General features: G+C 46.8%; 1 long non-coding RNA gene and 1 pseudogene across 1 annotated transcript; both read left to right on the top strand.

The window, feature by feature from the left end:
• The first annotated feature begins 33,583 nt into the window (after window positions 1–33,583).
• LOC146896123 (uncharacterized) lies at window positions 33,584–40,298 on the top strand. Its single transcript, XR_014999423.2, has 2 exons — window positions 33,584–34,004; window positions 39,543–40,298. It is a non-coding gene; the product is annotated as an uncharacterized LOC146896123 (long non-coding RNA).
• Window positions 40,299–68,130: 27,832 nt separating this feature from the next.
• LOC148123287 (profilin-1 pseudogene) lies at window positions 68,131–68,747 on the top strand (annotated as a pseudogene).
• Window positions 68,748–72,089: the final 3,342 nt, after the last annotated feature.

Below are 72,089 nucleotides of genomic sequence, written 5' to 3'. Positions count from 1 at the left end.
GCTCCATCAAGGGTCTTCTCCCCACTCTACCTTCTCAGTCTTGCTTCACTGCCTTGTTCATGTCCTGGTCTCCTTGTGACCCAGGGCCGGCACCGGCAGCGTTTCCTCATCTTTCGTTTCCTGTTCGAACCTTGCAAGAATGGTTTGTAACTCTCAGTTTCTAACCCTTCCTCGGCCTTTGCCTCCATGACTTAGCTAATACTGACTTCTCAAGTCTTCCTGATGGTACTTATTTGGTCTTACTAGCTGCTTCTGCATTGCTTTGACTAAAATATCCAACAAATATGGCTTAAAGGAGGAAGAATTTATTTTGGCTTATGACTCCAGAAATTTCCATCCATCTTGGCAAAGAGGGCATACAAAGGTTTGTGGTCAGCAGGATCACATGATGGACTAAGAAGTAGAGAATGATCAACACCATGGACAAAGACTAAAGGCCTGCTCCTAGTAACCTACTTCTCCTAGTAACCCATTTCTGCAAGCTTGACATCACTTCCGAAGACTGACAGTCTCTCAAAATAGTGCCTCCTGTTGGGAAACAAGTACCCAAAATATGAGACTGGTTTCAGAGTCAAACCACAATATTCTGCCTTCAGTCCCCAAAAGTACATGGTCATCTCATAAGGCAAAATGCGTTTGGTCTGACTTTTACAAATGCCCCAGTTTCAACCCTATTCAAAAGTGCACAGTCTCTTCTGAAACGCCACTTGGAGCCTCCACAAAAATCAAAAAGAAAGGTGTAGACTTCTAACGCACAACAGCGTGGTGTAAACACTCCCTTTATCAAATGGAGGAGCAGGAGGACTGTGAGGAGAGACAGGACCCAACTCAGACTGAAGTCCAGCAGGGCAGGCACTAAATCTCGCGTCTTCACCATCGGGAGCACACACTGCCAGGATGTGAATCCTGACAGGTGTCAACAGCCCACTTCTTCAGCCTGGCTACCTGCACACGTGGGACCTCCCTTCAGCACCAGCTCCATTCAGTGGCTACGGTTTCCCAGGTACATGTTCCACACTTTCGGCAGCTCCAACATCCTGGGGGCTCCCACTGTGATTTAGACTTCACCTTCAAAGTTTTATGCCTAGCCAGGTTTGCCACACATGGCAGGGACTCCAGCCCCATCACACGTTGCCTGGCCTCCTAAGCTTTCCTTTAAAACTTTGCTGCAAGCCTCCATGCCCCTCTAACTCTGCAGCTCACCCATCTGCATAAAACAGCTGGGGATGGGAGGCTGGAGAGGTGGCTTGGTAGTTAAAAGCACTGGCTGTTCTTGTAGAAGATCTAGGTTTAGTTAGTAGCGCCCACATGATGGCTCACGACCATCTATAACTCCAGTTTCAGGGTTTCTGACGCCCTCTTCTGACCTCCGTGGATACCAGGCATGTTCATGGTGCACATACATACATGTAGGAAAACACTCATATACATCAAATAAAAGGGGAACATAGGAACGCTCCTCCCTGGGCAGCTCTATTGAGCAAGATGCCTTGGCAGCTCTTGAAATGAAAATCTTTATGTCCTGGAGCCTTCAGTGGCTGGGGTCCCCCCCCCCAATCAAGGCAGCTTTCTCATCCTATTGCCAAGTTCAAGGCTCCTTACAGATGGCCCCATCTCTTTAATAACTGAAGACACTTTGCACTTCTCAACTCACTTTTCCTGACCCAACTGCCTTTCACCTTTCTGTTCCTCCATTTGTCTCTTATCCTTATTGCAAACCTAGTAAAAATCAGTCAGCAATAACCACACCACGGTCTCTATGTAGGAGAGCCCAGCCTCCTGTGGGTAGCACCGTTCCCTGGGCAGGAGGTCCTGGGCTGGATAAGAAAGCTCTCTGAGCAAGCACCTAAGAGTGAGCCAGCAAGCACCGTTTTTTCCTTCTGCTCTGAGTTTCTGCCTTGATTTCCCTCAGTGATAAACTAAGGAAATGCCAATCAAATAAACCCTTTCCCTCCCCTAAGCTGCTTTTGGTTAGTGTTTTAACACAGCAACAGACGAGAACAATGCCTTTTTCATCTTTCTTCCCCCCTCCCTTCTTCCTTTTCTCAGACAACCACATGTTCCCATCACATCCGCCGTTGCCTTTATTCCAATGATCAAAGTTGCTACTGTCTTAATTACCAGACTCACAGACTCATTTAATATCTACTCTATAGATCTGCAATGGATACAAGAAATTATAGTGCAATTTCTAATTGGTCTTAGTAATAAATATCTGGAGTCAGATATTAGGGGGTGAAAGCTGAAAGATCAGAGAAGCAGAGCAGCCAGCCACTGGTTCTTACCTCTACAAAATCCTTCTCACTGATGGGGTCTCCTGTCTCTACAAGGATCTTGCTCCCTTGGTTCTGAGGATTTCATAGAGGTAAGAAGGACAAGAGCCATTTAGGTACAACAGTGGGTCCATCAACAACAAAGTGGCATTTCTGTGGTTTAAGGTAAAATGAAATCTTTCTAATCTAGAATGGAAGGACATATAGAAGTCTAAAAATTGACTGCAAGCAGAAAGCAGGAGACGTTAAATGAACATAAACTACAGGAAAATGAATGGGGCCAAAGGCCATTGTCAGTTGCTGAAGGATGTGAGATTTACACTGATAGATGAGACTATAAATTATCTCTCCGCTGAATAGCATTACATCAAAATTAAAGGTCAGATTGCTGGGAAACCGAGAAGCAGTCACTGGAAACTTAATAGCCGTGATAGACTGCCCCGCTGTAGGGCAGAGCTACAGAAAGGACCACTTTCCAGGCCGTATATTGGAGCTAATGTGCACAAAAATGCTGGGGTTTAGCTCTTTACTTAAAGAGGGCTGGATTGAGATGGACGTGTTTTTCCATCTGCTGAGGATGGGTCCATTTATACCCTTTCAACTTAATGACAGTGTGGATGTGACCTGTGTTTGGCAGAAATGGTTTCTCAAGTTTTTAATTTGGGTCTTTTCCAGGATCCGAGGTAGGCAGGTTGAACTTCCCCTGCAAAGCTGGGCAGAGGGATCAGGTTTGCAGGCTGTGTGTGAGTTCTATAAAAACAACCCACAGTGAACACATGTTCTGTGCTGCGGGCCATGGTCTCCACGGGCTAAGGGCATAAGATTCAGCTTTTGATGCACATGCTTTTCAGCTTATGGTAGGTACCCTAGGATGCGAGCCTACTGCTTGTCAGGAAACGTATGTTGGTCAGACTCCGTTTCTCCCACCGTCTTGACCTTTGTTTATTTGCTCAAAGTCTACTTGGGTATGCGGTGGGAGAGTAGGGGTTGGAGAGAATTGTAGCAAGATCCATACATGGAGCCCTCAAGTTGACTCAATGGAGTCTTTACACTTGTCCTGCAAAGCAGGTGACCTGAGTTCAACCCCAGGGACCCATGTAAAGGTAGAAGGAGAGACTCGACTCCACAGACTTGTCCTCTGACCCCCAAATGCACACAATGCCACCTGTGCACCCCACATCCATCATGTGCACACACGCATACAATAAAAATAAAAAAATGAATCTTTGAAAGATTAGCATATAAGCCAGTTTGCAGAAGACCAGAAACTCACACTGAGCAGAGTCTACACCACACACATAGGCGGTGATGTGTGCTATGTGACTGACTTCTTACAAAGGATCATAAGATTCCTGGCCCAGGGCGGCGGAGCAGATGCCTTGCCCAGTCACGAGCCCATTCCTACTTCCTGGAGCGTGCTCCCTTTCTTAATAAACCTTCTCTATTTCTATTTCTCGTTTTGTGTCCCTGGTGCAACCCTTTGTCCTGGGATACAAGGGCCTGGAGACATCAGAGGGCACCCCTGAGACTCAGATACATTCCTGTCACTCTTTCTCCAACCTGTCTTCCACAATAAGCTATATGGCAGCAACAGAGTGGGTGACTGAGGATGACTCAGTGCATAGAGAGCTGCCCCACCCATTGGCTCTTCAGCTCTCCAAACATTACACTGTTGGCAGTTAGAGTATTTTTAGAATTCCCAGGGGCAGATGCTTATGAAGTGGAATATATTGTTAGCAGGGCAATGATACTAATGAGGAATGTCTCCGGGTCACTTGAAAAGTCCCTGGGGACACTTGCATTCACCAGTAATTGTTTTCACCTCCCTCACATTGAGTTCCCGTCTTTCTATATAACACCAAAGCCCGGGCATTTCCTCGGGGGGCTGAGGGGGATTGGGAAAGTCACTTATTACTGGGGACAAGAGGGAGAGCCAGAGAGCATTGTAGCATCTCAGGCATTCTCGGTTGGAAGTGACCCGCATTGTCATCTCGCTCAACCTCTCATTAGTGGCTTTGGTCTCTCTGTCGCATTCCTGAGAGGGCCTTGTGGCATTCATGAACAAACCCTCGCTATCCAGTGCTGTCTGTTCTAACCTTTGTAGTGCTGACCTGTAGCCACCCCTTCATTTCTAGTCTGTTCTTTCTACTTAGAAGTGGTGGTCTATATATATATATACTCTCTTCCACAAGCTAGCAGCAGACACAACAGCATCCATTTGAACAGGAAAATGCAAGGTAATGAGTGGCTGGCTAGTCAATAGAAGGTGGTTCGTTGTTAAGAGTGTAATGCTATATTCCCAAGAGTCCAGGAAAAGTAGGTGTAAAGAAATTGCTTCTCTACTAGAATTGTGGGGTTCAGAGCTGGCCTGGGCCTTAGCAATCCTAACAAGCTAGGTTCTTCCTCAATACACCAATTATAAGTCAAATAATGCCGACAAATAGATAAAGGAGATTTGTTCGGTGCAGTCACATGGGGAAGAAGAATAAATAAGGTGCAGTGGACACTCCCAAGTTCATCTGCAGGGACCTGAGAGGAGGTTTAGGTTCAAATGGAGGACAGGAAGTATGCATTCCTAAGAGAAGTCTTGGTCAAGGCGTGTTTCCATTCAATGCCACTGACAAACTGGAGTCCCTCTGACTGGCTCTTAGCCTCCTCCTCCTCCTCTTCCTCCTCTTCCTCCTCCTCTTCTTCCTCTTCCTCCTTCTCCTCCTCCTTCTTCTTCCAATATGAGAGTCTCAAGGAAAATCTATTTTGGGGGAATGGGGGGGACTTATTTTAATAGTCTAGTAGTGTAAGGGTTTGCTACTAGTGTCTCTTCGAAATGTCTTCATTCCTGCCACGGTGGTTCCTGGTGGAGCCCCGCCCTGACACAGAGGCTGAGAATTAAGGTACGACCACTGTAGGAACACACCATCTGTGGGGTGAGAAAGACCTGGGGTGGGGCATGTGCTGCTGGTTGGTGGTCTCTAGAAACAGTTGTCACTGACAGAAGTGGCTGTGGAAAGAAACTTCCATGGGTTGCTGGTGCGCCTCTAAGCTGAGACGTAGCCAGCAAGGAGTTCTTTGAGGTCAAGGTCTCCTCAGCGCCCCCTGTAGAAGCAACCTAGCATTGCAACTAGGAAGGCACATAGAGTCATAGCTTCCTCCACCTCCAAAACCAAACAGAGCAAAGAAGGGCGGGGCTGCCAACCCAGGAGGTGGCATGCCTGACAATGTTCCTTCACAACACAGAGAGAACCAACATGGTTTTTTTTTTCTGAGTCGCCCAAGTTCTTTCTCTTCTTACTTTCTACATTCTTTGAAAGTTATCTTTGAATGGATGTCCCTAATCCAAAGTATTTTCAGGCATCTACTGCTTAGCTGTGACTAGGCCTCCCAATGACACTCAATCATCACACACAGTGTGTTCAGTTCCCACCCGACCCTTTTCTAACTGTGTGCCCTTGCCAGAGTGTGCTGACTCCCAACATGTTTGAAGCAATGGGGCAACCTATTGCAGACTGGAACCTCAAAATTGTGAGCCCCAAATATGCCTTTTTCTATATAAATTAACAACCTTGGGTATTTTGTTATAGTAATGGAAATGTACCTAACACATCTGGAACTTGACTATGTCTTGCCTTGGCTGCCATGCCTTTGATTATGCTTTGGGTCCATCCCTCTTTCCAGGCACAAATGTTCATTTTAAAGCAAGAATTCAGCAGAAGAGATTTTAGGACTTGCTCTGATGGACATAGTGCTCGGATTTCCAGTTTGAAGGTTTCATCAGGGTTTTATGCTCCCTACAACCTAGCTTGACACAGAAAATCAGGGCATTGCCCAGCCATGCAGCTCACACAGGGCCCCACCAGGATGCCTGGCTAGCCCAGATGCTGCCACAGCAATTCCACCACGGCTTCTTCCTTGCATGTTCACCTTGCCGTACACTTCACAGACAGACCTCACTGGTTGTGGGACCCCGTACTCCTCTCGCTGTTTCTCATGGGATTGGTGGTGGTACCCGAGGTGTAGGCAGGTTCCTACGTTCTGGATTAACCTCCTGGGTTCACCTATGATTCTGGCGTTTCTGTCTTTTCCAGAGAAGTAGAACTGTGGCGGGGATGAAGACAATGTCTCTCACCCTTCACGGCAGAAGGTTGGGAGTCTGCAGGAGTGGTCCCTTAGAGAGATATTTGCAGAGAGATTTCATAACAGCGAGAGAGGTGACCAGCCCAGGATTCCCAGGCCAAGACAAATTGCTTGTCTGTCTGTTTGGATCTCCCCTTGTCTACATGTTTCTATCCATGGTGTGGGGGTGGGGGTTAAGTTCAGATTCTATTTAAACTGGAATTGATGTGGTTGTTTATAGAAGAAATTAAAGGCCCAATAGCTCAGTTTTTAATACCCCAGTATGGAACTGTAATCTTAGCTCAGGAGCTAGTATCATGAGGAACAGGAGCCAAATGGATATAAAGGACCATTCTTGTAAATGGTGAGGCCAGTACGAAGCTCACTGGCATTGTTCAGTCTCCATGTTTTAGACCAGAATCTTGGGGATTTTAACCGGGGACTGGAGGGCTAAGAAAAGTCTCTAATTTCTCAAAAATCTAAATCTTAAGGCAAATGCTTTTGTGTTAAAAGTGGGGCTGGAAGCCAGGAGCTTTCCTCTACAAAGAGGCCATGAATTTGGTGCTTTTTGATTAAAAAAGAGAGAGTAAGTGGATACAGCTTGTTCTAATCCATGAAAGGAGGATATTTGAAGGTAGAGTATTTCTTTTGTAATTTATAATGGGCATCTTAAATACAGTGCCAACCCCATTCTTTATCCATTGAGAGCTGGTGCCAATAGTAGTGACAATGGGACAGGAATTCAGGGCATCTGGGTGGGCCGCAGGAAAGGGGGATCCAGCCCCATGGTGCTGACATATCCATTAAGAGGTCACATCAGGGCTTTGAGCAGCTCTGGAGCTCTGACAGCTCACAAAGGAACGCGTGCAAACTTGGTACACGAAGCTGAGGGAGAGCCCAAGAGATAAACACATCTGCAAGACATTGGGCCACGGGTAATTCTATGTACTGGAATGCTTCAGAACTGGTGGGAAAATGCAAGTCATCAATTATGCGCACACAGTAATTATGAAAGCAGCATAGGCTAGGGCCCGTCTCGAAGCTTTCCACAGACCTAGATTAGAGGTTGTTGTAGCTCAGAGAAACCAGGAAGCTCACAAGTTAAGCATATGGCTTTTATGATGACTCTGGAAAACATTCTAGAACTTTCAAAGACCCTCCACATTTCTGTGGCCAGCTCCCATCTAGGGCGAGACCTGTGGTTAGCCTCTCTGCCCTCTGCAGTGGAATGTATGCTGTGAATACGCGTTGCTCTCATTTGTTGATAAATATAGCTGATGTGGCCTATGGCAAGGCAGGATAGAATGAGGTGGGAAATCCAAGCAAGAAAGGGCAGAGTCCGGGGTACACCAGCCAGCTGCTGGGGAAGCAAGACATGTAGAAAACGAGGTAACAAGCCACGAACCATGTGGCAAAGAATAGGTAAGAAATATGGGTTCATTTAAATGTAGGAGCTAGTTAATAATAAGCCTGAGGCATCAGCCAAACATTTATAATTAATATAAGCCTCTGAGTGGTTATTGGGAGTGATCGTGGGACTGGGCAAGACAGAGAAAAGCCTCAGTTGACAGCACTGCTTGGTGTATTGGCCCTTGCAAGAGTCCTAGGTCACTTTTAGACATCTTTAGGAAAGACCCTTTATCATCTGACTAATAGTATTGGGGTAGTTAGTGAGACTGGCTACACATCTCTACAAAACCCGTACATTTTAATACAACCCTCAGGTTTCTCCTGGTTTCTTGTGACTATTTGCTCTTTTGCAGTGGAGAACACCCAGGAAAACCTTCTTCCTCGTCTCCAAGTGAGAACTCAGCTGCTTCCCTTGGCTTAAAATTCATGCAGCAAAATCCTTGTTCTGAAAACAGATGCTTGGGTGGGGTGAACCTCGGGCTGTCAGGTGACCCCGACCATTGCCGAGAGCTTCTAGGGATCACTAGGATGTGTAGAAACATGACTGCTGTGCTCACTACGCTACCAGTTTCCGTCTCTGCCGGGTCTCCATGCGGCGCGGATGGGGGCACTGCAGAGCCACGGGACTCGTTCCTTTGTCAGGGATGTTCTGCTCCACCGTGTTGTGGACTCCGCACCTCTGCCGCCGCCTTTGCTTGGCAAAGGCTTGTTAACCCAAGTGGGTTTGCTGCTTTCTAGAGACCAAACGCCTGACAGAGACAGCTTAAGAGAGAGGTTTTCTTTCTCAGGGTTTGAGAGGTCTCAGTCTGTCATCGCTGGGTGGGAACAGCAGAACAGATCCCAGCACTGCAGCTAAGAAGGGAGGGGACAGTTGCCTACCGGGAAGTGCGAAGCCTATACAGGAACTGGTATCAACTGGAGTTCAGTAACTGAGTGTGGAGACCTGGTCTCTGAGTGCAGACTACCTAACCCTGTGCTGTGATTGTCCGGAGGAAGAAGAAGGGGGACTATTGTGTGCAAAAGAAAGGACTTGGCAATCAGAGTTTAGGTCGTGGTGGTGGTGGAGTAACCTTGGTTCCCAACACTAACTTACTCTTCAGAGGCAGGGGGATCACCGTTTGGAAGTTAGCCTGGGCTACACTCTGGGCTGTGGACACCGTTTTAATAGTTTAGAGCCACTCTTGCGGTTCTTGCAGAGGACTTGGTTTGCAGCATGAGCCGATTCTTCCAGTGTATTATTCTCCACCAAATGCCAAGACAAAAAGAGATCGCTGGTTATAGTAGCCCATTCCAGAAGGGTGTGCTGAAGAGGTAGAGGCAGGGGGACCACCACTTAGAAGTCAGCCTGGGCTACATGGGCTGTGGATGTGGCTTAGTAGTTATGAGCCCATACACCACTCTTGCAATTCTTGCAGGAGACTCTAAGTTGGTTCCCAGTAACAATGTAGGACAGCTGACCACGGACTAACTCCAGCTCCAGGTGATCTGAGCCCTCTTCTGGCCTCTTCACACACAGGTGCATAATTTAAAATAATACAATAAAACTTTTACAAGAGAGGATAAGACAAGGGCATGCTCCATGTTATGTAATATTTAACTATGAGGCACAGAAATCCCATTATGCAGATAAAAATAGATGTAAACAGCCTGGGAGCAGAGTAAGCCTGCATTAAAATACTTAGGAATGGGTTTGGAGTAGTTACATTGGCTTTTAGCAAAATTAATTAATTATAAGCTTGAGTCATCTTATTTGTAATAATGGCTACAATTAACAAACAGCTTGCCAGAACCCCAAGAAGTTGACAGGCTCCTCTCCTGAGCTACTTTCTGAGTGTTGGTCTGTTAGGCTCCGGGCCACCTGTAATGGAGCCCTCGTGACAACATAGAATCAAGTCTTTGGGCATGTTTATCTCATTGATGAGGACTTCGGGGATTGCTGGCTAATAAATTTCATTTTAGCAAGAAGATGAATTAGAAGCAATTGTCACCATATCTTAAGAAAAATGGGGGACTGGGTACAGCCCTGGTAGTAGAATGCTCACTTGGTACCCATGAGGCTCTGGGTCTATCCCCTGCTCAGGAAAAGAAAACAAGACAGTTATAGCAGAAACTTCTCCTTACATTGCCCAGCGAATAAGTTTGTTGTTGTTGTTGTTGTTTTTAAGTAAATGAATAAGTTATAAAACTCTACTCTGTGGATCCTTGTTCTAAAGTTTGAAACTGGGTGAGTGCTGGGATCTTTTCTCCCTGAGCAGTCACCAGAAGAAGCAACTGCCCCCTGAAGAAAGTAGTTCTCTCTGTAAGAACCCAGCCCCCTCACTTTCGGAATCTTTCCCGATGGTTCAGATTGCATTTGGGACCAAAGCTCTAGCAGGAGGTGAGCAGAAATTGAAGTTTGCTTTGCGGCATCCTAGAACCGGAAGCCAGCTTAGGCCTCCTGACTGAGCTGTCAACCCTGCCTTTGGAACCCAACCATGGGAATAAAGCAGAGCCCTGAGAAGTCACATTATTATTTGCCTTTTTACTTCAGGGCAAGAAGTCCCGTGTCTTCCTCCTCCTCACAGGATTTCACCACAACCTTGCCTCTGAGACCAACAAAACCACCCTTCAAGTCCCAGCTGAAGGACATTGGCCTTTTTCACAGCAGCGGCTTCTTCTTCTTCTGCAGTGTGTGGAGTGGGTGGGGCGGGGCTGGCTCAGAATCCAATCTCTAGCCTGAGGCACTTGCATCAAACCCATTGTTTATTCATGAGCTGTTGTTTTTATAAAATTATAAAGTACACCCTTTGCCTTAGGCAGGCTACATTACACACACTTATAAAGTGGAGAATCTCCTCTCTCATTTTTTAAAATAATTTGAAAGCACCATTCTTGGTGGGTAGCACTGTTCTTGAAGTGACCTGAACTTTGTCATCTTCTTAAAGAACTGCAGTTGTCTTTGGGTTTCCTACCCAGGACGCCCAACGCCCTCTTGGATTTTTTCCGAGCGTACAAGGTGGCGGGAGGGGGAAGGTCCCTTTTTCCTTATTATGCAGTTTTGGCTCAAAATGCTTAGGCTTTCAAACTCTACCGAAGCATTTCATCTTCCGCAACTCCAGAAATGACAGTCAGGCAACTCTGACCTATGCGTAACCACAAACGGTGGTTCAGGCCTCTGAACACACCTCCTTTACAGCGTGAGGCCCAGCTGTGCCTTTGGACAATCACCAGTGTGTTCCAGAGTAAAACGTTGTGATGGTTTGTGCGTGCCAACTATTGAAGCACACATGGAACAACACACACACACACACCCCACACATACATAGACACACACACACATATACACACAGACACACACATAGACATACACACATAGACACACACATAGACACACAGAGACACACACTTAGAGATACACAGACAGAGACATACACACACATAGGCACACACACATACACACACACACACACACACACACACACACACACACACGAATTCACCTGAAATGCTCAGGGGATGAAGCAAAACTCTTTATCAGGCTGATCAGGTTCTGGCTAACGCTCTAAGGGAGAGCAGCCATGAACAGACAATGTTACCAGCTTACATAAATCCTTAACCCTTCCCATATGCCGTCATCTTCAAATCTCTCTTAGGTCCCAGCCCCAAGGCACACTTTAAACAGTTAAGCAGAAACCGAAGATGGCAAATGGAAAATTTGGACAAATGGAAGATTTCCACAGCAAAGACACTGTCACAGTTACTTCTATGTTAGGGGTTTTTGAGATTTAACGTTTTCTTTGACCGATGAATCTATTTCTTTTATTGTATCTTCAACACCTGAGAGTTTTCCATCTCTTGTGTTCCGTTGGAGATGCTTGTGTCTACAATTCCTGTTCAATTACCCCAATTTTCTATTTCCTAAATTCCCCTAATTTATTTTCTTTATTGTTTCTATTTTGATTTTTATATCATGAATAGTTTCCTTCACTTATTTGCTTGTTTGTTTTTTCTTGGCTTTCTTGGCATTCTTTAAGGGATTTGTTGATTTTCTCTAACTTTCTGGTTGTCTTTGTTATATGGGTGTTTTGTTCCTTGGTTTCTGTTTCCTTTTTGGTTTTCTAGTCTTTGTGTCCTGGGTTTCTGGTATCTGTCATGACATCTGATCGAGTAGGGAGTCTCTGTCCAAGTTGGGAGTTGGCCTTCTTGGCCTTTGGCACAGCATGGGTTGGGGGGGGGGGAATCACTGGTCTTCAAATTGATATGGCCTACCCCTGAGTGACTGAAGTTCTCTGGGATTTGGGTAGGGCCCAGCAGCGAGGGGTAGGGGAAGACACGAGCTGGAAAGGCAGGGGCTGCAGCCACAATTACTTTTAAAGTTAACTAATATTGTTCTTTTCATGTAGTTCTTACCCAGGGTCATTCTGCCTGTCTGTTTGTTGAAATTCTATCTTCCCAGCTCAGGACAGTAGCTGTGTGGTGCCACTCCCTTTGAACTGCCTAGTAAAGGCATGGTTTTGTTTTTAATTGGGGTTTTTGTTGTGTTTTTCTTTAATATGAGGATTTGTCTGATGATCTGTCTCTTTTAGTCTTGGGGAAAGGGCCTCATTGGGAGCAACCTTAGCCAATAAATATTAACACAATACATTCTCATCAAACCTAATCTCAGTTTATATCAGAAGTACAATTTTGCTCTCTTTAGCAAGCCTAGCTAGTTCCTAATTATCTTAGAGTTACATTAGATTCAGCTGGCTCCTGCTCTGCGTAGCTTAATAACTCCTGAGAAATTTGTTTTATCTCTTGTTTTGGTTGTTTGTTTTTGTTTTGTTGGTGGTGGTGATGGTGAGTTTTTGTTTTTTGGGTTTTTGGTTTTTTTTTCCTTTTAAAAGGCAAATTATTAAAAGGCACTGAAGTTACCCAATACTCAGAGAAGCCACCACAGGGAAGATTCCTGGGGAATCTTGGGTGAGGGAGATGATCCTGACGTTAGGAATTTCGAACACTTTGACCTGCCTTTGAAAACATCTTTCATCTTTAATAACCCTCACCGTGGCTTCTCCTTTTAGAAGATCTCGTTAATGGAATTTACATAACAGAATGAAAAGCCAGGCTCGGCATAGTTTCCAAGAGGCCGCCTGTGTTTAATTTGTCTTGACGTCGCTCTGTTGAATTTGGGGGCCTGAGAGCATTCTGAAGTCACTAGCAGAGTGAGAATCAGGCCAGGGGTGTCAGACTGGGAAATGTCTCAAGTTCCTTCTATCCAGGCCTCTATACCTAGTTCACAGTGAATTCTGCATGGGTGCTGACTGCCGGGGAGCAAGGCTGTGCCTGCTGGCATCTCTCAGTGATGGAAGCCATCCTTCAGGAAAGAGCATCCTTCCAAGCCAAGGGTGAGGGAGTGACATGGGTGCTGGCTACTTCAGCATCTCGTCCTGAGAGCTATGCTCTACTCTGTGTGTCACCTTAATCCGCACACGCATGTCCACTATTTTATTATTATCACGAAGCCTTCTTCTTTCACTCTCGTCAGAGCATAAGTACGCCTCTCACCTCAAGGAGCAAAGGGACAGTTGTTTACTCTAGAACCAGATATGAGTGACCACGGCCTGGGAACACAGACTGAAGCTTCTCCGGGTGCTGCACCCCATGGTACTAAGGGACCGGAAGTGAGACTCCCTGACAGGTAGACAGATAGATCATGGCTAGGCAAAGATGGTGAACTTCCAAGATGGCTGCCTTCTTCCTCAGCCTCCTGACCCGCGACAGAAGCCTAGCTGCTTAAACAAAGACTTTGTGGGCCTTTTCTCCTGCAGGTAACTGTGACCACACTCCTCCCTACTCCTGCCAACCCTGCAGCCTCCAGTCCTCCAACCCCCAGGCTCCCATCCCCCCCATCCCAACCCCCTCCCACCCCCTGCTCATGGACTGGCTCAACCATCTCAAGGCTGCATTAGGATGTGCTTACACAACATCTGTGAGTCAGTCAACCATCCTCTTTCCCCCAACTGACCAACCCTAAAGCACAGGAATAAGACCCTTCGGAGACTTAAAAAAAAAAAAACAAAAAACAGCCATCAAGGAGAGATGGGACTTGAGAGTCCCTCTTTCACTCTGAAGAGAGGAGAGGTGCAGAAGGGGTGTGGGATGGGGACAGGACACACGAATCCAAGGCTTGTCCTGCAGACAGAAACAGACGGGAGATTCTGTAGAGGACGAAAGAATATCGTTGCTGCTAAATAAGTAATGTGATTTGAAGATTTTTTTTTTGAAAGATCTTCTTTCAAGCTCAGCAATATGTGAAAACAGCTCTGGTAGCTTTAGATAATTTTATATTGTGATTTTTATAGTTTTTTTTTTACTATTTCCATATGTAAGTTTTTTTCAATGTGAACTCTTGACATCATAATAAACAATTTGTGATCACAAGACCATTTTCTTTCTTCTCAAGAAATAAATTTCAGAAGATGGATGGATAGCTCAGTGGTTAAAAGCACTTGCTGCTCTTCCGGAAAACCAGAGTTCATTTCCAGGCTCCAATATCCAGTGGTTCACAATCATCTGCAACTCCAGCTCCAGGGAGTCCTACATCCTCTTCTGGCTCCCACGGACACCCACACTTGTGTGCACATACCTACACCACACACACACACACACACACACACACACACACACACACACAATTTAAGAGAAAGTAGATCTTCTAAGAAAAACAACAATCAAAAAGACCTAAGTTTAAAACTTGAAACCCAGGCATCTCTTTGAGCAACGAGAGAGAAATCAGTATTCTCCAAGCACACAGTCACCCAGCTCATCCAACCGAAAGCTAAATTTAGTCTCATGGCAGTCGAGGAAATAAGTGGCCTGTGACAAGCTCTATCGGTCTCATTATGAGATAAGGCAAAGTCAACATGGAAAGAAACATCCTCTTGACACTAGAATCTATGTGAAGTCCATCAAATATGCTTACCCACCTTCAGGAAGAGAACACGCACATCAGCCACTGCCTTGAACTGTGAGCGTACGAAAATGAAGAAATAGTCTAGACAAGCGACAATGCCTTCTGTACCAGCTCTCACCGCCAGAGCAGCACATCCACAACGCTTAAGTCTCACTTAAGAGACTGTTAGGAGTAAACACGCCAGTGTGTGACTCCGGAGAAGGCAATGAAGAAGGCTGCAAAGGGAGGTTTGGCGAACTCAGTTCCAGCCCCTGATAAAGGAGAGTGGACAGACTGTTGCAACCATTGTCTGCAAGGTCAGTGTTCTTAGCCGTGAGTATTTGGAACAAGCAAACCCACTGAGCAATAATCAGATACGGAGGTCACCAGTTGTGTAAGGTGTGACTTGCATACATGAAATTTCTGGAGTGGGCAAACCCATAGAGAGGGAGCTGCCTCTTGTTAGAAGGGGTAGGGAATAACTCCTTTAGTGTTCTTTGGGGTTGAGGAAAATATTTGGAACCATGTAGATATCAAGATCACACATACCATAAAAGTACCAAATACCACCAAACTGTCTATTTCAAAAACAATAATTTTATTATGAATTTTATTTTACTGAAAGCATGGAAGAAGCAGAGCAGTGAAGCAGAGACAGGACCCAAATTCTTATTTACCTCAGCAGCTAAACAAGGAGGTAAAATACCTTGCTAAGTGCTTACACGGTGTTTGGAGAACTCCTGAGAGCTGCAGGTACAGCCCAGGAGGTGTTCATGCCTGCTGGCTACTCTCCACAGACCCCACACTTCATCAGGATATGGTATGATGGGTGGCAAGGACACCATCCTGGTCATCAGCCTGGTGCAGACACAGGCATGAGGCATCCTCTGGGCTTCCTTCCTGATTCTACAACTGCTGTGGGGCAAGGGTCTGTACCCTGTCACTTGTATTTTAATAAAATGCTGATTGGCCAGTAGCCAGGCAGGAAGTATAGGCAGGGTGACTGGAACAGGAGAATTCTGGGAAGTGGAAAGGTCAGTCTGCAGTCCTCACCCAGACTCAAAGCAAGCAAGATGAGAACGCCTCACTGATGAAAGGTACCAAACCATGTGGCTAACACAGACAAGAATTATGGATTAATATGTAGAAATTAATTAATAAAATGCTTGAGCTTATAGATCAAACAGTTTATGATTAATGTAGACCTCTGCATGTTTCTTTGGGACTGAATGACTGCAGGACTGAGTGAGACAGAAACCTCCGTTAACATGTCACAAATCCCAAATGGAATCAAACAGGAACCTAGACGCTCTCAGCTCCTGGGAAGACAACCAGATTGCTCCTAAATAATCCAGAAATGAGAGAGGAAGCTGGGAGAAAATTACAGATGTTGAAGGAGGGAGGGCCTGCTTTTGGTCCCGGCCGCCCTGATAGCTTATACCCAAAATAATCACACAGAAACTGTATTCATTTAAATACTGCCTGGCCCATTATTTCTAGCCTCTCATTGGCTAACTCTCACATCTTGATTTAACCCATTTCTAACAATCTGTGTTCACCACGAGGTCATGGCTTACCAGGAAAGATTTAGCGTGTCTGACCTGGTGGCTCCATGGCGGTTCTCTGTCTCCCTTCTTTCCAGCATTCAGTTCTGTCTACTCCACCTACCTAAGTGCTACCCTATCAAAAGGCCAAGGCAGTTTCTTTATTCAACCAATGAAAGCAAGACATAGACAGAAGAACTTCCTACACCATACAGGAGGGGGAAATAAATAAAAATAAAAACCATGTCAGCATGGAAAGACTGCTTACAGGAGGATCTGCAGCATGGAATGACCCCATTAGAAATGAAGGAAAGTCTGCAACACTGATGGTGGTTTCTACTTGAAGGAGATGGAGACAGAAACACACGATAGACCCAGGAGTAACTAAAAAACTAGAGTATTGACACCAAAAGTCAACCAAATGAAAACATAAAGGCAAAGTAGCCTTTCTTCAATACAGTTATCAGAATCACTAGGACCTAAAAAGCAACATCAGTACCATAAAAGAAAAAAAATCAAAAAATAACATAATAACATTAGTAAAAATTTAAAGATCTTGGAAGTGTGACTAGGGTCCTTCAGGAATAGCAGGTGTCAGGCAGTGTCATTTGTCATTTCCTTAGTTGGGGAAGCACAGAGGTGGTCAGCTGGAGCAGGAAGTGGCCCAACACAAACTCTCATAAAGGTTCACAAGGTAGGTGGGCTCCTTCAGAGCTTACTTAAGGTGAGGGAGGCTCTTGGGAGCCTGGCTACCGTAAGCCAGACAGTGCAGATCATGGAAGGGTAAGGTGCTCTTGCTGCTTGGAGATACCCTCACCCTACATACATCTTGCTGCTTGGAGATACCCTCACCCTACATACACGCACACACACACACACACACAGAGAGAGAGAGAGAGAGAGAGAGAGAGAGAGAGAGAGAGAGAGAGAGAGAGCATGTGCTTGGCCTTGAATTGTAGGGTTGCACCATCTCCTGGGCTGAACCTGTGAGCAGCATTGCAGGGAAGAACCCCTGACAGCTGATGGCCACTGGGATGCAGAACAGCTGGAGGGGGATAGTGGCTAGATGTCTCCCTAGGGCTCCTTCTTCATCCTCTTGGCCCCAGACTGGCTTCAGACACCAGTGGGAACAGGGAATCTCTAAAGAGAGACTCTGAAAAGGCAACTGGACAGACACAAGAGAGACAGACCAGCTTCCCAAATCTCCAACTCTCTTTTGACAGCCAGAGAAGAGAACGAGCGAGAGGCCCGCCATCCTCCGCTGTCCGTTCTCCTCAGTGGCACATGTCAGGCTGTTGCCATGTAAACTGCTGCACAATGGCAAATTCCTCCTTGCATTTCTGGGAGACAACTGTGCCACTCGCCGCCATGTTGGCTTTGAAACAAAAGAGCAGTAGGTCCTTGTTGAAAATGAACCACTGTGTGTGGGGCTGCGTTTCACTCTGAGCCTGGCTGACTGTGTTAGAAGCGACATGTCACAGGTATTGTAGAAGAAACCATAATTTGATCTTCTCAGGTGTCAATCCTTTTTATACTGTTTTCATAAGAACAACGGAATGGGTGGGCAAAGACAGCTCGGGCGGTAAAGGTGCTTACTGGCAAGCCCGAGGAATTGTGTTCGATCCCTGGAACCCACATGGTGGGAACCCTGACTCCAACCAGCTACTCTCTGACCTCGGCACACATCCCAAGGCAGGCACACATACCCCAAATAAATACATCAATGTTGTAAAACATCTTAGACATCATTAGGAAACAGCACCCAAGTCAGCCCTGACTGTAAATAAGATAACTAACTCAGTTTCGCTAAATATGGATAAGCCCCTGGGCACTGTGGCCTCGCTGCTGTCAAGACATCAATAAAAATCTATTTAAGGATAAACTCATTAAGAGCTAACATAGTGAATGAGAATCAGAGGTGTGTTTACAGTGGTGGATAAATCAATGTCCCATAGCTTAATTACGTTGAATTCTGAATTTCATTTCCTACCTCCAGAATAAACCTTACAAGCGGAACATTCAGATTAGAAGAAAATCAACACAGCATCTCTGCCTGTGAACTGGCAAAGCAAGGCTGACAGTGCTTCCATTAAGGAGACTCTACAAGACAGGGTATGAACAGGAACGGCCAAACCAAAATACAGGTCAAGCCTGGGCACATACTAGGTGATGGCGGGGTTAGAGGTGTCCCAGATTCGTGTTTTGCAGCATGGACAGACCCAAAGGAACTGAGATTCTTCCAGTCTAGGGGTGGAAACCAGTGTTCTGCAGAATCCATGGCTGATGTCTTACTACTCTAGATCACAGGCCAAAAGATAAGGTTGGTGTCCCTACTGCCTTACCTGTCATTTTGACAGTCTAGAGTCACCTGAGAGTCTCAGTTGAGGAATTGCCTAGATCATAAAGGCCTGTGGGCATGGCCAGAGTGTGTGGGGGGGATTGTCATCATTATTAATTGATGCCGAGATTCCAGCCCACTGTGGGAGGCACCATTCCCTGGGCAAGGTGGTTCTTGGCTGTATATATACATCCAACTAAGCATCAATAAGTGAGCTAGCAAGCAGCAGCCTCCATTTCTGCTGTGCTTCCTTGGCTGTGAGTGAACTCCCTGGTTAGAGGCAGGATTTTACTGTTTCATGCAACACCAATGTCAATATGTGTCTGGTCATAAGGACAGCATTAAACCAAGGAACAAGTGCATCAGACCCCAGAAGCACCAGAATGGGAGTCAGCCTACCCACAGTGAGGACCATAAATCTGTCTTTGATCAAGGCTCTGAGCCTCATGTTTGAAGAAACACTGCAGCAATAAGACATTTGGAGGCATTCTTTTTTTAATATTTATTTATTTATAATGTATACAATATTCTGTCTGTGTGTATGTCTGCAGGCCAGAAGAGGGCACCAGACCTCTTACAGATGGTTGTGAGCGACCATGTGGTTGCTGAGAATTGAACTCAGGACCTTTGGAAGAGCAGGCAATGCTCTTAATCGCTGAGCCATCTCGCCAGCTCATTAGCAGGCATTCTTATGTGAGTGCCTGTGCATATCCAGAGACTGACTGACAGGAGCTTGCTGTCTATCTCCATGGCCTGTGATTCCCTCTCCACCACTCTGTGGCTTTGCTCTGTCTGTAGTTCTCTATGGCCTCTTAGCCGCAGGGATATTCTAGGTCATTCATTTCTTTAGGGTTAGCTCAAAGGCATTTTTTTGTTGTTGTTGTTGCATCTGAAAATTTAGAAACCACCTTATCTTGTTTCTGGAGCTTTTCTCTGTTCTGGGGACATTCTGCACTGGTAGATGAGGCCACTGGCTTGGCAGGTTCTCTTGATGCTTTTTGTTTCTGTATCCCATATTATATCTAGGTAATCTTTGTCACCAGCAACTCTGGCTCATGGATCAGATGTCCATGGTCAGCCGTGTGGCTTCTGTTATTATATTTTTCTCATCTTTTTAATCTCTTTATTCATTTCCTCTGGGATCTGATAAGGTCACACAGGTTCATTACTGACTCCGCTGATTTAATTTCCTCCCACTCTGAGCCTGACTTCTCTCCTTCCGGTGTGGGTTTAATATCTGCCTGCACTGCGGCTTCTGTCCATAGCTCATGGCTGGTACCACATTCCCTCCGTGCTGGTGCATGGCGGAGAGCTAAGCAAAAGCTGTGCCCCTGGCTACACACCTGTGGTTTCCAAACTCCCCCTTTCATGGGGTTTAGATCAGGCTGTGCCCTGCCCTGATTGTATTCAACAGTGGCTTTCTGGAATGTGCCTGGTCGGAAGAGGCTCAGTTCACAGGCGTCATTTGACTCCATTTTGGGTTTAAAAACAGGCAGTATGGCTCTGTTCCGCTTGTTAGGTATGTAAACAACACCATCTGTTGTTGCTCTTGCAGAGGACCCAGGTTTGACCCAGGTTTGAGCCCCCAGAACACTTACAGGAACTCACAACAGTGTAACTCTAGTCCCAGGGAATCCAGCACCTTCTTCTGACCTCTGAGGGCATCGCACACACACATGTATATGCAGGCAAAACAGTCATACACATAAAATTTTATATAGATAAACTCTCCATCCAGTAAAAGATACCTAGAACTTACAGAACAGAGCATACCAAGAAGGGAGCAACATTCTCACTTGGATCCCATACAGAGAAAGACACTTAACACTGTGATGGCCCTTCAAGTGGTCCATTCAGGCAGAGAACTACTGACTGCCCCAATAGCTTCCGCTTGGCTCCATTCATACTACTGATACATCTACTCAAATTACTATCTGTCTGTCAGGACATTTGCTCATCAAGACCTTGTCATGCCCTTTGTCTCTGTGGCCTTCACAGTCTGTAGCTTGACTTTACCTTAAGCACAGACTCAAGCCTGTGACCCTGTGGATCAGAATGGCCAGCAGTTCTCCAGCAGGCTTTGTTACCTATCCCCCACCCCAGCAGCCCCGAGATCTTTGCACCCATCAGCCTTCTGCCTCTACTTCTAACAAGGCCTTGCTGACCTCTTCGGGGCCTCCTCAACCCTTTTACAATCACTCTGGGACCTCTGTATATATCTACAAATGGTCACAATTTCTCTGACATGTAATGTGTGGTGTGGGAGTTAATATTAGTAACTAGGATTCAGCGAAAAGATCCTGTGTTGACTGACAGCCAGCTGTCAAGGGAACTCAGGGGTACTTGGCAAGCTTCAGACAATGAAACCAATGCAGCTTCTGGATTTATTGCTATTCAATCCATTCTGATATTATAGGAAGATGCAAACATGTCTGTATTTCTGACATACATGGAGCATGCCTCTTACTCAGGAAGTCTTTCCCACGAGGGCAGGAAGCTGGGGTTAAAAATCAGAAATGGAAACCTTTAGGGATAAGCAGATGCTTGTGACAAGGGAAATCCTTGTGTGGAAGGACAGTCTGAGCTACATGTCAGATGTGTGCACAGAAGCTAAGGACCCCAACATCTAGGAGACAAGACTGGGCTTTTTAATGTTGGAACACCTCAAAAGTCCAAACACAAAGTGTTTTCTAACTGAAATTCTGTGCCCAACCCTGGTTTACAGCAAAGGCTTGGTAGGAAAGCCTTCTCCTTTGGGGCAGAACGTTTCACTTAGCTCTGTGCTGTCCCTGCTGAGTCAGGTAGAAGTAGAAAAGGCTTTCAGAGACTCCTTGATGGGAGACAGAGTGTTTAGGTGTTTCTATACCTCCCACTGCCAGCAAATGGGGAGGCTCTGCTGACTTTGCTAAAGGATGCATCCAGGGATGCTGAGAATGGTCCATGAAGGAACAGGGATGCTGAGAATGGTCCATGCAGGGCCAGTGATATTGAGAATGGTCCATGTAGGGTCAGTGATTTGAGAACGGTCCATGCAGGGCACTACCCCCATGACAGACAGACCAGTCTCAATGTGCATCAGTCAGTAAGGCATATGCTTCTAGTACACTCTTAAGGAATGTTTATGATTTTCGTAGTTGTAACTATTCATGATTGAAAGCTTCATGGCTTGTACTGTGCATATATATGTGATCTGTCTTGCTCTCAGGACACACCAGGCCAAATCAGTGCCTACTCCTGCTTCTTGCTGTATTCTCCTTCTTCTTCTCCTCCTCTTCTTCCTCTTCTCTCTCTCCCTCTCTTTCTCTCCTCCTTCATCTTACTCTTTTCTTTTTTTTTTTTAAGACAAGAGTCTCACTATATAGTCCTGACCTGACTAGACTTGAACTCATTTTGTAGCTCAGGCTAGCCTTGGCTTCTATTGACCAGAGTTTTTCTTGCTTGTGGAGGCAGAGGCATCCAAGTTCAGTTCTGGACATGTGGCCACAGTTGATTCATGGCTTCCTACTGGGTGTAAGCCAAGTCAATAGTGTTGTCTCAGATTTACAGTTAAAACAAACAAAAACAAACAAACAAACAAAAACTGATTCAGAAGGTGATTTACAAATAGCTGGGTTAACAAGATCAGGATGGAAATTTCCACACTACGTTTGATAACATAGGCCCTTTTGAGACACTGGGAGGCAATGGTCTGAATGGAATGACGAAAATAGAAATGAGTTTAAAGTGGCTATAAAAGAGATGAAAGATTCATGCAGAAGAAGTAAACAACCATGCTGCATAGACTACGGAAGCAATTTTCAAGATATGATAGAGGATTAGATGTACTAAAGGGCTTCAATAAGTTGAGGAACAAAGAAATATAATCCAATATAAAAAGGACCAGTGAGTAGGAACAGCTAATGCTCAAATAAAGAAATCCAAACAATCTGTCACAGTTTTCTGCAGTCTAGAGATCTAATTTTTAAAATTATTTTAGTTTTATTTATGTCTACATATATAAGCCTATGTGAGTGCTGGTACCTGTAGGAGGGCATCGGAACCCCTGGAACTAGAGTTACAGGTGCCTGGTTGTGAGCCACCTGATGTGGGTACTGAACCAAACTTGGGTCATCTGGAAGACCAGCAAGAGTTCCTAACCACTGAGCCATCTCTCCGACCTCTTTTATCATTGATGATAAAAGCCCACTCCTACAGGGGAGGGTGAGTGTGAAATTCTACAATCTTTAACAAATTTGACTGACCGTAGACCACCAGAATGTTCTGGAAGATATCCTGTAGGCCCAAGTCTTAAATTGCATTAAGACAAAGCAGTGATCATAGATCCATTCCAAGCCTACAAAAGGGTCTCTTGTCTATTCTAAGTGAATACGTAGTATCTCCCATTTACTTTTCTGGGAAGGATGAAGAATGTGCCTAACACATATGTAGCTATAGACCCAAGACTGAGGTGATGTCTCCCAGCAAGGACACCACACAGCTAACCAAGCACCACTGGGCAAGATCTTTTCAATCCCTGGTTACTCTCCAGGGAAGTTCTGGGTGGGAATCAACACTGTGCTTCTTTTAAGTCTTTTAAAGACCTAAAAGTCTTTAAAAGAATAGCACCGATCTCTACCCCCTCCCACTTTTAGAATTGAACAGTGGTTTCCACTGACTCTGTTGACTGTCTGCTCATGGGATGTGGGGGAAGCAGTTACAGGGGGCTCTATTCTAGGCTTGCCTTCAATAACCCCACTTCTAAGCCAAGAAACCAGTCCTGAAAATGTGCAAACTTCCAATCATATGTGATGCAGGTCCTTGGCTTACCAGCCCTAGCCATGTTTGTGGCCCCAGGAGATCTAACATGAACTGAACTGGCTGAGGACTTACTCAGACTCAGTCCCTAGAATGGTTTCATGATGTTAAGGTCCCTAGTATCACTGGTACACAGGATGTTGTACCAACAGTTCCTAACCTTTGTGGGTCTTCTCCCTTCCAGTTGTAACTGAGGGTTGATCCCTGTGGGAGGTAATGGGAAGCTATCACGCGTATTTATCACGGTATTTCAATTTCTTTCTCCTGGGAACCTGCCTTTCCTTCTCTAACTGGATTATGGCTCCTAAAATAGGCACTGGGTAAAGGCTCTGCCTATAATGGTGGTTTCCTTTAGCCTACTTGTTGCCAGTCTTCATTCTTTTGATTGTACAGACCGACGTTGACATTCTCAGCTGCTTTTAGCTTCTTGACTGCTTACTTAAGGCAATAACAGACAACAAAATTACCCTGTCTTAAGCAAAGTGAAAAGCAAAGACCCAGGCTTGATAACAGTCTTGCAACGATTACATGCATGGCTTGGCAAATGTATACACACACACACACACGTACACACACGTACACACACACACACACACATACACACACACACTATACACATAAATATATATAAACACACATGCATACAGAGATTTTTTTTAAGTATCGAAAAATGTACCATAGCTTATCCAAATCTATCATCATTTTTAGAGGAAATCCCTTGGTGACATTTTGAATTATTTATTATTTTATTATTTATGCTGTTTTTATCTTATATACTCAAAATGATTTTAAAAACTTAAACATAGGGCTGGAGAGATGGCTCAGAGGTTAAGAGCACTACCTGCTCTTCCAGAGGTCCTGAGTTCAATTCCCAGCAACCACATGGTGGCTCACAACCATCTGTAATGAGGTCTGGTGCCCTCTTCTGGCCTTCAGGCATACATGCAGACAGAATGTTGTATACATAATAAATAAATAAATAAATATTAAAAAAAACTTAAACATAAAAAAGAAAAAGAAAGAAGAAGCCTCTTGGTGGCGACAGTTTTCAGTGTGAATTCCTAACTCTGTAAATCAACCTGTGTTGTCTACCTGAGGAGAACAAACAGGATGTCGTCAGAGCACAGAGGGTCTGAAGGGCACAGAGCTGCAGTGGGCAGCTGACTTTCCTCAGGGCAGGGTATGTAGTTGCTGTTAGTCTCCTAACAGGGCTCCCCTTCTGGGGGTCAGGTAGGATAAGGGTCCCCAGGAGAGCAGGTGGCCCCCTACTCCTGTCCAGCATCCCTAATAGTATTGCCCCTTCTCTCTCACACAGGCAACCGATGAGATTGCTCCTGCTCTGTGCACAGCAGAAGTCTCCTTGGGAAGTGAGTGTTCTTCATGCCTGAACCTTGAGCCAATTGCAGCTGCTGCCCCGAGAGGATGAGGCATGGCATTTGGAGCCTTTCTATTTTATTGTTGATTTTCCTCCCTTGAATTTTACTTTAGGATTCTAATTTGCATTATTTGGGGATGTTGTGAAATGTATCCTGAGCCCTCGTTTGAACTCTATTCTTTAGAAGGTTTGTATTCCAATTAAGCTTTCAATTCTGTTGCTAACAGAATTAGGTGTCTCACAGTTTCTAAGGGGCAATCATTCTTATTCTTCATCTCACGTCTGTTCCTTTTCTGATTTAACGGCTTACCCTATTCTATCAACATTTTGCTGAAGTGCTCTTTGGTTTTGTTGCTTCATTATTATTTCCTTTATTTTCACTTTTATTAATATCTCCTTTCATGTCTTATTTTTTTGTTCTCTTTTTTAAGACTTGAGTGGGATTTCTTTTTTACTTTCTGACTTGAACAAACTCACTTACTTAGAAATTGTTTCAATAAATGCATTAAGGGTATAATTTAAAACCCAAGTACTAATTTCTCTGCATCTTTCAAGACTGAAGAACATAGTACTTTCATGCTGTTCATTTGAGATGCTCTGTAATTTTTATTGTGGAGTTTTACTTAATTTGAGTTATTAATAAAAGTGGTTTAAACTGCTCCTTATCAGAGAGGGGTAAGTATTATTCACCCTGGAATTGTTCAGGTTGGTTTTCATTTACTTGCGTGTTGGTTATCTAATATGATTTATATCTTATGGACTTTTTGAAATGCATTGGATATTTTTGTGATTTAATGCATGTCCATTTTTACTCAAACACAATGTTTCTTCTGTATGTTAGGGATAATGGGAGATCTTATACACAAATGTGCTCTTGAGTATGTGTGTGTGCGTTTATGTGTGTGTATAAATCAGAGGTCACCCTCTGTTATTTCTCCTCAGGTACCATCCTCCTTGTTGAATAGGCTAGACTGGATGGTCAATGAATCCCAGAGATATGCTTGTCTCTGCCTCCCTGGTACTGGGGTTAAAACTGTATGGCCATATCCAGCCTTTTTATGTGGGTTCTGAGTGTTGAACTTGGGTCATGCTTACATGGCAAACATTTTACCAACTGAGCTGTTGCCCTGGTCCCTATATCCCATCCACTTAAATTTTGTTAGCTATTAGCTTCCACCTCAAGTATTTGATACATCAGTTTCTAATATGTATGGGTCAGATTCTTCCGAAAGCTTCTTGTCTCTGAACTTGGGGAGGCCAAAGTTGGACGATCCTGAGTTGGATTCTATCTTGGGAGAAAAATTCCTCTCAGTAAACTTGGCACATTTTGAGAAAGTTTCTCAAGGGCGCACAGATACACAATTCTTTCCATCGGGTTGTTAATTTAGCAGAACACAATGCCTGCATTTATCCCTCGTGATGTTGTTTGCCATAGATCCTACCTTGCCTCTCCTCAAGGTTGTTATCCTGATTTTGTTCATTTGTAAAGTATATTTTTTCTTATGTTTTAAGTAAACTTTTCTATGCAATGTTATATTATTCTGTGGGTGTCTTATTGATGCCAACTTGTTATAATTTTAAGATTTATCTTTACTTTCTGTGATAGTTTGAAGGAGAATGGTCCTCACAGCCTCATCTATTTGAGCACTTGGTTACCAGGGAGCGGCACTATTTGAAAGAATTGAAAGGATTAGGAAGAGCGGCCTCCTTAGAGGAAGTGTGTCACTTGGGGTAAGTTCTGAGGTGTTAGAAACCCACGCCAAGCCCAGAGTCACTCTCTTTGCCTGTGGATCAGGGTGCAGCTCTCAGCTCCTCCTCCAGTGCCATGCCTGCTATGCCTGTCATCCTGCTCCCCGACATGGTGATGATCCTGGGCTAACACCCTGAAACTGTAAGCGAGCCCCCAGTCAAATACTTTCTCTTGTAACAGTTGCTTGGCCATGGCGTCTCCTCACAGCGACAGAACAGTGACTAGGTACTGTCAACTCTGTTTGCATGTGTCTCTGTGACTGTGACTGCAGCGTCTGAAGAGGCAGTCAGAACTCTGGAGCTGGAGTGACAAACTGTTATAAGTTGACATGTGTGGGTGCTGGGAACCAAATATGGGTTCTCTAGAAGAAAAGTCCATGCTCTTAACTTCTGAGCCATCTCTCCAGGCCCTCGTTGGATTTTTAAACCTTGGGGATGAGCCTGATGCCCTTCTGACTGACTGACTAGTCTCCTCCTTCTTCATCCACACGGTGGTGTGTACAGACTCCCCTCTCCTGCCTTCTCGTGTCTTCTGATTGACACCCTTTCTCTTTCCTCCCCTCCTCCCTCCCCCTTTCCTTCCTACTGTTGAGACAATGGAAATTTTCTACATTCCTCCTTTGCTCCTCTGTTCATAATAAGCCGTAGATTATACATTCACTGATTTGCTTATAACCATTAAAATTTTGACTCAACCAGAGGTCTTTTTACAGTAATGGAATTATACCCCTTTAAATTTCAGCAAGAATTTTGTCATGGTTCTACCATCAAAAGACTCCACACTCTCAAGACTTTTTATCGTATCTTTTTTAATGTACCTTTTCTTTTTATGTGCTTTATTTGGAGTGCCTATACGGGTCACACATGTGAAGGTCACAGGAGAGTTTGTGGTGTTCTCTTCTCTCACCATGTGGGTCCTGCTGATAGAACTCAAGTCGTCAGTCTTAGTGATGAGAGTCTTTACACACTGAGCCATGTGACTGCCTTTTTTCTTGCATGTACACACACAGGCACACACACATGTAAGTATGCACACATCCCTAAGCTGGGTACTTGTCGTAATAAATGCACATACACAAGAGATTCGCAGAGCTGGAATGTGGCTCAGTAGAAGAGAGTTTACTCAGTGGGTACAAGGATCTGAGTGAGGTTCCCCAGAACGAGAGAGAGAGAGAGAGAGAGAGAGAGAGAGAGAGAGAGAGATTGTCAGACTGTTCTTATAGATGAGGCTTAATGGGTGATTAGCAGATACTCAATAAATAATAAGTTTTGCCCCACAAACACAGTTTTTGTAATCAGCAATGAATTGCACTTACGGCTGTAGTTTCGATTACCTTTTGGCTCATTTTTGACTCCCACACACCCCGCCACCCTCTACACTCCTCTTTATTCTATCTCAATATGTCAGTATTCTTGGTTCAGTGCAACAAGAAATGGCACCAACTAAATAAAAATAGCAGGAACTTGCTTAAAAGCTATTGGAGAGTTTGCAGAATCACAAAGAGGCATCCTGAAGAGCAGCCCAGGCTGTTTCCAGGACCAACAGTTCAAAACAAAGATGTGACATGACAGCAAGACTAACTTTGCCCTCAGCAAGCTCTCAGCATGGTGGCCTCCACCTCCTTCACTTCTAGGTGGATTTCATGGTCCCGGGCTGGTGAGTTAGCTCAGTGGACAAAGGCACTTTCTGTCCCACGGTGGGAGGGAACCAACTCCCCCACAAGTTGTCCTCTGCCCTCTGTGCATGCTTGTTCATGCTCAGACACACACACACGCACACACAAACACACATGCACACACACACACACGCACACACGCACACAAGCAAGCAATTAATTAATACAATTTTAAAAGAAAATAAGAGTCCCTGTCCATTTGGGTGGAATAGCAGCATTGCTTTTGGAGGCCACCTGAGCATCCTGTCCTCTCCCCGTCATTTCTTCCGTTGTAGAGGACAGCATGGCTGTGCAATGGCTGCTCGACACTTGGTTTGTCACCAGCGCTGCTTTCCTTGGCAGGTGCTTACACTACTTCATCTTAAGCCTCGGCTCTCTCAGGTTCCGGCCTCTGAGTCAAGCAGTTGGGCTTTGTCCTTTCTGTTTCTCATTTCTTGAGAGGGTCCTTGTTTTACAGCACTGCAAGATGATCCAGACAGCTTGTCTGTGTTCTGCCCCTGGCTTGGAATTGACCACCTTGCCTTGATCGCTGGCTCTTTGATCAGAGATGGGTATTTGAAGCCCAGCTCTGAGGTCTGTGTATGCTGCTCGTCTATGTCTTAAGACTGGGATCAGTGTGGACAGACACATCCAATCATAGATTTGTATTCTGTCTTACGGTTTAGAAGACAATGTCTCTCTCCTCTTCGGCTGCAACATTAATCAACAAACTGGGGACATCAACTCGTTAATCAGCATTTGAGAACTCTTCTGTATTTGTGGGGTTGCAATAATATGTCATTGATCTTTGAGTTCCTAGTGAGAATTTCTGAGAACGGTTCGGTCACAGTCCGACATCATTGCCTTGGAGAGAAATGAAAGATGCCCTGGACCAGAAGCGCAGCTGACTGGCAGGGTGCCCCTGAGCGTGTGCAGGTTTGGCAGCTTCTTCCAGGAACCCCTCACGACCACTGAGAAGAGAGCTCTGCAATAAGAAGGCACTGTCTTTGGGAGCTGGGAGTTGGGTCCATTGTGTGATGGAGACACAGTTTAATGTACCAAGAAGCCAGGGAAGAGATGCAGAGAGAGGCTTGGGGAAATCTGGGTACTTGGCCTAATGAATGCACACAAGGGAAGTTCATAGAGCTGGAGTGTGGCTCAGTAGTAGAGTGTTTACCTAGTGGATGCAAGGCTCTGAGTTAGGTTCCTCGGTATCAGAGATGAGGGAGAGAGAGATTGTCAACCTGTTCTTATAGATGAGGCTTAATGGGTGATTAGCAGATACTCAATAAGTAATAAGTCTACATGAGCTCATCTTATTTCTCAGGCTGAAGTGAGTACCGGGAATAGCTAAATCAGTGCCCTTGACCTCCACTATGAAGGCAGCGTCTCTCTCTCTTTCTCTCTCTCTCTCTCTCTCTCTGTGTGTGTGTGTGTGTGTGTGTGTGTGTGTGTGTGTGTATGAAAGAGACAGCAACCACCCACAAATTCAGGCATCAGATAGCAAAGGACTGTCTCCACATTCTCTATGAATGCACCACAGGCCCTACGCAGCAGCAAGGCCCGCTCACACCTGCTCCCTGTGGTATCGACTCCATCCTCACCTACCACAGGGTCTCCCACCCTGCTGACGATCCTGAGGTCCACACTGCAGCTATGGGTATAACAAAGAACAAGGGCTGGGGGTGACAGTCTGCAGCAGAGAAGGCCATTTGAAGATCATGCAGTTTTCTTTGAAGGTCAGCCCCCATCAAGGCAGAGGCGCACCTGGGTGTCTGCCTTTAGAAACAACGTCTGCTCACCTGACAGGCTAAGGAGACAGAAGCTCAACTACATAGGATCAGGTAACCCAATGGTACAGAGATTGGCACAAGATGGGCACTGTGTGAAGTATGCCCAATGAAGTGGAGAAAGGCTCCTGCCTGGGTCCATGTGCCTGGGGCTTGGCAGGCATAGTGGTGTGGTCAAGTCCCTTAGCAAGCCTGCTGGGTTCTCATCAGAGTCTTGTTCGGAACCACACTCATGCGGACCCTCCAGTGTGCAGCAGGGACTGAAGAGGCTGAGTGTACCATGACATGCTTTCAAATCCTGTCTTCCACCTGGAATTCCACCTGTCCCTTGTCCCCATGAGCATCTCAGGAGTCATGAATACATAGGCTAAGTATGAGACTTGTTCTAGAGCAGCGGTTCTCAATCTGAGGGTCGTGGCCCCTTTGGAGGTAAAAGATCCTTCCCCAGGGGTCGCCTATGACCATTGGAAAACACAGATAACTACATTACAATTCACAACAGTAGCAAATTACAGTTATGAAGTAGCAATGAAAATAATTTCATGGTTGGGGTCACCACAACAGAAGTAACTGTATATAAAAAGGGTTGCAGCATTAGGAAGGTTGAGAACTACCGCTCTAGAGTCTCCATATCAGAACTCTGTGGAAGCCAAGAACAGGGCAACTTGCAGTCGTGAAGTCTGTGTCCTGAACAAAGGCGCCTGGCCAGGGCACCCAGAATGCGCTGAAAGCCTGGTGGAGCTTGGCTCGTCCACTACGTTCTCTGGTTCAGGTGTGAGTCAATCAGAAGGGACATTTGGGGGACAGTATTTGTAATGCATGCAAATACTCTTTCTGTGAGCAGGCATCTTGCTTGAAATTTCTAGATGTAACAAATGAGCTCCCAGTTAATCTTGAAGCAAACCCGGGACTGAATACACTTGCGTTAGAAAGAATTGTTGACTTAATTATGTTCATTAGCAAAGACCTTTATGGGGAGATCCCTAAGAGGCTGAAGAATAAGCCTGCCCTGCCCCAGGGGAAGGTATGTTTAATGTCATCTTTTCTGTTTTTCTTTCCCTGGAGGATTTTCCTTTGAGCTTACAGAATCTGAATTCTAAACAATGAGAATCGTATTTACTTTCTCGCTTCAGCGAACAAAATTTTAATATCCTGCTGTTTCCTGTAAATCTCAGCAATTTCCCAATCAGGGCAGAGGTGAGCAAATCAAGCGGATGCCATCAGATGAGGGCCCTGTTTGGAGCACAGACGAAGAGCCCGCCACGAAGTGTGCAATGGCGTTGTGTGGTGCACACTCATGGACACTCACAGAGAACCGGCCTTAAGTTGACATCCCCTGTCCACGTGGAACAGCCCACAATTAGACGAGTTGTTGTCTTCTAACTCAGCTTGGCTCGTAAAGCTTCGGTTTGTTGGGTTGAATGGTCTCCAAATTCTGCAGAATCGTTGGCCTCACTTGTAAGCCTCCGCACTTTTCTGTGGATACCCAGGCCCGATTCAGGCGCGCGCTTTCCTGAACTCGAGTCCACGAGAATGGATGACTGTCCTGAGGGTTAAAACACACACAAACACAAGAGACCTGCTCACTTACCAAAGAGTAAATGGCCACTTTATTAAACTCAAGTCAGGTATTTATACCAGTGGGCAAGAGGGTTCAAAAGGGCACGGCCTCCTCCCATCAGGAGCAGTGGAAGGAGATTACAGGTGCCCGGAGCCTCAGGCAGAATCAGCTGGGGGAGGCAGGCGTATGGGGCCCACTGCTAGAACCTTGATTACAGGTGGAATCACCATAACAAAAGAGAGCCAAATTCTTCCTAAGCTATACCCTCAAGCCAGTGCTAGTGCAGAATCTCCAGGGAGCCAGAGGTCAAACGGCCCTGCGAATCACCAAGGAAGAAAAGGGAAAAAGACCTGGGTACCTACACTCACTCACTGAGCCTGACCTCAAAGGGGTGCTTGGTGCTGGGTGCACACGCTCATACACGCTCCGGGGACCTGCTTCGGTGGAGTGTCCCTGCTCTAGGTGTGGTCTGAGACCACCCATTGTGACTGCTACAATCCACCCTAAGGACTGTCCAGTGCTCAGCACAGTCACGTGTCTAAGGAGTATCTTCAAGGACCCCGTGGAGGACATAGAAGCCTCATCAGTCTTCTCAAGGATCACTGGGCAGCCTTGGCTCCTTGACACATGCAGTATATTCTATATGATCTCCACCTCCTTAGAACTCCACATGGACAAAGGGACACAGCTACTGTGTTGGAGTGGCAGCCACCTTGGAACCTATGTCCCACCATGACATCCTGGTGGTCATGTGGAAACATCATGACAATCTCTCTGGTCAGGCTTGGATCAGCGATCTTGAGGGTTTCCACCCAGGCATGAAGGTGTCAAGGTTTCGGTGCTCGGTGCTCGGGTCAGATAAGGGAGGATTTCATTGTGTTTCTATGTTACCTTTGAAAATAGTGAGAGAGGGAGGGATTTGAAGTTTTGACGAGGCTTCGTCTAGGATGTGGGCCCTAAGGATATGTGCTCAGGTAGGCACACACTGCAGAATCACACCTTAGCAATGCCTAGTTTCTCTTCTCTCAAGGACCTTTGGCCTCTCTAGTTGGGGTACCGGCATACAAGCCAAGTCATGCTGTAGTGTGATAAAATTCTCAATATAAGGTTGAGGGACTCAGTCACCTGGTGGCAATATCTAGTGTCCAGGAAGACTCTGGGGTAAGCGACTCCTCCACAGACTTCCAACGCAGAAGAAGTGCTGTTTAGGAGGCAGTAAGCCCTCAGTCTTATGAGTTTGGACAGCCAACAGAGTCATCGTCTTGGGATGAGCAAGTCTTTTAAAAGTTCACCTCAAAAGTAAACATACACCCCACAGGAGACGTGTTCAAATAAGGGCTCCTATTAATCGTTATAGGACAAGCCGTAGGGTGGATCCTAGCAGTCACAATGGGTGGTCTCAGACCACACCCGAGCAGTGACACCCCACCTAAGCAGATCCCCAGAGCATGTATGAGCCTGTCCACCCAGCACCAAGCACCCCTTTGAGGTCAGACTCAGTGAGTGAGGCCAGCAATTCTGAAGAGTTTGGAGAACATGCTAGATCAGTCCCCTCAAGTCTGAGTTGATAATTTCTTAGCTGGAGGTGTGTCTTGACACCCTGTCCAGTGTGCCTCAGGCGCCTTAGAAACAGACACCCCTGGGAGTCACACGTCCCCACTTGCCGTGTAAAAATAGTTTCACATCAACTTTTCTCACCAGCTCCTTCCTGTGGATACTCCAAGGAGGCTCTGAGAACTGAAGGCACAATCCAAGTGTCATCTCCTCCCTGTTTGCCACCTCCCTGCTCTGTGTGAAGACCCAGAGGGCTTTGTAGCCCCTGAGATGCTCCCGTGAAGATCAGTTAAAGACAGCAACAACAGCGAACAAACAAACACAGAAAACAGCAGGACAGGCTAAAATGTCACGAGATCCAGACACTACGTCCGCCCCCCCCCCCCCGCCGTGTCAGTGTGGGTGGGATCAACAGGGTCTCAGAGGGAAGGGCACCCACAGCGGCAAATGAGGGAGGAGGGTGTTGGGCTGTAAAGGTCTGCTTCCTGCCATGTGGCTGGCACTTCACACAGTTCTCTATCACCTACCCACTCTCTCCCTATCACCCTTGGCCTGTCTTCTGTGGTCTAGATGTGTACAGACAGACCATCTCTGCGTGCTGGAGCTGAGCAATTTCCTGGAAGGATAAAAACTGATGCTTAAAGCAGGGGCTGTCTGGACCAGCAGGGTAGGCTACTTATCCCATGCCTCTCCTTGTCGGCGTTCAGGACACCTTGAGTCACCTGTCTTTCTTATAAAGAGGTGACAGATGTATGTGGTCAAGCCTTGACACAGGCTTCCATGTGCTCCGTGCAGCCACCACATGCTGCAATTGCTTCTATGTGGTCAAGCCTTGATATAGACCTTTACGTGCCCTGTGCAGCTGCTACACGGCTACATGGCACTTGCTTCTAGATGCTGGCCTGGTAATGTGATCCTTGGGCTTGCTGGAAAAAGGAGTAAGTGTGCCTCAGCCGGATGGGGAAGGGATGACACTGGGCTGAGATGGTGGGACTAGCCGAGGTGTTGTATGACTTTTCCTGCGAAAATGTGAACATTTGTATGTCTTTTATATCAGCCGGGACTTGGGCATCAGACACCGCTCAAGTCGAGGATAATGAACCAGAAAGGTTTCTAGGGATGTTTATACGAGCCCGCTTCAGCCTGGGAAATGACTCCAAAACAGCATCCTTGATGTTCTTGTCCAGCTTGCAGGTAGCTTGACCAAAGAGAATGCTTCCCACCCCTCAGCAATGGCTTGTGCTTACATAACCTCGCTCTATAAAGGAGTGTTTTAAGGTCAGAAAAAAAATGGTTCCACGGCAAAAGGCCTGAGGACTCTGGCTGGGTGTGGTGCTGACGAGGAGAGCAAGCCCCTCCCCACTGCTGCTCCTAGGTATTCCAGTCTGAGCAGAGACTTTCGAGGGGCGGGGAACCCAAGAGGTAACAGTACAAATGAGGAGGGCAGTGAATACACAGAAAATGGTTTGGACTAATTCTGCAGACTTATTAAAATGCCAGATTGTATCAAGCAGAAAATTAAGCTTGAGCTTCTAGAATGTGGGTCTTATAATGGCACTGGACTTAGGGAGAGTCTTGGATGGGAAATGCCTTCAGTTGAGGTTGTAGCCCAGGAGGAGGGAGGAGATGGAGGTAATTCCAGAGTACCCAGGAGGCTGATCTATGCTGGTTATGACTGGGGGAGACTACGGCTGTAACCCAGACCTCTCACCAGAGTGTGGAAAGGTGAGGAACAGGCCTGTGGAGGACCGGGAAGGTGCTGTCTAAAATCTACCATCTTGGTTGTCCGTAAGGGCTGACGGTCTGGCCCATGTGAACTGCTGCGTTTCGGAGTTCAGGTTAGAGTTCTGGGCCAGAGCAATCTTTAATTACCATCAGCAGATGCATGTTAATTAAGGGCAGGAGAAGAAGTGAATTGCCCAGAGAGACTCTGAAAATGAAGAGGGACCAAGTCTGGCCCTGGAGAATATTAAGGTAATTAGGAGGTAGAGGAGAGATGACAGAAATGACTGAGAAGAGAGCCGGGCAGAGTGTGACCTTCTTGCCTGCCCTTCATTCTGGGCGAGCCCAGCTTGCAATGCCCTGAAGGCTCCGGGGGTGGGTGGGGTGGGATAGGGTAGGAAGGCTCATCAATTGTGGAGCATTGGAGGCCCCTAGAGGCTGAGAAACCACCTCAGTCAGACTTCTTCCCTTCCTGCTGTGGAATGGGGATCCAAGATGGGAGTCCCTTCCCTGACTCTAGTTGCTTCCTGTGGAAGACAGCACCCCCAAGCAAAAGCAGCACCCCCAAGTAAGAGATTAGCCTGAGAACCCATGCAGCTCCCTGGTCCTTTCCCTAGAACTTCTGGACCTGACAAACGGAGGCTAAATCTTCCAGCCCTGGGGATCTCAGAGGCTCTGATCACATAAGGCTTAGCCTTATTGCTAAGTCTGTTCATCATTTATCCATGGAGCCCCTGCACTTATTTAGGCTGGGACAGGAGAATAGAGTGGAAACAGCACACGGTTTGCACTGCCCTGGGACACACACTGGGACTGAGGGAACAGACAGGAGCATCACCAGGTCCTCAGCCATGGCCTATGACTAGGATCCAGGAAGGACGTCTTCACAATTTGACATGCCGGCATGTGACAAGAAGAGGACACAACCATATTGATTTGCACTCAGAACAGGGATCCGCTTGGCTAGCAGATCCTGAGCTACACAGCACAGGATATAGGTGCAAAGTGAAGGTGCCCAGGGCGGTGAAGTCAGGTGCTGGTCGTGTCATGTGACGTGAGGTCCTGTGTGCCACAGCCAAGGGACAAATTTCATCCTGGGAATCCTTGAGTTTGGAGAGTTTTGCTAATGACTTTGAAGCATCCCTTTGACAATGGGTACCCACCGAGGGAGGACATGGTGAATCTTTTGTATCTCTCAGTGTAAACACTGCCTTCTACATGTGGTTTGCCTGCTTGTATGTCTGCGCACCATGCACGTGCAACGTCTGTGGAAGCCAGAAGAGGATGCCAGATATTTTGGGATGGTTGTGAGCTGCCACCATGTGGGTGCTGGGAATCGAACCCAGGCCCTCTACAAGAGCAGCTACTGCTCTTGACTGCTGAGCCATCTCTCCAGCCCTTAACTCAATCGTTTTCAAAATTATCATCTCAAAAACAGTAACTGACAAATTTCCCTGCTGGGCTAACTGCCTGATATTGAAGGGGAAGGTGGACAAGAACCCTGAACTTACACAGAGAAGGGTCTGAGTCTGCTCATGGACCTGCCTATTTTGACCCTGGAAGAACAGGACAGAATGGATGTCTGTAAGGAGCACCTGCTCATGGGACAAACGAAGCTTTAGAACCATTTCTGAAAGTACCCTTGAGGCCATACCTATTGGTACATTTGGCCTAGAATCTGTAATAAGGTCATCTGACAGTAGTTTCTGGGGGGGAAAGTGAAAGATCACATAATATATTCAGGATCTCGTCGTACGTTGCTGGATGTGTTAGGTTTCAAGGGACCGAGAGAAGAGCAACTAGGATTCCTGTCATGGCCCCTCTTGCCCATCTTTCTAGAAGGACTCCATTTTTGCCACTTGATGTTCCTATAAACAGTTTCATTGTATCTGTTTTTTCCTGGTGATCCCAATACTCACCCTCATTCAGTCTCTAGATGGGAGCAGGCAGAGAACAGGGTATGGTGTGCTTTCTCTGCCTTAGAGCCGGTTCCGCACCTGTGGGCCACAGACAAGGGGCAAACCTCTCCCTTTCCCCAGTCAGGATTCATGGCAGGCCAGACAGGACTGGTGTTAGGTCCTCCTGACCTCACAGGGTTCTGAGGGCCTGAGAGGGAAGTCAGTGTCCTCCCAGCCCAGGGCCTGCTACATCTGGCATGGGGCAAAGTCCATCTTGTGCACTTAGTAAACCACAAACCACAAATGACTTTGATTCAACATTCTTTTGCAAGTGGTTGGGTCTGAAGGACACACTTAATCCTGAACACCAGTAAAAGGACATAGAAGACCCTGCCAATGACACACTGTACGGGAAGACACAATCACTGTGGCTAGTGTTAGAATCTGCCCACTGCCTCCTCCAGATAGAAGTGCCTTGCTGCCCCCTAACATTCAGCCAAAGAGCAGTGACAATGAGTCCCTGGTCCATAGATTAGGCCATTGATAAGACACATCTATCTACACAGTTTTGTTTTTCCTAGAAAGGGATTGTTTAGATGAAAACTATCGGACAGCAAAGAACCTCTCCAGTTGAAACGAAAAAGAGTTCATCAAAGGACACAAAGTACTCTTGGAGAACCTGACTGTCAACACTGGAATGCCACCAACCACTGCCGATTGGTCCCCTGTTCTCACCCCTGTTTCCCTGCCTGCTTCTGCTTCCTCTCCCAGTGCCTGTGGTGTTATCCTCTCTGGAGGGCCCCACTGTTGCTGCTGCAACTTAACATCACCTCACACCTGTCTTTGCAATGCTGAGGTGCCAGTTCGAAGCAACAACATTATGTGAACTTCTTGTCACTGATGTGGCACTGGGCACTGGCTTAACACCGAGTCAGATGCCTTACAGCATTCAAGGTGTAGCATTTAGTAAACTCAGTGCCAATGCAGCCTTTCAAATCCCCAAACACGTCCGTCTTCTCAAAAGCAAATCCCACACCCACGAAGCGGCCAGTATTACTGCTCCTCCTGACTTAGCCATCCTCAGTCTGCTATCTGTCTGTGGATATTCTTCTGGGGTTGTGTGGGAATGGAATCCCTGCACAGGTACTCCCTCCTGACTAGCTTCTCTCCCTCAGTGTGGTGTTTTTAGGCTAATCAATATTGGATTGGATATTCAGAGCCTTTTATGGCCAAATAACATCCCATTGCCTGGAGAGACCTCTTTTGCTTTATCCATTGCTCACTCATGGCTACGAGAATAAGATTTATGATAGCGCACAGGGGTGCTGTGACCACGCACTCGTGGCCGGCAGGGCTTGCCGGGCTATGTGGTCATTCCTTTCAAATTACTGAAGACTTACAGGAAGCCACGGCTTTATCACACTGCATCACAGGTGCCTGCCTCCAAGTTCCAACTGCCTAGTTCCTTTGGTGAGATCTAGGTAGCCAGAGGGAATGGGCCTAATCCACTTACATGTGTAGTAGAGCGAGATCAGAGCTACAGGGGTGCAGAAGCAATGGGGCTGCCCCAGCAGTGCAAAGTGGAGAGGATCTGAAGGTAGCAGCGCTGCCGGAATAGGAGGCTTTTCTGTCAGCCATTAAGGACCTCCTCCCTGGAGCCACCTTCTGCCTTTGGAATCTCCCCCACAACTCTACCTGCCCCCCCACCGTGTGTGTGTGTGTGTGTGTGTGTGTGTGTGTGTGTGTGTTTAGCAATCCTCAGACACCTGCTCTTTTGACTCACAAGCCACCCACTTTTGCGTCATTGTTTCTACAACATCACATAAATGTGTGATGTTTACCATAACAATGCGTTTGAATGGCTGTTTTCCGAAGTCTTCTGACTGAACAAAATAAAACCCCAAACCCACCACAATTTTCTGTTCATGGGGTGTGTGACTTCTATAAACATTGCACATTAATAATGCAGAATGGAGGCCAGCCCTGGAGACAAGCCTCCTTAATGCAACTGAACGCCATGAATAAGTAATTCTTCACTGGGAGCCAAAGGTGTATTCCGAGTGAAGAGGCTCTGACATTTCCATTCATGACAGATGCCTCCTCTGTGTTGAAAATAAAAGGCAAATTATTTCCCACCCCTCAAAAACAAGTATTTACACATATGTTAGAATGAAAAAAATAAAGCCACAAGCTGCATAATACTGAGTCTCCGGAATGGTTTTTTTAAATGTTCTAAATATGTTCACAAATCTGGAACAAGGATCTAGTTGCTTAAGACACATGAGGGCCAGAATTTTATCTTAAGTACTGATGGGGGAAAAAACTACTTAAAAATAAAGCGCACACGTGTTCCTCTGTGTGTGTGTGTGTGTGTGTGTGTGTGTGTGTGTGCTCACGCACGTGTGTGCATGCGCACATGCACGTGTATGTGTTTGCATGGTAATGGGGGTCTGTGTGGAGGTCAGAGGATGACCTCAGGTGCTTGTCCACCATCCACCTCTCTTTGCTCACAGCTGCATGCTCCAGGCTGGCTAGCTGGAAGTGGACTCTGGGGCAGTCTCCTGTCTCTGTGCCCCACCTGCACTGAGATTGCCCTCTCAATCCTTTCCATGGATCCCAGGGACCTGAACTCAGGTTGTTACACTTACAGAGCAAGCAGGCGCTTCAACACCTGAGCCACCACCCAGCCCCAATGTTCTTTGAAACCACAGATATGCATAGCATCTGTGAGAAAATGGAGAATTAATCACTGTCATGATGAAAAATATTAATCTTGCTTTAAAAAACCCATATTATCAAAAAGGCCACACAGCCACAGTCACGCAACGCTGCTTTTTGTTGTTGTTGTTTCGGCAGAGCGAAGAGCTGCTAACCAGAAAGAGTCTCCAGGCGCTCGTGAACTCTGTGGAGTGCGACTCCAGGCCTGTGTTTTATAAGAATGCCGTCTCTTCTGCCCTTCCAGTTATTTCCAGTTCTTGCTTCTACTATAAATATTCTAACCAAGGCAATTTTGCACCGAAGCATTGCACTTTGAAGTCTCCTCTCAGATCAAACTTCTAGAAGAATTAACAAACGAGAATTCCAGAAGGCACAGGCGCGTCTAGTGACAAATGATTTTTGTACAGCCAGGGTTGTGAGTAGATTGACTGTAACAAATGCTGGTGGGCATTGGGCACTTTTAGCTTGTAAGCACCTCTGTGGCTTCGCTCATGGACTCACATTGCTGTGTGGATGTCTGTGATAGGATGCTGAGGTTCAGTTTTCCCCTTTAGTTATTGTAGCAAAGGAAGACACCTGCGCAAACCATTGTTGGTCATTTGAAAAATCATAATTTGTATATATTCAACTGCATGTTTGTCCATTTCATTGGCACTTCAGTGCCTTTGTATGAACATATATGTGAATTATTTAAATATTACTGATGTTTAAGCTGCACATGGCAGTGAGTACCAGCAACCACAGAGCTGGGGAGATAGAGGGAGGACCAGGATTCCACAGGTTATCTTTGGTTAGATAATAGTTTGAGCTATCCTGGGCTACATGAGACCCTGTGTCAAACAAACAAAATTGAATGTGTTTAAAATTTTAAAGTAAATATTACCGAAATTTCAATTTTTTTATATGTTCGAATCATTTGGAATGCAATGTGTGACTCGCAGCTTTGAGTAGAGAATACTTGCCATCCACTGTTGTGAGCTCTGTCCGGCTCAACTGCATACGTGGTCAACCCCAAAACTGTAAAAACTACAACTCTCCTATCCTTCCCGGGGCTGTGGTGACAGGATCCACCACGCTCTGCTTTCACCTGGGAGCTCGTGGGGGAAGGGGTCCAATCTCAGTTCTCACATTTGAGCAGCAAGCACTTTACCTGGGGGCCTTGGACCGAGACCGAGACAGATCCCCGACAGACAGAGAGAAAAGGATAACAAAATGACCAGCTTCTGGCACGTTCTTCACTCTTGTGAGCTGAGATAAAGGCCTGGGGATCATTTTCTCTTACCAGCAGGGTCCGCCTCCTGGTAGATGGATCCAGTAAGTCCAAGGCTGGACAAGGTTATGATTATCCCACATTTGGAACCTGTTAGCCTCCCTGTCTTTGCTCAAACTGGCCATGCCAAAATTAGAGGGAAAAAAAAGCCCTCAAAGGTCCTTAAAATCCCCAGCTCTCAAGGGAAGCTGGCTTGGGCTTCCCAGGCCCCCTCTGCTTCACACAGGGCTGTCCTCACTGTGTTTCTTCAGCTTTAACAAATGCCTTTCTTCACCTGCTGATTCTGCCCGAGTCTGAGATTTTCCCTGCTGTTACCTGCCACGCTTGAGATTTCCCCCACCTTTTAATCCTTTAACTGGCTGAGAAAATGAACCAGATCCAGACCCCAGATGGTAACATGCCCACTGTGCCATCTCTGCAGCCCTACACTTAGATTTCTTTTAAGCCTGTTTTGTTCTGGTCCACCTGGAATTGCTGTTGGAGTATGGTTCTGCCTGGGTCTGAGTGGCTCTTTTGACAAAGAGTAACCACCAGACACTGATGACTGGGGACACAGTCAATACCTGGCTCAAATTTCTTCACTAATAAGAGGTCTGAGAGCTGCTATGGGCTACACTAATAGGTTTGTCCATGCCAAGCCTGTTTTGTAAATGTCCTGCTGGTGTCAGCTGAGGAGAAAGGCAGCTCTAGCATCGGGAACAAGTCCGAAACAGCCTCTTGCACAGCACAGAGGGCTTCTCAGAGCCGGACAGGCCTCAGACAGGGCCACACTGTGCCCATGATAGAGGAAAACAAACTGCATTCCATTGCAGGTCTGAACGTGGGGAGAATGAAGACCGCCGTGCCAGTCACGAATGGCGGACTCTCTTTGTCCTGCCTCGTATGACTGACCACTGTCCCTCAAGTCACAGCTGTATCTCTTCTAGCCTGCAATCATAGGATTGCCCCGTGGCTGACAGCCCCATGCGGAGCGTTTACCTAGAGGAAAACGATGACAGTCTGATGTAGGATCAGACTCAGGATGACTGGAGCTTGTGAAGAATTGCTTTGGGGTCCCTGGGGACAAACTTGTTCTTTTTCTGGTTCCCGCCCTTTCTAAGACCCCCAGGTCTGTGTCACTCAGTACCCCCCCACCAGGTGACAGAGGGAAAACGTTGCCTTAGACATGACAAGTCTTCCAACCTTGGTCTGGTCTCCTGTTCATCTCTGGTGTGAAGAACTTGTGTTCTGTTCTCTGTTGCTAGTCAGGGACCTGTCTTGTTCCCGTGGCTTCCTTTGAAATGGTAAAGAGCCATCAGTCTCTGGAGGATGCTAGGCTGGGGAGAAAAGTCCTAATAAGCCCATCCATATGTTGGCATATGGATGGGGAGACAGGAAGCTCATCTTTTTAGGAACCAACCCCTGGTAAAAGAGAGGAACCCCAACATTCAAAGCCAGAACTCTCTCTGATAACGGCCCTCCACTGTCTGAGTTGAGGAGGGCTCTGTCCCCTCTTAGGAAATGAGAACCATTTCTAAAGTGACCCATTTGCCAGATAAAGGACTGGCCTTTCTGCTTCCATTACAGCCAGTGGGATAAAGTGATAGTGATAATAATGGCTTTATCTACCTAGTCTGACTATTGGTATCAAGATTATGCCTGGCCTGTGGTCCTGTTTAGAATTCCGAGGCTGAAGTTGGTTTTCTGTTTTCATATGCATTACCACTCCACCTTATCCTGGAGCGCCTAGGCAGAGGATGACCATTTGGAAAAGGCGGGACCATACCTTTACTGGCTCCCATGTCTTCTCTCCATTCAATCGTCTTTTTGCCCCCATAGCTGGTCTTCTGGATATGGAACTTTTCCTGAAGGCATGCGTTCCCCTGGGGTAATAGGCCAATGAACTCCAAGGACAGCCTATAAGGGAAACCCTGATTTTCTCCTTTTCCAATTTGGCAATCTGTGTTTTATTGATTGACTCAGGAGACATTACACTGAGTGCCTCTGGAACTCTGCAGACAGTTCAGTACCTGGGGCAGGAGGATGAGAGATTAGCATATGAAAGATGCCAGATGTGCTGGCTAGTTTTGTGTCAAAACTTCTGCTACAAGCTAGAGTCAACTGGGAAAAAGAAAATGCCACTGAGAAAAATGTTCCCACCAGATTGGCCTGGAGGGCATTTTCTTGATAGGATGTGATGTGATGTGATGTGAGAGGGCTCCTGGCACTGTGGGTAGTGCTGGCCCGGGCTGGTGGTCCTGGGTGCTATAAGAAAACAGGCTGAGCAAGCCATGGAGAGCAAGCCAGTAAACAGCACCCATCCATGACCTCTGCATCAACTCCTGCCTCCAGGTTCCTGCCTTGAGTTCCAGTCCTGACTTCTCTTCATGATGGATTTCAAGCCGTGAGATGAAACAAACCCTTCCCTTCTCAAGATGCTTAATAATTCCATCGCAGTAATAGAAATCTTAACTAAAACACCAGCCAATGAGAAAGGCTGGAGCTCTCAGAGCAGGGATACATTCAACAAAGGGGAACATGCACAGAAAAGGCTCGTGGTATGCAAAGGGCCCACAGAAAGGGTCATGAGGCTGAGGCAGTGGTTATGAAGATTCCCTCCTTCTCTCTTCTGACAGGACCTCAAGAAGCCGAGGCTGACTTTGACCTCACTATGTAGTTGGGGATGACTTTAAACTTCTCATCTTCCTGCCTCCACTTCCTGAGTGCTAGGATTACAGTTGTGCACTGTGCCCAGTTTATGCGTGCAGGGGAATTGAACCCTGGGATTTCATGTATGTGGGCCATGCACTCTCTTGACCTGGTTACGTCCCTCTACTTTTTCCATACATGCCTATAACATGGCTCACTAATAGTTCCGCTCTTGCTACACTGTTTCTCTGCTCTCGGCCTGGTGGATATAGAAATGGAGGAGATCCCTGATTCAGGGAAATAGCTGATACCTTTCAGGAATTAGCTTCATTAGGGCAGGGAATCTAGAGACCACTACTGTTGTACTTCGTACTGTGACCAGTTCAATTTTGTTCAAAAAATCATAGCAGGGTCTTAACAGGGAGGAAAGGTTACCCTTTAAAACCTAGAGAGATGCCTCCTTAAGAGGCATAATTTAAAGTAAGAGTTAGAGAGACACAGCAAGCGGATGATGATGGGAGGGCAGGGAAACTTCCAGAGAAATCCCCTGGACAACAGCAACCTTTTAGATCCGTTCATGGTGTGATGAGAAGTTTCACAACACTTGCTTTAGTTCAGCGCCACACACCTGACAAAGATCCTGGAGGACGGACCACAAGTTAGGGGTGGCTGTTAGGCCACACACAAAGCTTCTGTCCCAGCAGAAGAGCTGCTGGGAGGCGTGGCCTGATTTCTTCAGGCCTTGGGATCTGGCTTCTTAGAGTGACTAGTGTCTGAAGTGGGCAGTTCATGATCTAATGTCCACGAGGTGGCTTAGGCAGGACCCCAGAGCAGGCCACCTTGAGAAAGAGTTCTCTGATCTTTGAAGATGGAATTAGGGTGAAATTCCCACCTGTCCACGTGAATGAAGCACCTGTGTCCGTGGGTGTCTGTGGGCTTTCTTCTTCAATAGCTCCCCCCACCCCACCTCTAGAAAATAGTAAGAAATAACTGGGAGATTAGTATCTGACCCAGACAGAGGTGACTCACCTCTAATTGTTATGCATGATCCTAATTGTTATTCTTTTGGCCCTTTAAGGGATAAGCCACACCCACTCCCGGTGACCCCTGACCTCTCCCCTCCATTTTGGAACACACTCTCTTTCTGTCCTCTTGGGGTTGTGCACATCCCCCATTTCTCTCTCTCTCTCTTTCTCTTTCCCCCTCTCTCTCTTTCTCTCTCTCTTTCTGACTCTCTTTCTCTCTATCTCTCCCTCTCTCTCCCCCTACCCTCCCTTTCCCCTTCCCTTCCATAATCCCCTGAATAAGTATTTCAGTCTCACTCTACATGTTGAGTCTGTCCTTTCTCTATGTCTCCTGTCTCCCAGACCTGCGAGCTGTCTCTGCCGGCTCACTGCATGGCCCTGTGAGCTCTCCGCCTGCTCACATGGCCCCCACAGTCGTCTCTACCTTGGGACTGGCTGCTCTTAGAGTCCACTGCCTACCTACAGCTGCCACTGGGGCACGCCAGCATATTTTTAAAGTATAAAATTGGTGCCAGACTTGAGGAATTTGACCGCCCCAGACCTCCACCCGTAGGGCTGGGTTTTCCAGCTCCGACTTCTAGGGACAGAATTGGAACCGAGGATCTCCTCAACAATGACCCACATGTTCCATCTGCCTGGGTGCAGACCCTCCTAACAACACCGGCTTCTAATCATGAGTTTCCCCATTTCGGCCAGCTTAACCACTCCTTTTAACCCAGGAATTGACCATTGAGCTCCAGGAAACCCTCCAGTGTTTCTAGGGTCGGGGGAACTACCCCCAACTGCGGATCCCCCCTCAATTGTTCCCTTTGCTGGCATTCAATTCCGGCTTGCATCCTCTGTTAAGCCTGTGCCTGGGACGGCACAGCCTTGGTTAGCCTCCCAGCCCACCTGCACCTGAAGACCCGGGGTCTTCAGTTCTTCTTCTTTTCCTTTTTCATTTCTGTCCTTTCTTCTTTTTGTCATGACCACCGATATGGTGTGACCTGGCCTCTGGTTTCTGAGTAACCTGCCTAGATCCAGCTAGGCCCATAGCACCCCACACGTGGATCGGGGACACCCGCCCACATGTCCTGGGTGTTTATGCCATCTACAACTCGCCTAAACGAGGAGCCGTTCTCATTGTAGGCTTGAGGTGCCATGGTTTTTGTGGGTTTTTTCATGGCCTTGACCATGGGAAGCAGGCCATCCGAGTCTATTACTCCGGCCTCCCTGCTGGGACACCTTTTGGACACCAGCAGCCTCATGCTTTAATGCCTTCCTTACAAACCTCCACACTTATCTGTCTCTGTTCAAAGAAATGGCCTCAATATGACTTAGGGGGAAATTGTCTGTTTGTGCAGGTTTTCAAGATTCTGGCTCTGGATAGCAACCGCCCATGGTGGGCGGCCCGGGGCTTTTAAAATTCCTGCCGGCTTTTCAATTCCAGCCGTGGCATGGTGCAGTTTTTTCGGTTCCAGCCTTTTGCTACCCTCTGTGGCTTGTGGTATGGCATGGCCGCTCAGCAACAGAGCAGATCACGCCTTTAGGTCCCTCTCATTAAGCTTAAAATCCTTACAGCTCAAAAAATTGTAACTTTTTTCCCACAACACGTGGTCGCCGCCATGTTCACTGGGGTCAAGTGACTTTTTCGCCATCTTGGCTGAGAGCCAGGTCACGTGACCAAGCTCTGCCAGTTTTACTTATGTATACCCTGCCTTTTCCCCCGGTTCTCACCAAAATTAACTCTGTTACAGGTGTTTTGCACAATGGCATGCTTTTGATAGGGCCAATCAAAAGCATGAACATTGCCCAATTCCTGTTCACTCTTTCTGTGTATAATAATTGTTCATTATATCTCATTTCAGACTACAAAATCATAAGTCTTATATTTTAAACTGGTATGTACTTTTAAGTCTCTTACAAAAATGCGTTATATTTAATATTAAGCTGTTCTCTGCCATTCTCAGTTCTGCCACTAATCTTATATTACAAGCAGGTTTTTTTTCTTTTTTTCTGTCTTTTTACGAGTGTGGATCTTACCTGTTAAGAGCCAATATAGTCAAGCTCAGACCCAACCTTCCAGACAGATTCTATACTTTTTACCTAATATAAACAGCCTTCAACTGCTCAGAGATCTGGGGAATGTGATATTTAAGTATTTAATTATTAAAAAACTTTTCATAACAAAAAGAGACAGATTGGCTCCTAGCAGCAGCACTCTGTTTCCTCCAAGAAGACAGAAGACAAATGGACGCAGAACAACATCCTTCTGCAGTTTGCTTCGACTGCCGAGCATTGACCATTGGGCAAAACTGCCTTTCACCTAAACTAAAGACCTCCAGACGTGGACAGGATCACTGGAATTGACACCCTAGCTGCTCTGGTCAAGGTAGGCCTGTCTTCCTACATATTTCTTAGCCCACAGGGTCTTCTGGAGCCTGACAGGCCCTACGCTAAACAACAAAGGTCAAGTGCAACCTTCAGTGACCATGAAGGACCCAAAAGAGTAGCTCTGGGTGCCAACCAAGTAAGTTCTCTGTCATTTTTTAATCAGTAACTCAAGTAAAATCTTATCCTTCTCAAAGATCTCTGACAGTTTGATAGCTGAGAGGTTTTACCAGGTTACCTCACCAAAGAAAAAAATACTTTCCATTATACAAAAATATGTCACAGTCATTATACAATGTATATATCTAAAACTTCTGTTTTTACAAACTCAAGGAGTTCTTATGAGTTCCAGGGAGCCAAATTAAAGAACCCACCTTAAACAGGTCAGATACATCCCCCTCAATTCCCTGGTTCTAGAATTTTTTTTTCCCTTAGTTTAACTTTGTTCTCTATTCTGCCAATATCTTAACCAGGTACAAGGGACACCAGACATTTCCATGCCCAGACACCTGTCGGGAGCAAAGAGACCAGCTATGCCAGAAGGTTCCCAGCACACAGCCTTCTCAGTGTCCCCCCCCCCCCAAGACGATGCCCACAAATCAGAGGGAAGCAGTCTTGAGAATTCACTGCCCAAATTCCGTCAAACTATGGTGTCTAATCTCCTGCTTTTTATTATAAAAAGGATACGGGAATGTTATTCTTTTGGCCCTTTAAGGGGCAAGCCACGCCCACTCCCAGTGACCCCTGACCTCTTCCCGCCATCTTGGAACACACTCTCTTTCTGTCCTCTTGGGGTTGTGCGCATCCCCCCCTCTCCCTTTGCACATTAATCCATTTATCATTTATTGTCTTAACTTGGCTATCATTAGTGTGTTCACAGATTAAAATAGAACCTCCCTTCGCCCCTGTGAAGGCAAGAAGGTTCGCCTGGCTCCAGGAAAGTTTTCATGTCTGCAGACAACCCACAGGAATACAAGGCAGGAGTCTCAAGGGCAAGAGAACATTCTCTGAGCTGTGGTCCAGAGCAGAGCTTAGCCGGGTCCTCAAAACAAAACAAAGACTGACTTCTGATTAGCCCAGGAACAGCAATTCTTTTCTGGAGTTTAAAGATGGGCCCAGCAGTCAGCTCCAGAGTTGTACAAATGTCCCAACTGAGCCCTTTTGAAAGAGAGGAGATACCCTTTTTCTCCTGCAATGACATTTAAATATCTTTTTAAAATAATTCTAAGATCAAAGATCCAATTTGAAGAAATTTGTCTCAGGCATGCAAATATTTGTAACGTACATTTAAAACATCCTGGGGCCATTTGCTAGAATCGCATGCCAGGGAAAGACAATCGGGAGTTGTGTGATGTGGCTAGACACAAGCTTTTGTACAGTCTGTGAGATGCACAGAAGAGAGGCGAGCCCTGTGCCTCTGTGCCCTTCCATGGGGCTGGTGAGGGGACAGGGGGCGGAGAGTGAGTGTGATAATGTAATTATGGGGAAACAGCATGGAAGGTGGCTGGCAAAGCTTTGAAATATTCATGTTAAGAGCCAAAGAGAAGAAAACTGACATCATATTTTTAAGTGAATTCGGAAAAAGGCGAACACTTATTCAAACCCTCCCCTTACCTACCCACCATTGCTTCCGTGTCTTTGTAGGAAGGGTCTGGATGTTGGAATTGCATCTTCTAATGTCTTTTATCAGCACTGGTTCCTTCCTGTGACTCTATACTTGAAGCTCTATACTCAAAATGAAAGAGGGAATGCTCCCCCACCCAATCACAAGACCGAAGGGATGGGGACGCCCCAGGCAACAGTTCCTGCTTGTTTTCCTTTTCCCTGAAACAAGCAGCCTTTAATCTTGTCATCTGAGAATCCTCAAGGCTTAGCAAACAGCTCTTTGCAATAGATACATTGCCATAAAACTCAACTGTGTTTTCACAAAATATCTTAAATTAGTCATAATCCTCTGAACAGTCTTTGTAATTGACCCCTGGCCAGAAGATCAGTGGCCCAGAGAGGAAGATAAATATGTCAGCTGCTGTCAGCATGGGGCCTGGAGCCATTATCCCTGTCACAGTGTCTTTTCACTGGCATCGGCTTGAAACCAGTGCCAAATTACAGTGAGATGCCAAGGAAACCGCTTGTGCCACGGTCTCTAACCCCTGGCCACCGGGAGCCTGTTATCCCTGTCCTGCTGACCCTAACTCCACCCCCTTGGCATGTGGAACTTGACTTCTAAGTCAACAACAGTAGCGGGAAGTCCAATTGGACCGAGCCTAGTATGTCTTCAATGCTTGATAAGATACCTGCCGGTGTGACTTTTGAAACTTCCCAGTCTGGGTTGATGGTGTGAAACTACACCAACATCCAGCTTGCTGTGAATCCGTTCTGTGACCCACTTTCTGGCATGTACACCTCTTCTCAACATTGCAAGGACATGGAGAAGCCTTGCCTTGGAATGAAAACGAAAGCAACATCCAACAATAGAGCAGCCCACTTATTCCCTAGTGACCCTGCAGAGTGGATTCTGTGATCGCCATAGGTGTTGAAGACTCTAACATGAAGGAAAATCCTTCCGCATTTTTGGAACACCTCACAAAAGCTCTGTTACAGTATACTAACTTAGGTCCAGAAACTACGGAAGGCAGACAGTTACTCATCACCCATTTTTTAAATCAGTGCTAGAGATTAAAATATTAGGCCTAAGACATTAGGGCTAAGCTTAGACGTCTGGAGAAAGGCCCCTTGACCCCGCAGGCAGAAGTCCTAGAGTTGGCTTTTCAGGTAAGACTAAGACCTCTTGTCAGGAGCTTACAGCCTAGGAGAACTGCCCAGGAGTGACCTAGATGGGTAAAATGGCTCATCAGGTAAAGGCGACTGTCCCCAAGTCTGATGACCTGAGTTCCATCCCTGGCCTTCACATGATAGATTTCCATACATGTGCCATGGCATATGCATGCCCCATGTGTGTGCATGTGTGGTTACCTCCACATGCGACTCAACTAAAACCCTTGGGCTGTATGTGTGGGTCACCCATCATCTGCATCATCAGTGTGCGATGTCGTCATGCCACCCCTGTGGGCATGTGCTAGGGGTGGGTTGCCCGTCATTTGCATCATCAGCGTGTGATGTAGTCATGCCAACCCCCCTGTGCACATGTGCTAGGCAGCTTTTAAAAGCTGGATGCGCCATCTTTGCTCTCTCTCTGTTTACCATTTCCCAGGCCTGTGTGCACTCTCCCCCTCTAATAAACTCCGAAATGGGTTTGTTCACGTCTCGCGTTTTCTTCTCACTCGCATCAGATCATTTCAGGAACCATGGGTGGACTCCAGTGCCTCAAACATGCTAGGCAAGTGCTCTGCAACTCCAGTATACTCCAACCCAGCGTGATAGAGTTAGTGCGAGGTTTTAGTGACTTCATTTTTGCCACCTGTGCTTACACTACAAGCAATGTAGTCCAGGATTCAGGAGACCTACCTCTGGGGCAGGCATCCTGAGTACAAACCCCACCAGGCTGTGCCATTTTGACTGAGTCTCTCAACATCTGTGATGGTTGATATTATTAATGAAAGACCCCAACCCTAGTCTCCATCTTAAGATGTTTTGATCAACTAGGCCAGGGCAAAACAGGATATCTGTGGGCGGCAGAAGCAGTCTTAAGACCGGCTGCACCTGCCTAGAGGATGAATACAGGATATCTGTGGGTAGCAGAAGCAGTCTTGAGAAAAACACCCAGTCCTTTGTGTATCGAAACCCAAGGGGGCAGAAACTGGCTGAAACTAGCTTAATTTAGACTTGTTTTTGTAGACTTGTTTTTGTCCTGATGTTGATCCACCCCATATGTTAATTTAATTTGAGTTGACCAATGGCGTTGCTGTTGCTATGCTTCACCGGTATGTAATCCTGAGATCCTATAAATACTGGCTGGAAAAATACAAGGGGGGCTCAGTCTCACTGGAGGACTGAGTCATCTGTTGGCGCCTTCGACAATAAAGAATCCTCTTGCTGTTTGCATCCGTTGGCGTGGCTTATTGAGTCTGGGGGATCCTTCCTGAACCCTAGAAATTAGAGTCTTTCGATTAATTTGACTGGATCTAGAATCATCAAGGAAATAAGCCAATGGGCATGCTTGTATAGGAGCTTCTGGATGGAATTAACTGGGCTGAGAGTAAAATACATACCCTAAATATAGGCAGCGTGTTCTCCGGGTTTGGAGCCTGAACGGTGTAAGAACAGAGAAACCGAGGTGAGCAGTGAGCATGCATTTGTTTCTGTTTCTCTCTACTCTTGACTGTGGGTGTGCTGTGACTTCCTGTTCCAAGTTCCTGCCTTGGTCTCCCTGCTAGGTAACCTGGAATTTTAAGCCAAATAGCTGCTTTCTACCTTAAAGCGGCTTTTGTCAGGGTCTTTTATCACAGCAATGAAAGTGAAGCTGGACAAAGTCATGGCTCTCCTGTCGCTGGTGATCCAATGCAGGTTGTCAAGCTTGCTCTCCGGAGCCTGCTCTCCCAGAGATATCTCCTCAGCCCACTTGGTCAGGTATCCCGTCATTATCACAAGTGACAAATACCATTCCGAAAGAGCTGGCATCTTAGTCAGTAAAATGGGGCTAAAACCTTAAAACTTAAACATAAATGGAGCTCCCAAGAACCAACAGTAGGATTTAATTTGTATACACACACACACACACACACACACACACACACACACACATATACTGCACTTAACACTTAATATAGGTGAGTTTTTCCTTATTGTAAATATAATAGATCTTTTATCTCCTTAATTTTCCCCTCTACCTTTCTCTTATTGTTGTTACAGAAGAAGCTTTAAAAATCAGTCATATGATATGCCCTCAGTATTATTTTCATGAGTCTGGGGCATCATACACACACACATACATGCACACTTGTACAAGCACCCCTATTACTTATTAAACACTAATTACAAGGCTGCTGCAGGTTATGGCTGAGCTGGTAGTGGAGATGTACAGATACCTGGAAAGCATCTTTGCCACAAGCAATCTGAAGATGAGCACAGGGTTGGGTACCCAGAACGGAATGTGATCACAGACCAGTGGGGATTTGATCTAGAACCACCACTCCCACGGCACTTCTAGGGAGGAACGGGGCCAGAAGGCTTTCTCCTGGGGACAACCATGGTTCTATTAGCAAGTCCCCTGGTGCTGGACCTTTATATTATTTAGATTTTCACCAAAGACAATGAGCATTACTGACACTGATAAGGCAGCAACTTGAAGCAGCTGGTCACATCATACCCCATGGTCAAGAAGAGAGAAAAACCAATGCTCCCAAATAAGTCATACATGGAGGCTTATTATTACTTATAAACGCCAGCCTTAGGTTGATGTGTTTCTAGCCAGCTTTCCTGAACTGAAATTACCCCATTTACCTTTGCCTCTGGGCTTTTATCTTTCTCTGCTTCTGGATACCTTCCTTTACTTCTTACTCCATGATTTGCTGTGTAGCTGGGTGGTTCTTGCTGTGTAGCTGGGTGGCTGGCCCCTGTAGTCCTCTTCCTTGTCCTGCTCCTGGATCCTCTCAGATTTCCCCTCCCATTTATTCTCTCTCCTGCCAGCCACACCTATCCTTCCCCCTGCCTTGCTATTGGCCATTCAGCTCTTTTTCAGACCAATCAGGTGTTTTAGACAGGCAAAGTAACACAGCTTCACGGAGTTAAACAAATGCGACCTAAAAGCATGCAACACATCTTGGCATCGTTAAACAAATGTCCCACAGCATAAACAAATGCAATACATCTTCAACTAATATTGCACAACACAGGTCCACAAGCCAGCCTGATCTAGACACTCCCTCATGGAAACTCTCTTCCAGGTGAGTCTGGCACGTTGGCAACTAAATATCTTGAACAACTTTCGGAACATGGTTCTTCATGACAGGGTCACAGCAGTGAAAGCCATTGCAAGTCTGCTTTTAGAAAGAGCACATAAGCGCCTGCTTCCTTGAATTTCAGAGAGCACTGAACAACGATTTTACATTTTGAAAACAAGACTTGAGAACTGTTTCAGCATCTGATTTTTCATTCACTTGGTCACAAGACACACCATGACCATGTTGACACAGCCCATCGGCCCATCCCTGCTGTTTCTCCTTGTTAGTAAAGATTAGAATCCTTGCCCCTGGGATTTCTGCTGCCTTTTTTACCTTCCTTTTTTTCTTTTCTCTTTCCTGGTTCTGAGGACCGAACACAGGGCTTCACACATGCCAGTGAAGTTCTCCCCAATGAGACACACCCTTTTTACCTTTAATTTTGAGAGAGAGTCTCATTAAGTTGCCCAGGTTGACTTTGAACTCTCTGTACCAGACTGGCCTTGAACTCTCGAGAAGCAACAAGTCTGTGCTCCTGAGCTCAGTCCTGCTGTTCCTTCTGCTGCGTGTGATGTCTGCGCTGAACTATTAGCTCTCGCCTGTAGTTGTTGCTATCTTCCATTTTATTTTGGTAACTCATGTTTTGGGGGGTACACCAGGTCAAGGACAGACAAACAGCAGTAAAACTGTCTCTTGAGTCCACCTTCCCCTGCACGCAGAGCCGTCTGTACATTGAATCCAACCTTCTTTTCAGGTTGCCATGCTGGGCTCCAAGACCTGCTAACAGGGGAAAACAAAAATGAATCACCTTCCCACGAACATTCTGCAAGCACCTGAAGAGACAGCCAGACACCTGTACCTTGGCAAAGCCTTAAAGATGATTCTGGGACCTGCTCGTAATTAATAGCTCCGCGTTCTGAATCTGAACCAAGGTGAGAAAATGTAGCACAGGTAACAACAGATCTTGAACTGAGTAATACATGGCATACCTAAACACATGACACCAGCGACCACAAACTGAAGGCGCAAAGGTCACCTGATTGACTCTCAACAGGGGTACATGGACAGATGCGCTGTGAACACGACAAATTCAATGTCAGGCTAACTGAAAAGAAGCCCAGTGCCCAGCGCAGGTGATGATGTGTAAAGACAGTAATTAATAGCGACAAGGAAAAGCCTCGGGTTGCCTGGTGTTGGCATAACTGAGGGAAAATGAGAAGCTTCCTTGCAGCCAGAACAGTTTAATGAAACGAGGACCTGCCTCAGAGGCCATGAGTTTCCTGTCACTGAACCTGCTGCAGCGGAGGTTGTTTTGGATCATATGTTAGCTTTGTTTCTGTTGCTAAGATAAAACACCCTTGCAAAAGCAATTAAATGAAGAAAGAGTTTATTCGACTCACAATTCCAGGTGACAGCTCCTCACTTCATGGGGAAGTATCAGGAACCCAAAGCAGCCACTCGTATAACATGCAGTTAAAAGCAGAGCGCGTGGAATCAACGCATCAATGCTTGCTAGTGCTCAGCTTATATAGATCAGGATCCCCTTCCTAGGGAATGATGGTGCCCACAGTGTGCAAGCCTTCCCACAGGCCAGCCTGCTCTAGACAACCCTTAACTGAGACTCCTTTCCCAGGTGATTCTAGACTGTATCAAGTTGACAACTGAAAAAAAAAACACAGATGGTGACATTATATATGATATATACATAATTATATATACATGTATGATATATATGTGCATGATATATGATATATATGCGAATTTAGTCAGAATCCCAGCAACTGCAGCCCACATGCTGTGAAACATTCCACAGGCCAGTCAGAGGCTCAAGAGGTCTTGATGCTCATGTGTTCATGAAAGGTTCGCAGAGAAGTGGCCTGAGAACCTGGAAATTCTGGAAATCGGCAGGAGGCAGACGTCTTCCAGGAAGGAGCAGCACTGGCACATTCACCCTGACCCTTATAATGACTTTTTCCAGAGGCATCATGGTTAAGGGGTGCAGTGAGCTTTGGAAAGTCTAGGAAGGTCTCCCAGATGATCTCCCTGTGAGGCAGGGTGCTGGTCTACTAGAAAGGACGTGGCAGGGGACACAGAGGTCTTTGTGCTCACAGACATGCACTAGGGGAACCTGAGATGTTAAGCCTACAGGGCTGTTCCTTCAAGGCAAGGAATGCAAAACCTGTTTTCCACCAGGAAGGCTGGAACACACGTGCCATCTAGCCTGATGACCTTTTATATAATCTGTGAGGCTGGAGACTTTCCGGCACTGGACCCTCCTCCAGACCCTTCTTGTAAACTTGTTTCTCTCAGTCAATTCATGGAATTCATCTTTGTGGCAGGTGTCAAACATACTCCACAAAGAGTTTCAAGGTAGTCACGTCTATATTTAGTTTACTTGGTCCCTCAAAGGGATTTAGGTATACTTTCTTGTGCACATAGGATTGAGATAATCATCACAAGGACCGCTTTTACCAGATCGAAATTTGAAACAGCCCTGGAAACTGATGCCTGTTGTGTCAAACCCTTCTTGGCTCCTAAAGCTCATGAGGGTGCCTGTGAAATTCACAGAGACCCCTCCAAAGGATACGATTCTCCTAGCTCCCAAAAGAAGGAGGCTTCCTGGAGGCAGTGGGTGTCTCTAAGGGATTTTTAATTCCTGAGTCAAGTCAGTTTTCAAAAGCATTGCTAGACCAGGAGTAAAGGTGGGACCAAGAGGGATAGCTCAGAAATACAAGGATGCCCCGTGAAATGACAATAGGCACAGTTCTAGGGGAAGGGGAGAATTGAGGACTTGTGTGCAAAATGGTTTCCTCTAAGGAAGAAAATGCAAGCTGTGTGCACACACACCACACACATAAATGAACACATCGGTGTCTTTCCACAACATGACAATTATTAAATAATAAATTCTCAAACTGTGGGTGCTGGAGAGATCTCTCAGCAGTTAAGAGCACTTGCTGATCTTGCAGAGGACCTGGGTTCAGTTCCCGGAACCCATGTGGTTACTCACAACCATCCAGAACTCTGATTCCACGGAATCCAATACCCTCTTCTGACCTCCACCAGTGCAGGCATGCATAGAGTATACATGCATACATGTAGCAAAACACACATACCTATACAACAGGAGGGAGTGGAAACTGTGATCAGTATGTAAAATAAATGAAAAAATAATAAAAAAGACCATAATAAAAATATACAAGCTATGTCAATTTCTTTGGATGTATTTATCAAGCAGTCCTGATGTTCTTTGATAGCTGACTGTTGGCAGTCACAGGCTCTTTTAGTCCAATTTTAATTACTAATACTCTCAAATTGTATATTACACCCCATATAGTAATATGTATATATGTGCATGTATGTGTTTGCTACAGAATGGCCACAAAAGGCCTCAGAGTTCAAAACGGTCATAATGAAGGCAGGGATCTGATACAGGTACAAAGTGAGACACAGCAGGTGTTATTAATATTAACAATTAATAATATTTGGAGAGTTTGGGTGCATACAGTGCTCCTGGGAGCATGCAGAGCTAGCTGGAGCCCTGGAGTCTGGTCAAGCTACTGAAGAACTGAACTGAAAACAGTGTAGAACCTGTGTTCTGATTGATGGTGAACAGACAAATGGACAAATAGATGGATGAATGGATGGATGGATGGATGGATGGTTAGATGAATGGATGAATGGCAATTCAAGAAGGTTACATCAAGCAGTGGAGACCCTGCTGAGCTGCAGCCCTGGGACGATGGTGGTTCTCTGACTCTCAGGTGGTCAGATGACAGGCCAGAGGGGCTGTGTCTGTTGCATTTTTCTGTCTTTCTCTCTATGGGGTCCAGATGTTGGTGCCCTACCACTGCTCCATCTGGTGTATTCAGTAAGTTCTCAGGTCTGGTTTTTCTGACCATTTTAATACACATGTGTTCCCAGCCCACTTGGATACATTGATCAGTGGTACCCTTTGGCTTGTTGCAGGAATACGCTCCTTCTCAGCCTGTGTCTCACAGCTGTTCTGGATGCTGGAGGAGAAGTCGCCCTGCCTCTGCATTCAGATGCAATTTTGCATTCAGAGCAAATTCTGGCTCTGAAAAGTGGAGTCATTCAGGGCAGGGCACAGCCTGAGGCCGCTTTTTCTCACAGTGTGGGATGACTTAGAACAGGGCTCCACACACATCATCCCCAGAGACTAGAGAGGCAGCTCAAAATTCTTTAAAGGAGCTGACATGCAGTGATTGTTTCTGAATGTCGGACATCTGTTACAATGGGTGGAGCTCAGAGACAAGTTCAAGACCTAAGGGCTGGAGCCTGCAAACAGGACCCTAGGGTATGAAGACTATAGCTGGACTCAAGTTCAGATGAGTTTCTGGGTATTAGGATAGCCACTCTGAGTCCAATGGCTGATGGCTTTATAACAAGGCAGACACATAGACACACCCACAGAGAGGATTCTGGAAAGGAGGCCAGCATGGACACAGGGGCAAAGAGCGGAAACTGGAGAGGGGCCCAAGCAAGTTGCCCCTCCAAGCAGGGACACCCTGCTGTTGGTGATGTGTTCCAGCAGCCCTTGGAAGCAAACACACATGCTCAGCATTTTTCCTGGGGACAGTCCCCAACCTCAGATTTCCAGCTCCACCGCCCAGCCTGGATGTCCTCTTTTATTTGTGTTAGCCTACAAGACAGAATTCCTCTGATGATGATTAAGGGGCTCAGTCTATTCCAGACTTCAGTCATTGTTGCTACTAAATGCTTGAGTTCTGGTGTTTTGCATCAAGGTATATAATTGCGAAGCACGCAATATAGGCAAGTCTGTGAGCTGTAATTTCTCTGCCTCAAAGGAGGGGGTTTGTAATGAAAACGGATGGTTGAGCAGAATTCTAAAAGTCACTGGAGACCGCATCCGAACACACCCCACTCTTCAGGAAGTGGCACACACTCTCTCACAGTCGGACTTGGCTTTGGAGTCTTTCTTAGCCCCTCCGATCCAGCCAAGAGCAGTGCCTGGACATTTCCTCCCAAGGAAAGCACGGATGTTTCTTTTTATCGGCACCAAATGAGGCTTCCCACGGAGTTGCTGTGAACTATGGGGTGGAAGGGCTGGTAGGCAGGCCTGGCTTCCCCAGGCCGTGGGCAGGGTTGTCCTAGCATTGGGGGCAGAGCCCGCGTCACTCCTGGTGTGCCCATTAGAAACGCATGCTTGGCTTTCATGCCTCATTGGAAGGGAGCTTACACTGCTCAGCGGGTTCCTGAGGCTTTCACCCTTCTGGTGGAGTATTTGTATCCTCGGAGTGGTTGGAAATGTTGCTGAGTAGAGCCAAGGTGCCTAAAACGCCACCCATGTAAGAGGACTCTTCAGCAGGGCAGCTTTGGCTCCTCCAGTTGACTCAGGTTGGCCCTCCACAGCGCCGCCTTGTGGCCCGGACGGAAGTGACAGCACTATGGATCAGAATTCCTGAGATGAAGAAAATTAGGTAATTTGTATGAGACCAGAGTTGGTCATGTGGCTTCAACAATCGAACACGAGATTTTCTGAAAATTAAGGCATATACCTCCTGGTATCATTTTGGACAAACTTTCAGAAGTAACAGACATGTTTATATCTGAAGCAGATAGAGACATTCTGGAACCTCCAAACAATTTCTGTCTCTGGTAGGACAACAGTGACCAGCTCCGCTGCTCTGGCTCCCACGCACCCGGCTGGGCAAACGCATCACACGGTCAGATGGCTAGAGTGTGACCTGGCCCTGTAATCTCCACATCCCAGCTCTACCATGTCCCATCTCCGGTGGCCAGAGCGAGGTGGTAGGTGGGAGACTCCCAAGGAAGACCCTGGAGAAGTCTGCTTTCCCTTACTTATGTCTTAGGCCCTGGTCCGCCTTTGTTCCTTACTGAGGGGACCAGATCTCACTGGCGCCTCCTCCTGCTACTGAGGACTACGGCGCCCACGGAAAGGGCAGATCGAAGAGGGGTCTAGCTCGGCAGCTCATCCCCCTGCGCCAATAAGTGTCATTCTCATTGGCTGGTAGCTCTCTTTTCTCTAGCTCCCCTCTTAATTATGATAATTAAATGTTATGTAAGCCTTTGGTTCATGTAGGGTTTTGTTTTTTGGGGTTGTTTTTTTTTTCCCTTCTGATATATAAGTTTATCACTGAGTGACATGGCATGCTGGTTCTTTGAATGTTTGGTGTCAAATTTCTGTCCACAAATTGCAACCATGGGAATATCAGGAAAAGCTGATTTTAAATCAGGCTGGATCGAGGTATAGATAAATGACTATGATCTCTAGCCAGAAAATTGTTTTGTTTTCAGCCAGGAGGTGGTGGTGCACACCTTTAATCTCAGCACTAGGGAGGCAGAGGCAGGAGGATCTCTGTAAATTCAAGGCCAGCCTGGTCTACAGAGTGAGTTCCAGGACAGTCAGCGTTACACAGGGAAACCCTGTCTCCAAAAGCCATTGTTTTTAAATTTTAAAACTGCCTCTTACAGAGGCTTAGGAAAAAGGGACAAGACAAAGCTCTGAAGGAGGATAGATGCAAGGTCGGGGAAAACAAGGTTGGTGTTGACCACTTCCTAAATCAGGTCAGCACCCGCGGCACAGGTGGGACACACCTTTGGCTCGCAGACTTAGCAGCATCTGGATATTTTTGCTCCAGATCAAGTGTCTTCAGTAGGTCATCCATCTTTGGCTGGGGCTTGGAGGTCCCCAAGAAGCAGCAGGAAGTGGATGTCTGTCAGCCACCACACCACTCGAGTGTGAAGTTGGGGGCGGCTGCTAGGTTCCTGCCATGTTTCAGCCATCTCTTAAAGGGCCACGAGGAGAAAATCAAAATGAATACTTTATAAAGATTTTTTTTTGGAGAGCCTTACTCTTGATGGCCCTGAAGGATGCTTGCCAGGCTCTGTGAAGTGTGACCAGTTCACCATAGCTTCACCTGGGAACAGTCTATGGCGAGTGAGAGGCCATCAGGAGACTCAGAGATAGGAATTGAAGGAAACATTCAAGTGGGAAGGGGGTCTTGGCCAGCAGATCTGGGAGGAGGGGTGGCGTCTGGGGCCTGCATTCCTGACATGCCCAGAAGCGCTAAGTTCCCAGAACAGTCCCTGTGTGAATGGTCTTTTCTGACAGGCATGACAAGGCATGGCCGCCTGTATCCTCTGCTCGTAGGTTTTGTTTGTTATGGATTTGTGGTGGTATCTTTGAGCTATGAGAAATGAGATGTGATTTCTTTTTTTAAAAAAATTAACATTTTTAATTGTTTGGGTGGCTTTTCTCTATTTTGTAGTTCCGACTATCCTTGAATTTGCTATGTAGACCAGGCTGACTTAAAACTCACAGAGATCCACCTGCCTCTGCCTCTGGAATGCTGAGATTAAAGACATGCACCACCACGTTTGGCTAAGCGTTCCAGTTGTAGTAAGGACATAATTTACTTTCTAATTTGTCTTGCAAGCTCCACCCCATGTGTGTGTACATGCATGAAGGTGTGTGACATTCGTACAAAGGTCAGAAGTCAGCCGTGGGTGTCATTCCTCAGACACCACTCACCGTGTTTGTAAGACAGGGTCTCTCACCGGCCCGAAACTCACCTAGTAGACTATGCTTGCTGGCCAGTGAGCCCCAGGGATTTTCCTGTCTCCGCCTCTTCAGTGCTGGGCTTACAAGCAACACCCACTGAGAAAGGGAGAGGTCTTCCTTGAAGATGAACTCCCTAATTGATGATCCAGTATAACGTGATCAGTCCTGAAATCATATATATGCAGCTGACTGTGGACGGACTCGGCAGGGTGTATTTATACATTTATGCACTTATCGTTAAAAAACTGTAATAGTTCAAGAAAAAAGCCATGAATTTGAGAGGGCAGAATTGGGGGTGGAGGTAACGGGAGACAGAGGGGGAAATTATGTAATCGTATTTTTTTTTTTAATTTGCAGAATAAAATAAAATATTCAAAAACCGGGATGCTGGCCCTAGTCCTGGTGTTAAAACCGGCTCCATTCACTTATGGACTACAGACTTGCAGGAAAGCCTTAAGTCTCTCTTTTCCAGTCCCCCTCCCTCGGACGCAGACAGCCTCACAAGGCTGATGCTAACCCGGCTCAGACACAGCACTCCACCGATTCTCAAGATTTATCAAAATGCTGTTTATACCGTGTAAGTTCGGTTTGCTTCCCCTCTGCCCCCCTATTACTGAGAGCCCCTCTGCATTTAGAATGTCAGCAGAGCCCCCCTGTGGATATCCTAACAACTGTAATTTGCTGTTCCTGTAACCCATGATACAGGACAGAAGCTCTCACATCCGCTTTGTGTGTGTGTGCCGGCACAGCGTGTGATCCGTGACGTTGACTGAATACCCGTTACCATGTGCCAAAGGAGTGTGATTACAGGCTAGAGCGTGGTACAACCAGAAGCAAGGTCAAATCCCAGCCAGTTCCGAGCGCTGCAGCAAGGATGGGGTGGCTCAGGAGAAGCGGACCTGTTCGCTTTCTGGCAAGGTGGTTATGCTATCAGAATGGTCTTGGGAAGGTGTGGACTTGACGCCGTGAGTTTTCCCAGAGCCATGCTCTAAATTTAACCAAATTTACCAGAACAAATTAAAAAAAAAAAAAAAGAATCTTTTCTAAAGGAAAAGGGGAAGGAAATGAAAAGGAGGGTTTTTGTTTGTTTGTTTGTTTTTTTGTAGCACATAGTATCAACCATCAAGAACTTCACATTGCCCTCCAAAGTCGCCCCCCACCTTATTTCTTATGCGAGCCAGTCAGTTGGCTATGTTGGCCAGATAATCAGCATCAGTGTAGTGCTGACCATAAGCAGGGTAAGAGATCGGCTGACGGCTTAACGGAGTACCTAAGATGTTATACAAGCGATAAAAGCGATCACTGCACCTTTGTGTAAGAACCCTGAGCATCCATAGACTGTGGTACCTTGGGGAGCAAACCTTCACGGGATCTTGAGGGGAAACAGCTGTGTCTCTTCCCTGGCGCCTGTGGTGGTTTTGCTGGCCGCTCCCTGACAGTGACATCATTACCCAAGGGGTCACAGCGTCAACCCGCCCTGAGGTTACCCACCATCCCTCTGCCCACCCGACTGCAGTTCTCATGCTGCTGTCTAAGGGTCCCATCCTCTGGGCCAAACTTTCCGACCTTCGTTCTCCAAGTCCAGACTTGTTGCCCCTTCTGCACAAGTCTCCTGCCCTGACTCCTTCTTCTTCCTGTCATACTTTGGTGGATTCTTAGTCATCCAGGGGTCTTCTCATGGGATCACTCACCAAGACCTAATCATCTCTTTCTCAGAACTTGGCCAGCTCTCTTCCTTCCCTCTGGACCTGTAGCACTCTCCACTATGGCAACCTGCAGCCATTGGGTACTCTGAACACTATCAGCGGTGAGGCTGTGCAGCCTGGAACTCATTCCTTGCTTCTTCTCTCCCCTCCCTCAAGCTGTTGCCATGCCTATTGCCTATGTCCATAACTAGGACCAGAATTCTAAAATAATAATAATAGTAATAATAATAATAATAATAAAATTATTATTATTATTATTAGGCTTATAAGGAAATAATAGGAACATGGCCCTTGGTCCCAGTGATCATTTGCCATCTCCCCCAAACCCTACAGGATCCTCAGCATCTTTATATTCGTGCTGGCCCTGAACCTTACACACAGAACATCCTGCTGCCCCATCCTGCTCCCTTTCTGGGAAATCTGCCTTTCCCTCAAGACTCTCCTCAGCTCTTTCTTTGCAGCCAGCAACACCCCTCCTGCTGGTACCTCTGTGCCATGCCCCTGCTTTAGGAGTTAACCCTACTCAGCAGGAGACTGGAGGACAGGGCTGTCACTATCTGTCCCTGCAGTAAAGCACAACCAGGAGTGACGTGCCCTTTGTTTCCCTGAATGAGTACCTTTGGCTAGGAGCAGAAATAGCCACTAGGGAACCAGTATCTGTACTCTGGTGTCCTGGCCTTACTGGTACCAGCACCACAGATACCCATCCGCAGTGGACTTTTGTGGACTCTGTCACCTTGCACGGTTGTGGGGGCCTTGCTTCAATCAGATAAAAACCGGGGAATCTGGTGTTGCAGAATATTTGATCACTCTGTGTGAAGATGCATCTCTGTCCTTCCTTGTCCGCCTAAGGCACCTTCTGATTGGCTTAAGAAAGAGCTGACTGGCCAGTAGCTAGGCAGGAGATGACAGTAGCTAGGAGGATATTTTGCCGAGTATTCCTCGGCAAAGATGGAAACTCTGGGAAGGAATCTGAGAGACACAGAGGATTCTCCAGTGAGACACAGAGCAAGGCAGATATACAGTATGGAGGAGAGGGAATGACCACGTGGCAGAATGTGGATGAATACAAATGGGTTAATTTAAGTTATCAGAACTAGTTGGGAACAAGCCTAAGCCAAGGTCTTTCTAATTAATAAGAAGTATTCGAGTCATTATTCGGGAGCTGGTGGCCCAAAGAAAGTCCGACTACAAACAGGCTCTCTCTCTAAGGAAGCTTATGATGCCAGGGGCATAAGAGCAGCAGGTATGGTGGCTGGAGCAGGAAGCTGAGAACTGAGAGCTTGCACACATATCTTGGCGTATAGAGAGGGAACTGCAAGTGATGTGGAGCTTTGCACGCTCAAAAACCACCCCCAGTGATGGACTCCCTCCAGCAAGGCCTGCATTTCCTAAACCTCCCCAGACAGCACCACCACCTGCAGACCGAGTTTTCAACCATCTGAGCCTATGAAGGATATTTGTCATTCAAGCCACTCCACTGTGGATGGAGCGACAGCGGGTAGGAGCGTGGCTCCTGCGTACTGCAGAACGAAGACAATCAGACAGTGTGTCCTACCAGCATGTCTGTGATTAAAATGTATTGTTGCGGGTGTGGAGATACATCAAGCTATTCACCCACTGGAAGGAATGGGGAAATGATACAGGAATGATGGAAACAATTTGACCATTTCTTCCTTATTGGCCTATGTATGTGTGGTGTGCATGTGTGTGGTGTGCATCTGTGTATTCACATGTGTGTGTGTTGTGACTGTGTGTGCGTGCGCATGTGGAGGCCTGAGTTGATACTGGATTTCTTCATGGACCACTCTCTGAAGCAAGGTCACTTACTGAACGCAGAGCACACTGATTCTGCCTAATCTAGCTAGTCAGTTTACCTCGGGAGCCCCCATCCCTGCCTCCTAATAACAGGTGCTCACCATACCTACCTGACTTTTGGGTTCTGGGGATCCAAATTCCAGTCCTCAGGCTAGCACTTTAAGCACTGAGCCATCTCCTCAGTCCTTGACTGTTTCTTTAAAGAGCAAACACATAACCATCTGACCCCGTCACTCTATTCTGGGTATCTACCCACGAGTAATAAGGCACGTATCTGTACAAAGACCCGCCCTCAGAATTCTCTATGAAACCCCAAAACTGGAAATAAGTGAGAATCCACCATTAGTGGAATGCATAGAGATTGGCTAGCTGTGAAACAGAATGTTCCTGTCAGCATGGAGAAGAAGCTACCAGTAATGTGTATGTGTGTGTGTGTGCGCGCGCGTGCATGAGTGTGGACATGTGTGTGTGTGTCTGCACGCGTGCGTGCATGCATGAGTGTGGACATATGTGTGTGTGTGAGAGAGAGAGAGACAAACAGACACATATACAGACAGACAGACAGACAGATTGATTCTGCCCTGCTACCACGTGGGACATGGGATGGAACTCGGGTCATTTGGCCTGGTAGCAGGCCCTTCTACCTGCTGAGCCACGGTTCCTGCCCCCCACTGCTTTTATGAAACCTCACAGTCTTCTGTGTTATGTGCAGATCGGCTCAGCCAGACAAATCAGAGGCTGGATCTAAAAAGACTCAAAAAAAAAAAAGGTCTATTTATAAGAATCTACCTCCTGCCCCCCACAGGGCCGCTGTCTACCTGTCTGCCTCCCCTCTGCCTCCACCCTCCACCCTGGGCTTCTGTCCACATGTCTGCCTCCCCCAACCCCAGGCTACTGTCCACCTCTGACCTCTGGGGACCATTTTCATCCAAACCACCCACAGGCCTTAAACAATTGCACCCTCCTGCAGTCACATGCTACACATTACCATTATAAATTATACATACATGCACAGACCCACAAGTTTCCAAGCCACAGGGGTTCCCGAGAAGGAAATAAATAGGACTCTCTACAAGCATGGGATGGGGACTGCTTTGCAGGATGGAATGTGGGGCTAGGGGGTTGTTCCAGTGACATTTGTGCTAGGCTGCTGAGGAAGGGTAAAAGGGAGGCAAGTGTGTCAGTGTGTGTGTCCCTTGTCAGGGAGGCAAGGAGCTTAGCCATAGAGCGGGAGCATTCGTGACGGCACTTCCAGAGGAGTCCACTCCATTCCGGGGCCTTAAAAGAGGATCATGAGAGAATTGGCCCTTAGTCATGGGGGGGAAGGGCTGTGAGCATGCCCAGTGAGAAGGCAAGCACTGCTGAGCGAGACCAAGTGAAGTTTAGCCAGCTGTGCATGTGTGTTGAATGAATGAACCGAGAGACGGGAGGAAATGGTTTCTGGGGCGGAGGGGGGCAGGGTCCAAGTCTAAGGTTTCTGGAGATAAGTAGGTGGCTGGCCCATGCCAAGACGGTCATTAGGTCTTTGGGGAAGCGGCTCAGTTGGCGAAGCGCTTGTTGCACAGATATGAAGACCTGAGTTTGATCTTTGGCACCCACATAAAAGTCGTGTGTCAGGGCACGGGCCTGTGATCCCAGAGCTGGGGAGTGCGGGACAGGAGGATCCTGGGACTTTTTAGCCCACCAGCAGAGTGAACGGCTCAACTCCAGGTTCAGTGAGAGATTCTCAAAACACAAGGTTGATCATGACTGGGGAAGACACCCAACCTCTGGCTCCCCACACCTCACCCTGGGAGTCATAGCCCTTCCTGTCTTTATAGTTACACACACACACACACACACACACACACACTCGAAAACAGAGGTGTTCTGTTCGTAACTCAATTCCCTCTCATATACAGCTTTGCAAAGCTGTGCCTGTCTCTATGTCTAACAGTCAAAGTTAAAGATAAAGAGATTACCAGCACCTTCTGGCTCCCACTTGCCCGTGGAAGGACTATGCCCCGACTTCCACACCGTGATCTTTGTTAATCAAAGGGAGACCAAGGACGATCAATAGAAAATCACTCTTTGTTTATTGGCCGTGGAATTCTTCCCCACAAGTGGACTGGCGCCTTTGCCTTCAGGACACGGCAGGGTTTATGGCTGTGCCCGGTGCTTCTTGGTCAGCGCAGCTGACTTCCCTTCAACTTTACGGGGTCGCTTGTTATCTCAGATGGGGGTGGCCCGCTCTTTCTGTCCTCCTTCTGTAATGCCATGGCTGATCTTCAGTGGGAAACAGGGGACAACTTATCAGAAACAAATAGGATGGCAGAACCCTAACTTCAAAGCAAGGACATTGTTTTGGTGGGGAGGTCATAAAACTATAAGAACCAAAGCGCATCCTGCCTGAGGCCCACTCCTTCCTGGACCCTGGAAAGGACGTGTCCTTTGGGATCTGGGGGACTCATTTCCTTTAAAAAATTTATTTTCTTTTTAATTTTAAGTGATTATTATTTTAGTTCAGAGTTCCTCTATGTTGCTCAGTGGACCGTGAACTCCTGACTCAAGCAATCCCCCTGCCTTGGCCTGCAAGTGCTAAGGTTATAGACACAGACAACTGAGGTCCGCTTCCTTTGGTTTTCAGACTCACACGTTGCTTCCTCCCCTCCCCCACTCACTGACTTCCTGTGTAAAACAGTGATACTCACAGGAGCCTTGTGGGAAGGGGTTGGTTATGCACCCAAGGAGTCTGTCCAGCATGCAGGGAGACGCCAGTGATTGGGAAGTGTGCTCAGCGGATTGTGGTCTAGACTGTGTTGTTTGAACACTGTGCATTTCAAATTCCCCCTTAGAGACACTGCAGGGCTTACTGGGTGTAAAGTCAGGGCAACCTCTGCCTCTGCCTCCTGTCTCTCCCCACCTTAGCTACACTTATGCTGTGTGCCTCGTGCTCCCTCTAGTGGCAGAACTGGACAGCAGCACAATGAAAACAGTCCTGCCTGCTGGCTTGCTTAGTTCGTTCTCCGGCCTCAGAGATGGACGCCGTCCACAGACTGCCCACTTTGACATTCTAGAGAACACAACAACACCTTAGGGAATGTCACGGTCGTGAGGCTAGAAGAACGGAGTCTCACGAGAGACGATTTGACAGCTTTACACCCCTCAATTTATCTTTGACCTTAAAACTTCATTAATTTTTTCATGCCCTTTCCATGCTAACGACACTTATCTTTGTAAGGTTATTGCTCTCATCTCCCAACATGGATCTCTTAGACTCTCGCGTGATTTAGATAACCTTCATAGTCCTGTTAAAATACACGTCATTTATGTGATTTGTTCAGATATATGAAAGCTGAAGAGAGAATTAGAAATTCACGCTTTAAACCCAAAGATCTTGAAAGGAATCTCTTTGCAAAGATTAGAGGTTTTTAACATTAATGGGTTTCAAATCTGTGGATAAATTGAAATGAGGATCCTGCTTCAGGAGTAGCTTGGGCAAGTGTGTTTCTATCTGAAGCTTCGAAAAAAAAACATGTTGGTAACCCAGTCAGCCCCAAGAACTGTCAGTTCAGGTTAAAATGCTCCGTGTCTCTGTGTTGGTAATGTGTGAGGAGATGCAATATTAAGGCGGTTTATTTAAAATTGGGTGCATTCCTTTGAGCCTCACTGAGAAAGTACAGTGTATTCACATCTGCCAGTACTAGTAACTGGGTATAAAAAATATTTAAGAAATGGCTGGAGAGATGGTTCAGTGGACTACAGGGCTGTGAGAGTTGTGTGTTTTGTTTTCATCTAAGGTGGTTACCCTGACAAGGACTCGTATTTCTTGAGCCCCTCCCTCGCCACTTACACTGATTAGCCAGGTCAGGAGGCAAAGTGGCGCTCCCACCCATGGGATGCAGTGCAGTCACCTCCCGTGTCAGTGATAAAAGACTGAAGGATGTTTGGCCAAGAGCACTGCTATCCTGGCTTGGGTCACGTGAGCCCTCTTTCCAAAAACGAACCACTCTGCCAAGCTATTTTTGCCTTCTTCCTGTGTTCCTTTGTGTGACACTGAATTTACTTTTTTGTTTCTAATGCTGCACAAGCCTGTTTGATCTCAGGGTCCACGTAAAAAACTGGACATGGTGGGAGCAAGGGTTCCTACGGAGGTGGGAGGCAGAAGGGAGAATTTTCAGGAAGCCCCTGAACCAGCAAGCTGGAATACACAGTGCCACTCAGGCGCAGACACAAGAAACAAGGTGGAGGGAGGGAACGGGCCCTACAAGTCGGTCGAGAACAAAGACACAGGTCTACTGGAAAACTATTATACATTGAGAAGATGGCTCAGCCAGTAGGCTGCTTGTCTCGGAAGAAGGAAGCCTGAAATGGATCCCCAGAGCCCACTTTTGAAAAGTCAGGCACCATGGCACACACTTGTGACCCCGGTGCTGGATAAAAGCAGAGACAGGGTGCCCCGAGCTCTCTGCCTCCCCCCCCCCCCCCCCCCCCCCCCCCCCCCCCCGCCCGCCAGCCCGAGCCCAGCCCGCGGCCCCAGCAGCAGCGCCATGGCCGGGTGGAACGCCTACATCGACAGCCTCATGGCGGACGGGACCTGTCAGGACGAGGCCATCGTAGGCTACAAGGACTCGCCCTCCGTCTGGGCCGCCATCCCCGGGAAGACCTTCGTTAGCATTACGCCAGCTGAGGTTGGTGTCCTGGTAGGCAAAGACCGGTCAAGTGTTTTCGTGAATGGGTTGACACTTGGGGGCCAGAAATGTTCTGTGATCCGGGACTCACTGCTGCAGGATGGGGAATTTACAATGGATCTTCGTACCAAGAGCACCGGAGGAGCCCCAACCTTCAATGTCACTGTCACCATGACTGCCAAGACGCTAGTCCTGCTGATGGGCAAAGAAGGTGTCCACGGTGGTTTGATCAACAAGAAATGTTATGAAATGGCCTCCCACCTGCGGCGTTCCCAGTACTGACCTCATCTGTCCCCTCCCCCCACTGCTCCCTTCAGCTTTTGCACCCTTTCTTTCCATACACACACATACCATTATTTTTTGGGCCATTACCCCCATTTCCCTTATTGCTGCCAAAAACCACATGGGCCGGGGGCTGGGGCTGGACAGACAGATACCTCCCCTTACCCATACCCCCCTCCTGTGTGTGTTTGGAAAAAAAATGTTTTTGATTTTTTTTTTCCTGAATAAAAAAGATTCTATTAAAAAAAAAAAAAAGCAGAGACAGGAGGGGCTTACTGACGGGCCAGCCTAACCTTGCAGGCAAGTTCCAGGCCAGGGGGAGACCCTTTCTACAAAGAAACAAACTAAATGGTGTGGGAAGACCACAACTCAAGGTTCTCCACTGGCCTCCATGTGTCACGTGGTTGCTAACACATGCATGCTCACCCGCACACAAACATGCACATGCAAAATAGTTGAGTCAAAATTAAAAAATCATCACACTTGGCCCAGTAAGATGGCTGGGTTGGTAAAGGCAGTTGCTGACAAGTTTGATGATAAGAGGTCAGTTCCCCGACCCACAGGGCAGAAGGAGAGAGTCAGCTCCTTCCTGTAAATTACCCTCAGATCTCCACACACGCTCCACGACGCAGGCGCAAGCATGTGAGCAAACACACACCCATACATAAGTGTAATTAAAAACACAATATTACCGCAAACCTGCCGTGTTTACAGACTAGCTAGAGTCTGCACCTGAGCTTCATTAAAGACACCTGGCGACAAATCAGGACCCAAGAACCGGAAAAGTCCTTAAATAATGTGACTTAAAATGTATCTTCTTGGGGTGGTGGGGGGAAAGGGTATTTTATCTAGAGAACTCCTAGGTCCCCAGAGTGATGCTGCTACTATTGTTCTGCCCAATGGACGTCGTGACAGACAGCCCTCTAACTGCCTGGCTCCGTGCTCGTGGATTAGTGTAGCGCTCAGTCCTCATCCGAGCTGCTCCTTTGGGCCGTGGCCAGTGCGGAAACTTACAGTTGGTCAACTCAAAGAGACTAGGTGTCTGCAGAGTGCTCAGCCACAAAGGAGACATCCATATCCTACCCCTTACCGCCGAGACTCGCGGAACTTCTGTAAGCGTGGGGTGGAGATTTTGTAAGAGTCAGAGGCCGGGAAATAACCAAAGCAAACAGTATCTTACGGACACAACAGGACTGCTCCCTCACAAACTCAGTGAACGCCCGCACGAGATCAATCCAGTCAACATTCCAGCATGGCGCATCATCAACCCTCATCCCTAGATGAGGAGCTATTGACAGTTGACAGATTGGGGAGCAGATGTCAGTTTTCTGGGTTAGTCTACTGTGTTCCAGGATGGTCGGTCCTACACCTAAGAGTATACGATCAGAACAACTTGAACTTGGTTATTTTAAAGAAAAAAAAAAAAGACTCAAGGTTTGGGGGGTGGGGGATGGGGTGGATCTGGAAGGACTTAGCAGGAAGAGTGAGGGTGAATGTGATCAAAATGCATTGTGTACATCTGTGAAATTCTCAAAGAATTAATAAAAAATACTGTATTAGAAGTTGATAAGTAAAAACAATTTTAAACACATTTTTCATCATCTTTAAAAATGTCTTAGTTCCGTCCCACTCAAGACTCTGGCAATTTCTGCTTACTGGAAGGATGTCTGGCCACCCCAGGAGTAGTTTTCTGGCCCAGGAATGGCGGGGGGGTGATCCCTCTCCTCTGCTCCAGTGTGGCCAGAGCTGTCGAGATGTGAGGTTAGCAGTCTGAATCCGGGTTCTGGTCATGACTGCACCTCAGTTTGTTCTTTTCAAGTGAGCTCAGGTGAACATGCATGGTGACGTGGGGAGCAAGATAACACATAATCCCAAATCAGTAAGGACCGTGGCTCACAGGGTCATTTGTGTTCTCTGCTTTTCACCAGCTTCAAAGGCTTCTACATCTGTGAGCTTTAGAGCCTGGCTCACTTGTTTTTCCTCTTCTCGCCACCAGGAGGCAGCCCTCCCAGCCAGCAGAACCGCCCTTGTCTCTGAGGATTTGAGGAATCCTTGAAAAGCTGTCTTTGTTTATTTTGACGTTTCTTTTCAAGCAAAAACACCATACCTAGAAACTCAAATTCTGTGAAACAACCAGGCAATGTGGAGGCTGTTGTTCATGCATCCATTCCCTTAACTGTGCAGTGTGTGTGTATTTGTGTGTGTGTGTTTGTGTGTGTGTGTGTGTGTGTGTGTGTTATTGCCACATACAGGGCGCTGTGTCCGGATCAACGCACGTAGGTGCTCCTGCAGTTTGTAGAAGCCTTCGGCTAAGGGCGCGATGAGTCAGGGAATGGGGGTGATTATAGCAGAAGACAGTCCCGGCTGCTGTTTAGCTGCAGGCCTCAGCGTTTTACAAAGTGGATTAGCATCTTCTAGACTGCAAGAGAAGCAGACAGCCTGTCACACCGAGTCCTCTACCTGGTCGAGCACACCCTGTCCCTTCAGATGACCTCATATGCTCTCTGCTGGCCCGCAGTGACTCAGACTACCCTCGTCTGCTCCTTGCTGTTCCCTGAAGCCATTAGCACGTCCTCACCTGTCTTCTGCACACGGCTTCTGCAGCTATTGCTTGCCTAGCTACTCATGGCCTGTATGAGCCTTTCTCCTGACCTTATTTGACCAGCCTGGGTACCACATCCTTAGTACTGAATGTCAGTCTTGGGGGCACCTTTTTCTGCAGGTCTCTTTGCTTATTATGTGGCACCACCCAAAGGCAGAAAACTCGCCGTCACCAAGTCTCTGCTCACGGTGACAGTTATTCTTGACCGTCAACTTGTGGGCATGTCTGGGAGGGAAGTGCAGGGGATTTTCTGGATTAGTAATTGCTGTAGGAGAGACCCAGCCGACTGTGAGCAGTGTACCTGAGACAGGTGGGCCTCGGCAGTTTAAAAAAGGCAACTGAGCAAGCCAGTAAGCAGCAATCCTCCATGGTCTCTACTTCAGTTCCTGCCTTCAGATCCTTGCCTTGGCGTCCCTTGGTGTTGGACTAATAAGCCAAATAAACCCTCCCCTCGCTCAAATCATGTTTGGTCAGTGTTTTATCACAGCAATGGGGATGATAATGGGACACCCGTCAACACCTCCCTAACGCTAGAACTTTCTGGGGCCGACAGAAGGCACTCATTAAACACTCACAACATAAAGTCTGGTGTCTGTGCTTAAGGACTCTTGGATGAGTAGAGGCCAAGAAGGGTGGGATTATCTAGAAAATACAAAGGTGTGTGTGGTCTTCTCTTGAGAACAGGTAGGAGTGCGCTGAGGCCACAAACACAGAGCATGCCTTACGCAGAAGGATAACACTCAGTGTCCAAAGCTGCCTGGGCTTCTGCCCTGTGGGCTGAGCGTTCTCCCATCTCCATAATCTTCTCCTTCCTATGAGGTGTTGAGAGAAGAGTGAGACACAGCAGGTGGCTGTGTCTCTCTTACACAACTACAATCTGCTTTTCTGTTCCTGTCACCTCCTCTCCTCC

This window comes from Myodes glareolus, chromosome 1, assembly GCF_982192425.1.
Source record: "Myodes glareolus chromosome 1, mMyoGla1.1, whole genome shotgun sequence".
NCBI lineage: Eukaryota > Metazoa > Chordata > Mammalia > Rodentia > Cricetidae > Myodes > Myodes glareolus.
Note: the sequence above shows the minus strand (reverse complement) of the source record. Positions and strands in the feature narration are given on the sequence as shown.